The following is a 60,034-nucleotide window of genomic DNA, read 5'->3' as shown; positions in this document are numbered from 1 at the left end:
TAGGCGCATTATTGTACTTAGCTCAATGTACAAAACCGGACATCTCATTCGCAGTGAACTTGTTAGCTTGACATAGTTTTGTGCCAACATGCCCCCATTGGATTGGTGTAAAGACAATCTTTCGATACTTAAAATGTACGATTGATATGAGCTTGTTTTATCCCTATAGAGAGAAAAGAAATGACTGAAGGTTGGGATCGGACCCCAGAAGGCAAGTAGCCACCGTCCATAATACCATAATCGGCCAAGTGGCCGGCGTCCTCATCCTCTCCTCCATCAAAATGACAATGATGTTTTGATGGGTTTTGCTGATGTAGGGTATCTCTCTGACCCTCACAAAGGTCGCTCCCAAATGGGTTATGTCTTTACCATGCATGGGAAGCACTACGATATCTTGGAGGTCTATAAAACAGACTCTTGTTGCTACGTCCTCAAATCATGCAGAGATTATTACTCTACATGAGGCTGTGCATGAATGCATATGGCTAAGGTCTGTAATTAGACATATTCGAGGAACTTGTGGTTTGAAGTCTACCACAGATGAACCTACATGCATTTATGAGGATAAAGCAGCTTGTATTGAGCAAATGAAGTTAGGTTTCATCAAGGGCGACAACACCAAGCATATATCGCCTAAGTTCTTTTATAATCAGCAACAATAATCACTTCTAAATATTAAAGTGAATCAAATCCGATCAGAGGATAATGTAGCGGACTTATTCACTAAGTCGTTACCTAAATCCATCTTCGAGAAACATGTGAAGAGCATCAGATTGAGAAAGTTATCCGAACTCCCATAATTGTAGCAATCAGGGGGAGATATCGACATCAGGGGAGGTATGATGTCTACATATTCGATCTCGAAGAGTGAAGGATGTGTTGTACTCTTTTTATCCTCCTTGAGGTAGTTTTTGTCCCACAGGGTTTTTCACTCGAGCAAAGTTTTTAACAAGGCAACAGATGAAGCGTCACCACCAAGTTTGAGCGGCACAAAGGGGAGTGTTGAAGAATGTTGACATTTGTGTGCCTTATCAAACTAGGATTAGTTCTATGATTGCAATGATTGTAATAGGAGAGAAGGTTCTAGAATTCCTAGTCCTATTCGGAATAGTTTTCCTTGTATCAATAGAATATGTACTTTGTAATCCTTATATATTGGGCTCCTATTATCAATAGTGGAACACACAATTCTCTTATCAATCTCTCTCAATTCTCATATCCTAAAACACTCTTGGATTTATCCCAAAACAATTTATCTGGGGAGATTCCAAAGTCGCTAGAAGCACCTTAGCTATTTGAATCTGTCTTTCAACAAACTCCGCGGAGAAATTCCAACATGTGGGCCTTTCATAAAGTTCTCCGCTCAATCATTTATCTCAAATGGTGCACTTTGTGGCGCACCCCAACTGCATATTGCAGCATGGAAAAACAGAACAATCAAGGCTAGAGGATCCATCTTGAAGTATGTTATTCCAGGGATCATGTCAGTGATACTCCTAGTGACCTCTATATCAATGTTGATACTACGCAGAAAAAGTATGTTCAAGAGTATGAGTCAAAATAAGATGAGATATAGAGAATGAATTTTCTGATAATCTATTCATCTCACGAATGGAGGTATATAAAGAGGATTACAGGTATACAATTGGCTTACGTCTCTATTCTCTATCACACAAAGAATAGGTAAGTATTAACTATAATATAATTACAATATATTCCATTCCTAATATTAGTCCATGACTCACGCTAACACTCCCCCTCAAGTTGGCGCATACACGTCAACCATGCTCAACTTGCTTAGTGAGTCATAAAACGCCTTCTTGGAAACTCATTTGGTAAGTATATCTGTAAGTTGCTCTTCAGTTGGGGCGAAAGGAAAGCTAATAATTTTGGCATCTAGCTTCTCCTTTATAAAGTGACGATCAACCTCCACATGCTTAGTACGATCATGCTGTACTGGATTCTGTGATATGTCAATAGCTGCCTTGTTGTCACAATATAACTGCATAGTAATTTTGAGTTTGAAACCCAGATCACGTAACAGATTTCTCAGCCACAGCAACTCACATACTCCGTGAGCCATACCTCTATACTCGGCCTCAGCACTAGATCGTGCCACAACTTTCTGTTTCTTGCTCTTCCATGTAACCAAATTACCTCCCACAAAGGTAAAGTAACCCGATGTTGACCTCCTGTCTGTAATAGTTCCAGCCCAATCTGCATCTGTGAAGCCACAAACCTCAAGAATGTTGTTGTGTTTAGAAAACAGCACTCCTCTTCCTGGAGCTGACTTCAAGTACTTCAAAATTCACATAACAACATCCATGTGACTCTCACTCGGGTTATGCATGAACTGACTTACTACACTCACTGCATATGCAACATCTGGTCTAGTATGAGCCAAATAAATCAAACGCCCAACCAACCTATGATAGCGAGCTCGATCAGTGGGTACCTGATCTGGATACTCAGCTAAACAATGGTTCTGCTCAATAGGAGTATCAATAGGTCTGCAATCCAACAAACTTGTCTCTGTCAGCAAGTCAAGAACGTACTTCCTCTGGCACAGGTAGATTCCTTCTCTCCCCCTGGCTACCTCAATTCCTAAGAAGTACTTAACTTCACCAGAGTCCTTCATCTCAAACTCAGAGGCTAGCTGTTTCTGCAGTCTATCCATCTCAACAGTATCATTGCCAGTGATTACCATGTCATCTACATAAATAATTAGAGCTGTTACCTTCCCTTGTTAATGCTTGAGAAACAAGGTATGGTCTGAGTTGCTCTGTCAGTAACCAATCTTCTGCATGAACTGTGAAAATCTTCCAAACCAAGAACGAGGTGACTGTTTGAGACCATACAAAGACTTTCTCAATTTGCATACAAAATCACCAGGAGAAGCAACTACATACCCAGGTGGAAGGCTCATGTACACCTCCTCAGCTAACTCTCCATGAAGGAACGCATTCTTGACATCAAACTGTCAGAGTGGCCAGTTTAAACTAGCAGCAAACGAGAGCAGGACCCGGATAGTGTTCATCTTGGCAACAGGAACAAATGTTTCATCATATTCTATACCATACATCTGAGTAAACCCCTTTGCTACAAGGTGTATTTTGTATCGACTCACTGATCCATCTGCATTATGCTTTACGGTAAACACCCAACGACAACCTACAGCCTTCTTGCCCTGTGGTGGAGGCACAAGTTGCCAAGTATTGTTCTTCTGCAACACCTCCATCTCTTCCTCCATTGCCTTCCTCCACTTTGGATCCCCCAATGCATCCTGCACTTTGTTAGGTACTGATACAGCAGATATTTGATTCACAAATGATTCATATGACTTAGATAACCTCCTAGTGGACATATAATTGGCTACTGGGTATTTTGATTTGGCAGTAAGAGTAGGTTCAAACCTTTTGGCTGGTTGACCCCGAGTAGTCCTATTTGGTAACACATATTGCCCAACATTAGACTTACTACTACTAGTACTAGTGGGTAGACATACCTCAGATGAGTGATCTTCAGCACCAGGAAGCTGTGGGTGAGGGGTAGGAGCTACAACCGGAGGGGCAGTTGTGCCTTCAACTTCATTTTCTGTGATTGAGACTGGTGCCTGGATGTCTAGACCTTCTGCTCATATGACTTATGATAAATCGTATTTTACTGAATTGTCTTCCCCACCAGTGTCCTGTGTAACAAATGCCAATGGTGAGGCCTTTCCTGTGTTAGGGTCAGGGTCAGTTCGTATTACTCCCACCTTAGAACTTTATAATGTCTTATATGTGCCTGATTTGTCTCATCATTTGATATCTGTTCCACAGTTGAATACTGAGTCTAAATGCTCCTTAACTTTTTATCCTATGTATGTGAATTTTCAGGATCTGCTCACCAGGGAGATAATCGGCCGGGGGTATTTGAGGGGTAGGTTGTTCCATCTGGATCAGACATACACAGGGGAGAAACCAGGAGTACAGTCCCGCGCCGCTTTGACTTCGAGTTCTGACAAGCTAAGTGAAATTTGGTTGTGGCATTGCTGTTTAGGGCATCCTTCTTTTAGTCTTATGAGAAAAAACCATGCCTACTCTGTTTATTGGTGTGGATAAGTCTGTTTTACATTGTAAAACATGTGTTTTGGCCAAAAGTCATCGTGCTACTTGTTCTCCTAGTGTTTCTAATAAATGTGTTATTCCTTTTTAGTTGATTCATTCTGAAGTTTGGGGACCTTCTAGAGAGCCCACTGTATCGGGTATGAGATATTTTGTGTTGTTTATTGATGATTGTACGAGGTTGTCATGGGTTTCTCTTCTTAAAACCAAAGATGAAGTATTTCCAGCTTTTCAAACTTTTCGTACTCTTGTTCAAACACAATACCATAGCAACATTAAAGTCCTTCGTTCTAATACTGGGGGAGAATACGTTAATCATGTTTTCCAAGAGTTCTTCAAAACCCATGGGATTGTTCACCAAACTACATGTCCACAAACACCGGAACAAAATGGAGTGTTTGAAAGGAAAAACCGTCATTTACTTGATATGGCTCGTGCCCTTCTTTTTAGTGCTCATATGCCTAAGTATCTTTAGGGCGATGTTGTACATGCTTCCTCCCATCTTATCAATCATCTTGCATCTAGTGTCCTTCAGGGAAAAATTCCATTTAAGGTTCTTGCAACTCATGTCTCCTTACCTTCATTTCATAATCTTCCAGCTCGTGTCTTTGGTTGTGTTGCATTTGTCCATGTCCCTAAAAACCAGAGGTCTAAGTTGGATGCCCGGGCGCTTAAGTGTGTGTTTGTTGGCTACGGAGGCTATCAGAAAGGGTACAAGTGTTATCATCCACCTACCAGAAAGTACTATGTCACTATAGATGTTACTTTCTTTGAGGACATGAGCTATTTTTCCTCTTCAGATACAACTCTTCAGGGGGAGAATTCATATTTTGAAGAGCTGTATCATGGAGAGGGGGAGGAATTAGAAGGAGAAGAAGAGGTCACACAAGCAGGAGGTATTTTGACGGATCCAGTTGAGACCATCAACCCATCACCTCCAGCAGCAAAAGGTCCAGACATCCAGGCACCAGTCTCAATCACAGAAAATGAAGTTGAAGGCACAACTGCCCCTCCGGTTGTAGCTCCTACCCCTGACCCACAGCTTCCTGGTGCTGAAGATCACTCATCTGAGGTATGTCCACCCACTGGTACTAGTAGTAGTGAGTCTAATGTTGGGCAATATGTGTTACCAAATAGGACTACTTGAGGCACCAGAATCAATAATCCATGTATCAGAACCAATAAAGTTAGAAACCTTTAAAGCCATACCAATCTTACCACAACCAGCTATAGAGGCTGTAGGAGTAGCCCCACCTGACGTACGATGATCCTGACCGGCCACATCATAGAAGTCTGGTTCTTGGACCAACTGAACCGCAGCTGCCTTCACCTTAGGACAATAACCCTTCTTTTTATGGTACCCATTCAACTTCCAACAAGTCTCTCGAACATGTCCAAGGTCGTTCCAGTAAGAGCATTGAGGACGAGGACGGTTGGTGAAGCCTGGTGGGAAACCTTGCTGATGAAGTGGGGCTGAACTCTGCTGCTGAAGGAAAGGTGATGGTGACTTGGCCTGAATAGCTAGGCTAGATACTTCAACATGTGCATGTTTGACACTTTCCTGCTGAGACTCATCCTTGCGGATGTATGTAGAATCTGTGTTCAAATTAGGAGGGTCTGTCATTCTGAGCAATTCCCCCTTGACACTGCTATGTTTCTCATCAAGCCCTCTCAAGAATACATGAACTCTTTCAAGCTCCTTCTCCTTCTGGTACCACACAAGATCTTCTTGATTCTTGATTTTGCAAGGACGCTTCTGATCAATTTCAGCTCATACATTCTTCAGCTTGGTGAAATACACAGTTACTGGTTGCCCATTCTGTTGCATACTAGCAGCTTTGCACATCAATTCATGAACCTGTATAAAATCAGACTCATTTGTATACAGATCCCCCAATGTCTTCCATATTGCTTCAGCAGTCTCACACTCTTCCACCAACTGTAGCACATCTTCAGTCATGGCTTTGAATAAGATTGCCATCACAGATCCATCATCATCCTCCCACTTAGTATAAGCATCCACATCCTCCTCACTAGGAGCTTTAGTTGTTCCAGTCACATGCCCCATCTTGTGTATGCCACGAAGATGAACAGACATAATCTTCTTCCATGTTCAAAAATTGGTACCATTGAGTTTCATACCTCCAAAAGAACCACCGTCTGAGCTTCGGACAGAAACCTCAACCTTTTGGACCTCATTGATCTTGGAATTTTCACCTTCATCACCACCCATCGTAACAATATAGTTGCAAGAAACACAAAATCATAGAGTATGCAGCGGAATAAAAGAACAAGAGATTCAAAAAATAACCAAATAAAAAATAGATCGTGCAGCAATTTCCCTTTCTTTTTTTTTAGGGAGGCACGAGTTAAAATGGTGACCTGAGAACTGAAGATATGATCTGGGTAACTGGGTTTTCCCTAACAAAGAGAAACTGACAGCCTGAAGATTGAGGTCGACTGGTCCGAACTGAAGAGGGACCGGATGGATGAGATTGAGTCGATCTTTGGGTGGGTGCCCAAAGTAAATTGTTGGGTCTGGTAAAAAGGAAAACGAAGGCGATCTGGTCTGGACGGAGGACGAGAACTGATGTCAGCGACTGGGATTGGAGCGGCTTGGTTGGATGACGTCGCCTTGAGTCTGGGGCTGAGGAGCTCGACGACGGGGTGCGCGCGTCGGGGCTAAGGAAGTTGCGGGTCGGGTCTGACGACTAGTCGAATGTGAACCTGATGTGAACCCGATCTGATGATGATGTCACCGCACGGAACAAATGGCTGGACGGCGCGGTGGAGGAAACCGTTCTGGAGAAGTTGATTTTCTGGTGCCCAAGCAAAAGGTTGGGTCTGAACGAGGAAGATGAAGCCAATCTTGATAGGTGATGGAGGTGGCTGGTCTGATGACGTCGAAGTCCAAGAAGATGACGATCTGGTCGTTCTTGGACGGATGTCAATGCAAGAGGAATAACGACGGGAGAGTAACGCCATTAAGAGAACAATAACCCTAACAATGGGGTTTTTGAAATAATTCAGAAAAAATAAAAGTAGAAAATAAGAGACAAAGTCCTCTCGGATCTTTGCTCTGATACCAAGTCAAAATAAGACGAGATATAGAGAATGAATTTTCTGATAATCTATTCATCTCACGAATAGAGGTATATAAAGAGGATTACAGGTATACAATTAACTTACGTCTCTATTCTCTATCACACAAAGAATAGGTAAGTATTAACTATAATATAATTACAATATATTCCATTCCTAATATTAGTCCATGACTCACGCTAACAGTATGTATAGCTCTTGGGTTAGAGTAATCTTCTAGGTTGAGAGTGTGTGTCAAAGGGGTATCCGGTTGGATACAAGGGCTTGGGTTGGGCATAAACTTGAGCGGTGTAATCTTATACTTGTGTAATTCTCTCATTAGTGAATGTGAAACTCTCTGAGGACATAGGCAAAGATATTGGCCAAACCTCATTAAATCTTGTTGTCTTTTTGGCGTACTTATTTCTTCTTTCCATCTCTACTAATAGTACTTGCGTGGCGGGAGATTAATTTCCTAACAGGTGAGGCTAGAGGTAGACTGAAAGGACTTGGAGAAGGATATGCCTGTACTTCACTAATGGAGATCAGTCATTGTTACAACTTGACAGGTTTCCCATGTTCGGTTATGGAACCTGGGGTCTGGAGAAAGAATTAAGGTTAAAGGTATTAATGGCTTTGAGATTCATCCGGAGGTGTGCAATAAAAACTGACATACGTACAAATGGGGGGATACTACTGGTTTCTTCTTGATGTAGTAGCTATATATTGGAGTGCAATATTTTGTTGTTGTTTTTAAGAGTAAGATCGGAACTGATTGAAATGAACTTTTCGTAGCCATTGTATGGTTTCCATGTTATCTTCAAAACTTGAAACGGCTTGAAGCATATGCAGATGTAAACTATCTTTTGCTTCAGTTATTTGTATACTGGTGATTATGACTCGAATTGTCTTGCACTGCTCTATATATCACTGGTTACAACCTACATTAAAGCATGGATTCTCAATTATGCTCTCTGTATTGGTGTTTTAGGATCCTCCAAACACACAGCATATGCATTTTAGGCGTGTTCAGTGGAATGGTTCAAGCAAATTAATCTCAGTTGTATGATATATGTCTGGAACATCTATGGCACATGGGGAAGCTAAGGGGCGCAAAGAATTGTTCGAGCAGTGATCACTGCCAACTTGTTCAAACAATAAAACTGATATGAATTAATTTCACTCTAAAATAGAACTATATATGCGTATACACAGAGATGTTCCCCTGGTCAGCTGCTGACCAGGGATTATTTGCTCAACTACCGTTCGATTGAAATCGGACGGTTGACATGTATATAGATTTTTCAGAGATGATACATGTCAACCGTCCGATTTCATTTGAAATCGGACGGTAGTTGAGCAAATAATCTCTGGTCAGCAGCTGACCAGGGGAACGGGACCGTGCGTATACAAGGGATCTTTAATGGTGAGAATTAAGAATTTACCATCCATTGATTAATTTGATTATTACTGACTTATAAAACTAAATCTTATTATTGCAGTGTTTTCTTTTTTTCTTTCTAGTTGTAAATGTACATTAAGCTCCCCTGCACCAAGATTCAGTGCTTCATCTTAATGAAATGTACCCCAAGCAGACAGTAGCACTAAAACCAGATGAAAAGAGAACGAAATGAAGCAGAAATATGTATATATTATGTCAATCCATGTCATTTACTGCATAAACTTCATAATTAATTGCTCTAGCTAGATAAGTTTGGCATTTGTTTTCCCTCCTTGTTTCTTTGGCTTTCTCAATTGTACAAATTCGGCCAGAGTTTTAGATTAGAAGAATTTCAAATTCATGTATTAGCGTTGGCGGTGATACCTAGCTAACATCCAATTTGACAAGACAAAGCCAGGAATCTATTCTGTACATGTTAAATACAGATCGCAGTAGAGTCCATCAAGTCCAAAAACAAGGAAAAAAAAATAGACAGAGACGTTTGGCTAGACTACTGTGTTTCATTTGGAAATCTCTAGGGGGTACTCTCAGAAATGTGTTCTGTTTCATCTTCCCCTTTGATCAAATTGGATGGTGTGGATGCTCTCGAGGTTACTTCCATAGAAACAGAGGAATCAACTTGTGCAATGTGACTATCGAAGGAGAGCAATTCCCTAGTATGCTCCCAAAACCTCTCATACACAACGCCCTCGTACTTGGCCGCCACCGAGTTATCCTTGACTGCGATGACGAGCCGGTAATTCTCGCCGGGGACGACCCGAGTCTCGCCCTTCACCACGCTCTGTAACTCCAGCTTCTTCCCGGATTTCTTGTTGTACTTCGACACTGCGAACTCTGCGATATCCTTCACATGGGGGTCGTTGATGTCCTCAATCTGATCAGAGGAACAGATCTCCTCAATTTTTTTGTCGCCAACGAGAACACTCACAACTTCAGACATAGTAGGCCTCAGAGTTGGCGATATATTGATGCACTTTACTGCTAAATTCAAGATGATGATGGCTTGTTTTGCATCATATTTGTTAGACAAGGTTTTATCAACCAAGTCCACCAACTTTCCTTTTCGCTGTAAATCACAAGCCTGCATTTCCACACACAACACAGAAGTCGAGTTAAATGAGATTATAGCTTTACCGCACAGTTTGGACAACAAAAAGTGAAGGAATTGTGTCCTAAAACAATCATTTTGATGTAATTATTATTGTAATTATTATTAATCAAAATGGCAAGTTTATTGTTCATTGCTTATATTTGATATTTGATTGAACAAAGTCCAAGGAATATGAGTTAAAGAGAAAGTAATCTAAAGAGTTAGATGTGTGAGACCTTTACTCTTTTACACTCTTATCCTAAAAGGTTCATAGTCATAGGATTATCACTTGGACATTGATAATCCGGAAAGACTAGCACATACTATGTATGCTCAATATGGAGGATGATATGTCTCTTATCATTTGTGTAGAGACACTAATACAAGTATGTGGGTGCTCTTAACTTAAAGAGTACACTGAACGCGATCATTAGAGTTTCCATACTTACATGTCAAACTTGAACTCTAAATTGCAATAATACAAATTAGTCCTTTGACCTGAGACACCATAGTTGTTTTATGAGTGAATGAATTATCTCTTGATGGTGCAATAATATTGTGTCCCTTATTGGATATAATAGATGCATTCATTGGTATAATCAATTCGGTCATGGAGACATGTGAGTGTACAATAAGGAATCTCTATCCTTAAGTAAATAAGGTGTATGTTCAAAGATGTGATTCAATGAGTCTTTGGCCAAAGCAATGAATGAGATTAAAAAGGAGTTTCTAATCACCTTCTAAGAATCACATAAGAAAGAAAATCACATTAGGGGATTGACATATTAATTCCATACCCCGATGATGTGATTTAGAACATCGTGTTAGAGAATGACCATATTGTATTGTAATTCCAATTGAATAGGTTCTTTGTCATTCTACATTAACTAGGGTAGTCATGATATGTTGCAAGACGTCACTCATGACTTGTGAAATCCCCGAGGATTAATAAACATTTATAATCCTAATAACAATGGAGAATCAAAAATGGAGTTTTTGATTCGTAAACAAAATAGAATGGTTTCTATAAACTTCACTGCCTCGTTAATTAGAACCTAAGAGATCGCACATCATATAAGTGGATCCTTGAGATTGTATATGAAGAAGATTAAACAAGAGTTGGTTATGACCAAATAATTAATTAGATTTATTATTTGGACATAATTAGGATTTTCGGGTAAAAACCGAACCTATTGGGCCTAAACGATTGTCGGGTTTTGGTGTGGACTTGGGCTTCACTAAATGAGATTTAAATGAAAGCCCAAGACACATTTTTAGTGCCCAATAACTTGTATGGACCAGCCAACATATTGGCTTTATTAAAGTCAATATTTTTCTTTTAGTAATTGGAGTTATTTCCTATTATATAAAAGAGAAAGTATGGAAATAATAATTAGTGTGTCTCCACACCATTATTTTCAGATTAGAGAGAGAGAGAGAGAGAGTTCTCTCTTGGTCCATTTGCAGAAATTAAAGGAAAGAAGAACACTTGCATAATTTCTTCTTTTCTTTCATCTTTCTTCATCTCGTGATTCACTTGGTGAAGATCCTTAGAGGCCATATCATTTTGTGGCTTTACTTGTTACATCAAGGAGGAGATTATAAGCACAAGAAGGAGTTCTTAATTCAAGGTGCTTCAAGGTGGAGGAAACACACACAAGGAGAGATCAAGGAGAGGAACTTTGGTGGTTCACTTGGATCGGATTAAAATCACGCTCCAAGGGTGAGCAGAACATAAACTACTTCTTTGTTCTTCCTTACTATGCATGCTATGTTTATACACATATCATAATAAGCCAAGATCATGGGTTAAAGGAATGGATTTTATGTTTAGTTAGTAGTTTAATTGTTAAACTAATTCCGCACTAATTAAAAAGTTTTGAAATCCATCCATTCCTTCAAAAAGAAGGCAGAAAAGCATGGAGATGCCAATTTTGCTTACCGTGTCTAAAAGAAATTCAGTTTCCTGGCTATCTCGCTTGTGTCCTGCATTTTTCCTTCCACTAACAGTTTCAAGTATAACCACCCCAAAACTGTAGACATCAGCTTTAGATGTCACAACTCCTCGAACATACTCGGGTGCCATATATCCCCTGCAGAAAACAAGAGGTAACTTATCATTACTAAGTCGAAGATTGCAGTAAGTATATATAAAGTGGCAGGGAGTAGGTACTGTTCTATAGTTTTACTTACTCTGTCACTTCTACTTTGACGAACTTGAATTGATCATCTTCGGTGTAAAGGCTTGCCAATCCAAAGTCTGATATTTTAGCCTTGAGGTTTCCATCGAGAAGAATATTAGCTGATTTAATGTCCCTGTGAACCATCTTCAGCCTGGGATGCTCATGTAGATACGCCAATCCCCTAGCTATTCCCAAGCAAATGTTAAACCTAGCTTCCCAATCAAGTTTCAATTTGGACTTTGAGTCTGCAACCATATAGTCACCACATCAATATATTTTCTCCTAAATAATTATAATATTAGAACAGAAAAAATATAACAAAAAGAAAAGGGCCTGATAAAATTATTTACCAAATAAAGCGTGTGCAAGGGATTTGTTTTGCATATATTCATAGATGAGCAAATGCAGGCCTTTTGCATTGTAAACGTCCAGTAACTGAACAAGGTTCTCTTGACTCATTGATTTCAAAGCATAAAACTCATTTTTCAACTGATTTATCCTTTCCTCTGAATGAGAGGAAAGTTTCTTCACAGCTACAATTTTTCCTTGCACTTCAGCCTGCACGCAATTACAACCAAACAAATGAAATACATTATTAACTCCATTTCTCCTGAAGAACTGAATTTGCAAGTTAAAGATCGCTAGTTTGTAGGTTGTAGCTGAAACTCCACAATAAAAACAAGGACAGAGAAAATTAGATACCTTGTAAACGGTCCCAAAACCCCCTTGACCAATCTCTTTCCTCTTGCTAAAATTCCCTGTAGCAACTTTTAATTGTTTGAGGGTGACAGGCTTTTCTAGACCTATATCTATTTCTGTTCCACAAACAAGTGATCAGAGATGTAAGCTGAAATTCAGTAAGAATTCTTGAAAGAGTGAATACTTGTCAAATGTTGCTAGCCAGTGTACATTATGTTACCTTGTAAGTGATCTGTACCCAGCCATCCCATCATCCAGGCAAAAAGCAATAAAAGCAATACGAAAGCTATGATTGAGGCCACAGTAATGAGCGCTATGTGCAAAGGAGATAGTTGTTTGTGTAGCTTGTACTCTGATTTCTCAATATACAATTAGTAATTACGTTAGCTTAGGATCAGATCGTACGTCCAAATAAATATAGGCATGTAAAAGGAGGAAAATAATTAATATTTGTTGACCTGGAGTTACGGATATAGCAGATATGAGAGGTCCCTGAAGAGTCCCTTTTCCCGCCGAGTAGAAGTGGATCTCTAATACACCATCATTTACATTAACCGCTGTGAAATTTTCTCCATGTACTAAATTCGGACCTCCTGCCTTCTCTATAATGTTGAAATCCCTTAGTTTCCTCTCACCCTACACCAACCAATCACCATTTATACATAATTAGTTAAAATGACAAAGCATGCAATAGTACTAACGCAAATAAGTGTTGCTAAGTACCGGTGACAAAGTTAAAAAAAAAACATTACCTGAATATATACGTCAAATATGCGTTTATCTGTACTTTTGTAACTCATATCCTCGCAAACAATTTCAGCAAAATGAAGTATTACCCTGTATTTGCCTTTACGTAAACAGAACCCGTAATATTTTAGAGAGACCGGGGAACTGCGAGCACTCTTGTATAAAGTTGCTTCAGAGGAAAGCCCACATCTCATGCTTTTTAAGAATTCACTGGAATTGAAGGCATCAACGGTGCTTCCAGCACTACTTCGAGCCCAGTTTCCTTTTGGACTTAGGTAAAACTGTAATGTATCATTATCTTGATCATATACATTTCCATCAACCTTAATCGGCTCCCCACCACCACAATTTATAAACAATGAATGGTCTGAAGAAATTAAACACATTTACTATTAATATATATATTTATATATATAATTGTTAGATATAGATAGACTGATAGAGTTCAATATAATAAAGAGATATTTTAATCAGTGTCCAATTCATTTTTTTTATTGTTAATTGCGGTCCAATCACTTTTATCGTTTTCCATTTTGCCCCGCAAGGTAAATTAAGGAAACAAATGAAAATTTCTTAATTTGGGGTTTTTTTTTTCAGTTTAAATCTTTAAATTTTGAATTTCAAATTCCTCAAATCTACTCAAAGAAAATAATTATAACAAACAATATGCACTTAAAACTATGTAAACATATCATGTATACCTACATGAAAAATCACTAATTCTCAAACAATATAATGCATTGATATCAAAAGGGTGAAAAAATAAATAAATAAATAACTAAGACAAACTAAGTAGCGACTAAAAGCAAAATAATATAGTGAACCCTACAGTTCGAGAACAACGACGACGGTAGAATTGGGACTGGAGGTTTCAATCTCTCAACCTCGAGTAGAGTTAGGTCCCGCAAGGCACCTCGCTGAGGGCCTGGGCGTCTAGTGCGTCGATTGGTGGAGAGATCATGAGATCGAGTGCGATATGGGCTCTGTATCGATGTCGTACAGGAGAATGGCGCGGCGAGCGGTGCTATGCTGGTTGAATCGGTGTCGGAGCGAGCAATAGCGTCGGAAGGGAGGGAGAGTTTCTTTCTGGCATACAAAGGGGTAAGGCAGGCTGGGACTTATAGACTCAGACTGATTGGTTGTTGCTGGTCTGATCTGTCCGGTGGTGGAGTAGTTTGATTGAATACAAGGAGGCGGCACAGATATCGCCTTCTGGAGAAAACGGCCGCCGGAACGTGCAGTGGAGGTGGTGTTGCTCAGAGTGGTTTCCTAGGCTTGGAATTGGGCCTGGGGTTCTGAGTCTGATTCTGAGTTTGGGCTAGCTGGGCCTAGTTCATGGGAAATCAAGGAGGGTGTTTTGCCACCCTCACTTGTTACTTAGTGAATTGGGCAGGCCCGACCCAAGAACTTTAGACCCACTTGGGCATGTTTTAGGGCCAGCTATGGTTTTCAAGTGCTAATCCATTTAGATCGTGACTTCTTCGAGAGTTGGTAATTATCTTGGATCTGATTGGTGTATTTTAAGTGGCTTGTGGATAAGGAGATGCTCCTATTTGTTGACTAGGAAGTGGCATTCTGTTGGTGCCACAATTGCGTAATTGGCTAATGGGAGGCTAGTGAATGATTTTTCCCTATAAGACATGAGTTTCTTTGTTTATAAATTCACTATATAATGAGTTTGCTTTACTTAGATTAGGGTTCCGGATTTTCTTGCCGGCTATCTTTTTGTAAGTGTAGCTAGACTCTAACCATTGGAAGTTTGCCGGCTATTGATTCTAATGATATCACTTTCTATTAAAAAAAAACAAAAAAAACTAAGTAGCGACTAATGAAAATTGAGACACAACAATACATAGAGCTATTAGCTATAGTAGTATGCTAGTGCATAATCGAGCTTTAACATTATTTCTAATTAATAGGTAGAGAAAGAAACCACCACTACTTGCCTTCTTTTAAGATATGCAAAACGCATCTCTATTTCTAGAATATTGCCCTTGTACTCAGTATCAAAAGTGCAAACGTAACTATGCACAAGGTAATGAAAAAAGAGCAAGGTAGTTTCAACATTGTTCCTAATAAAAAAGTATGGAAAAAATTATCGTTGCTGCTTACATTTCCCTTAGGATATTTCCTTGGACTAAATTCAGTTTACTCCCTCAAAATTTGGATCGAAAATCAGTTTAGTCTCCAATCTTTTTAATCACGATGGTCCCTATACTTCTAATTTTCATCACTCGCATCCAAATTTTAAATTTGACTCCAATCATGATGTCACAAGCTGACTTGGCACCGACAACATGACCAATTTTTAAGATTTTGGACAATATCCAAACTACCCTTTGTTCTGATTTTGCTCCAATCCACACCCTTATTCTTCTTCCTCTTCCAGTAATGAGGTTAAGGACTTAAGGTTGGGTCGGATTCGAGCGCAATGTGCAAGTTGTTCCGACACTGCTCCAATCTCTCCACCTTTCGATCGATCTCAACTTCAACACCTCAATCTGCTTCTTCGTCTTCTTCATCAAAACCCATATGGTTGAGATAAGTACGGAAGAATCACATATAAAATTAGCCTTATCTTAGGCAACACCAATATATCATCATCTAGTAATTTCAATGTCTGCCACAAACATCTGCTAAGTATTTCAAGAATCAAAGACTCAATAAACTCATAACAAGAAAGAGACATGGTCCAACCACTAACAATCCATCTGCTGGCAGCTCATGCACCAAGTGAATACACCTGGGCAGTGCGCCGTCGTTGTGCAACCAAGAGCTTGGCAACACCACTGCCATCACCATCTTACGACCTGAACGTCCGACAAGCATCGTCGTCGCCACCTCTTATTGGGTGCCTTAGCCGCAGTAGACAGCTCATCCAGCTGGCAGACCCAATTTTGATTGGATCTGGGTTGCCATCTAGACCAAACTTCACACAAATCTATGATTGGCACATCATGACGCCAGCATGTCGACCACCCTGCAATCGCACCACTACGCCACCACTCGTCGAATGTCCCAACAATCATGACCTTCGAACAAACCAAATCCGAAAGGGATCTGGGTTGCTCAACTGAGCAACCCAACAACCCCCTTGAACATCGCCCTTGCTCGGAGCTTGAGATCAATCCATATGCAACAACGTGGGACGCCTACCAACCTTTCCTTTCCCCTCTACCACCAAGGAATCCAATCGTTTCCCATCCGGATCCCCTTGACCACTTCTCTATCCAAGCCAAACAGACTCATTAAGCTGAGAGAGAGGTGCATTTTTTTGGGGTTGGGTGTTTTTTGTTTTTTTATTTGGGTGTTTTTTGTTTTTTTATTTGAAAATGTCAATTTTGCCCTTCTTGTAAGCCATGCTGTCGGTGCCAAGTCAGCTTGTGGCGTCATGATTGGAGCCAAATTTGAAATTTGGATGCGGGTGGTGAAAATAAGAAGTGCAGAGACCATCGTGATTAAAAGAAAAAATATCGGGGACCAAACTGATTTTTGACCCAAAATTTGAGGGAGTAAACTGAATTTAATCCTATTTTCTTTGTACTAGGTATCAAAAGTGCAAATACATCTATATATGTACAAGGTAATGGAAAAATAGCAAGGTAGTTTTAAATTTATTCATAATCAAAATGTAGGAAACATTGACTACCAATAAGGCATATAAGTGTGAAATAAATATGTCTAATTAAATTCTAGGACAAAATTTGACTAACACCGTAATCATTTCAACATAGAGGTATGCAAAAAATTCTTAGAAAGTCTATAATAAAGGTAGATGCGAACTGAAGGAGTCATATTAGTAAGACATAAAAAGGAACTAAGAAGGGAGAAGCCATACATTTGGAGAGAAAAATAAAGAAATGAGATTTTATTTTTTTCCAGTAAAAAACTCTCGACTTTTCTCTCGAGTGGTGGTTGCGGCGCTGTCCAGATCGCTTGCAGGTCGATGATGGTTGGTTAGCAACCAGGCGGGGATGGGATTTCGATGGGGAGATCTCAGGCAGGTGACGTGGGGCAGGGCTGGGGCTCTGGGTGTGAGAGCGGCGGCGCGAGTCCCAGATGGTGTCGGTCTGAGTGCAGGCACAGATCAGGTCGGGCATGATGTGTGGGGAAGATCTGGCGTAGAGAGGTCGATTGTCGGTCTGCTCTATCCTAGGTCGGAGCGTGGGCGGTCCACTTTTGCTCGGGGTACAGTAGATGGAGGGGGAGGTGTCGCCAGTGATGGGATGGCATGAGAGATGCTAGCGAGATGGCGGTGGTGTGGCGGCAGCAGGCATTCACTTAGACATGGGCTCTGTGATGATTGGGCCTGGGCTTTGGCTCATGGCCCATGTTGTTTTTATCTTTTATTTTTGTGTTATTGCTTTTTATGTTTAATTAGCTATGGCTTTATGCCGGCAATAAATTCCTATCTCATGTGGATAGGGCCGGACGAAGTGGGTTTGGTCCCGGTATGCACTCTCAGAGTGCCTTGTCTGGCCTAGCGGAGCGGCGAACTATTTGCTTGATCAAATGGACGCAACCTCCTAGTGGCGGGATGAAATTGAGTGTCGCCTGATTTATTTCCGTGTGACAACATAGTAGGAAAGCTGTGCTATTTGTAATGATGCTTCTTCGTTATAGAGTTATATTTCTGGTATGTCACCGCTATGTCAAAGCAAATGGAGTAGCCATTCATGCACTCTTTGCTAATTGGTACTTGTTAGAATACATAGATTTGTGGAGAGTTCTGATATTATTTCAGGATGGTCTCTTTATGCTTATTGGGTTCAGGCTTTATGTCCCCCCCCCCTTGTATTCTGCAATTTCATTAATCAAAGCTTGAGGGCTGCCGCACCAGCCCATTTTCAAAAAGAAATGAGATTGTTGGGTGCTTGAACTAATATATATATATATATATATATATATATATAGAGAGAGAGAGAGAGAGAGAGAGAGAGAGAGAGAGAGAGAGAGAGAGAGAGAGAGAGAGAGATTATTTAAATTTAATGCACTAATTATTAACTTGAATTAAAGAACAGTAATAATAGGAAACCTTGTTTAGAAAATGTAGATACCTCTACTAGCAAGGCTAGTTTGCTACATCACCAAGCATAATTAACACCCTCTTTGGGACACCCACAAGCCATGGTGAGGCCCAACCGCTACTTGCATCTTGTAGCCCTATGTTCAAGCTACGCTACGGTATCCGGAAGTCTCAAATCCGCCGCAGGGAAGCCACATTTCCAGCCTTGCCAAGTTGCCTCCGCAACTAGGCATTTCTATACTAGAATAGTTGTTTGCTTGTCCCACATCGAAAACAATGTAAAGGAGAAGCATTCCTTCACCTATAAAAGGAACTCTCCTCCCACTTAAACACCAATTCCATTACAACCAATTCATTCCACAACATCCCATTACATCTCTTGTAATCTTGTTAGGCCGCAAGGCTCGACACACTAGTACACATTCAAGTGGACGTAGTCTCCCGCTAAGGCGGGAGGCGAACCACTATACATCTCGTGTCAATCTCTCTCTCTCTCTCTCTCACTTAAGCTAACTAGAGATCCCACGGATCACTAACGTTAACATTGGCGCAGTCTGTGGGAAGCCGTCACACAAAGGCTTCGTCACACTTACCATTGAGTTAAGACATCTCAACATATCCTTAGCGGCCAAGTCAACGCCGACCATGGCTGGTCAGCGCCCGGCGGAGTAGGTCAACGCCCATCATGGCTTGATCAACTTTTGATCTCCGCTGACCATGGCGGGTCAACGCCCAACTCAAGAGTCAACGCCCAACAGGGTATGTCTATGATGATCTGCTCCGCTGCACAGGTCTGATCAACATCACCGCCGCTCTGCAGCTCCTCTTCGGAGTCCTCTGCCGAGTTCCAGGTCCGCTGCACCCCAGCTCCGCCGAACTCCGAGCCTCCGCCGAGCTCCAAGTCAAAGCAATCTCCGCTGACCACGCTTCGCTCCACCAGCGGCCAGCCTCATCACCACCGAGCGACACCGCTGGAAGTTCACCGCCGGGATGCACCGCTGGCAGCCACTCCCGCTGAACTTCACCGGCCAAGCAATAAACCGCTAGCAATCATTCGCCAAGCTTCATCGGCGGCCCCGCTAAGCTTACCATTGAGCTTCCCCCGCTAAAACTCCTTAGCGGCAAGCACAAGGGCAGTCCGCCCAGCAGGCACCGCCAAACAAGCTTCCTCTCTCCCATCAAGCGCCTGCAACTTCACCACCATCGCCAGCGGATTGAGACACCGCCAGGTGGCAGCACCGCCAATCTCCAGCGGAAACTCATCCAGACCCCGCTAGCCAACTCCGCCGAGCGCCGAGCTCCGCTCCGCTGGACTGTCTCTGCTCCGCCAGACTGTCTTCGCTAGCTTGCCTCCGCCGGCCATGGACAGAGCACCGCTGACAGGCTCCGCCGACCAAATCGAGCTCCGCTCCGCCGAGCATCCTCCGTTAGCCAAGGCTCCGCTCCCCTGGCCAACCCCCGCCAGCAAAAGGCCGACACGAGTCTCCGCTGCCCCTCCAGGAGCCAACGCTAGACTGTTCACCGCCGAACTCCATCTCCGGTGAGCATCCCCCACCTGGTCTGGGCACCCATGGAGATCATCTGTTCATCATGGCCACCACCATTCCATCTTCGATCATCCTCTCCGCAGGTGCTCCGCTCCGCCGAGCTTCAACGCTGGCCAAACCTCCGCCGTGCCAGACAAAGCTTCCGCCAGCCAATCCTTCCGTCGGCGAGTCCTCCGCCAGAGGGATCACAACCGCCACCAGCCTCTTCTGGAACGCTACCGCTAGCACCAGCACGGCCGTCACCTCAGCACCGCCAACTGTAGCGTCGCTGAGCTCTGAGACACCGCCGGCCAACTTCAACGGCAAGGCACAGCTCTGCCTACCCCAGGCCTCCGCCCACTGCAGGCCTCCGCCCAACTTCGACATCGAAACATCGCATCCGCCAGATAAGTGCCTTCCTCTTATCCCTTGCGCTCTTGCAATTTGAGCTACCGCTGATGCCATGACTATACATGTCTCTATAACCCTTAAGCATGCCTGCAACATGTTATTAGTTAGCAACTTTCCTACAAGTACATGCTACACACATACATGCTTAAATTCACTTTCATGTGACATTCATTGTGAACCTTGTGACACTTATAGCTCAATTAAACATGCTCGGATAAACGCTTGCGAAACGGTTACGACTCGCTTGGGTATCAAAGCATGGCCGCGAATCGCTTGGGCTACGCCCCACACGCTCATACAGCGCCTACACCCAACTCGCTCGAACACCTAACTCGCTCCGCTTATCCAACATGCTTTAGTTACGCTCTCAGCTCACAATGCTTCATACATATGGTCTAGCCTCCGGGCACCACACTTTTTCACGTTTTCCTACATATGGTCTAGCCTCCGGGCTCCACGAGTCTATAGTCTACGACCTACCGCCGTGCGGCAGGGCGACGCCCCATTATCTCATGCACTTCATACATTAGTGCACCACCGATGTAACTACATATACGAACTTTTTTGTCTTTTGTGATGCAGGATGGCGAGTCCCTTCTTGCTTGCGGAGCTCGGGGACTTGTAGGGGCCGTGCGCCTCTCGGATGTTACTTATGCTTGATGACTTCATGATTTGAACTCTCCAACCAAGAAGCTCCTCTTGCTTGCGGACTTCGGGGACTTGTAGATACCTCTACTAGCAAGGCTAGTTTGCTACATCACCAAGCATAATTAACGCCCTCTTTGGGACACCCACAAGTCATGGTGAGGCCCAACCGCTACTTGCATCTTGTAGCCCTATGTTCAAGCTACGCTACGGTATCCGGAAGTCGCAAATCCGCCGCCGAGAAGCCACCTTTCCAGCCTTGCCAAGTTGCCTCCGCAACTAGGCATTTCTATACTAGAATAGTTGTTTGCTTGTCCCACATCGAAAACAATGTAAAGGAGAAGCATTCCTTCACCTATAAAAGGAACTCTCCTCCCACTTAAACACCAATTCCATTACAACCAATTCATTCCACAACATCCCATTACATCTCTTGTAATCTTGTTAGGCCGCAAGGCTCGACACACTAGTACACATTCAAGTGGACGTAGTCTCCCGCTAAGGCGGGAGGCAAACCACTATACATCTCGTGTCAATCTCTCTCTCTCTCTCACTTAAGCTAACTAGAGATCCCACGGATCACTAACGTTAACAGAAAATAAATTGAATTTTTTATTTCATGAAATCTTATTTGACCTTTATTAATTGTGTTAATTAGGATGACAATCTATTCAATTTATTACAAAATGCTATAATAGATTGGACAAAATTGAAAAGGAAAAAAAATCTTATGTGACAAGTGAGTTGTAGGACCGCAATTAACAAAAAAATTAGTGTGAATTACATCCAACATGGAAAATAAATTTTAGACTTAAAATAAATTTTGTCTATAAGATGAACTTACAATTAGGCCTTGGACAATACTTCTCCGTGGTTGGGTCCGTTCTGTAAGTATAATCGCCACAAGTTATTCTAAATAACTTTATCGTCAAGTTTTTCTAACAGTACAATAGACAAGATATGGTCATACGTATTTGGCAGACAGGTTGAGAAGTTGCAGCAGCAGGAAAACAAATTCCTAGAACAGAGAGATATCATGCAATTAATATTTCAAATATATTCAGATTCCTTACTAATTGAATAGAAAATGCATCGTTAATTTCTTACCAGTCTAACTTGGACGATTTTTCAAATGTTGGTTTTGAAAAATTATTGTATGAAAGATCACTGGAATAAAAGAAACATATATAAATGAGAATGTTGTACACTGGAGGTACCTAACAAGCTCCTAATTAGAGAAAGTCAATAAAATGTTATCGGTACTAAATACAGAATAGATAGGATGTACATATATCGAAACATACATCTTACTCCAGTTTGCATTTTGAATCCAATCAGGAATTTCCCCAGAAAGCATATTGTTTGAAAAAGATCTGAAGAGAACATGCATGCATGAAGTACATTACAGCAAGTATAAATATTCTTGCAATTTTCTAAATTTGTGGTTATGGTTGAACGTATTCATGGGGTGGAGAGTAATATATCACATACATGTAACTTAAATTTAAGTTTTTCAAAGCATCTGGGATTCTACCCGTTAAGTTGTTGAAGCTCAAGTCTCTGCAACATAAATTTAAAAAGGCATGAGACTCGTTTGGAGGGAGACGAATAAGGGATGAAACAAGAGAAATGTTAGGGAGAGGGAGAAATAAAAGATGACATGGCTGAAACATGTTATAGTATATATGATCGGAGCTTTACTTGATTACATGTGGATATATTTGAAGGTTTACAGAGGAAACTAAACAAAAGAACTTACAGGTTCGATAATGATGACATATTTCCAATGTAAGAAGGAATTTGACCAGTGATTGAGCAGTTTCTTAGTATCCTGCAGATACACGACAACAAATAATGCTGCTAAAAATGCACGCCGACTAAGTAGATATTGCTAGTACATGTTACTTTGAAGATGGTTGAAACTCATGAGTCAATGAAATTTTGACTTTTAATTATTATTAAAGTTTAAAGAAGTGGGGGACTACCCTTGAATTTCTAATAAATCAACCACTTAACTGGAGAACTTATTATGAGACTCTTTATATATGGTTCGAAATTTTTTTTTTTATCGAAATAATACATTGTGTGCAATAAGCAATTTACTAACAGAATACGATGAAAAAAACTTGTCGTCACATGTGTAGATGGTGGGAACTGGAAATTAGAGTCTGCTCCGACGTCACTTATTGCCCTACAGTAAAAAGAAGCAATTTAGGAAAGGCAGAATAACACATCAGTTGAATAATGTATATTATACATGGGAGATTTCTATTTCCAAGAAGCTAGACGAGTGGAAAGATAGCTAGCTAGTGCCCATGGAGCTGTAAATTGGCACACTTGGTCGCTTACAAAATTTGTAGATACGATATATTAAAAATTCCGGCAGGTATCCTTCCGTGGAAATTGTTTCCGTTGAGATAACTGTACAAAATTTAATGAAGTAAGTTAGAGCAATTGACAAATTCAAATAGCTAAAATGCGGTACTCAAATTTTAGAGTATTCGACACTTTGCTATCTAAAGTTTTAAAACTATAACTTTAGTACCTTAAATTTTTATCTATCTCTTACTTCAATACCTCATGTCAATCACACCGTTAAAAAACAAGTGATGCTGCCCTTTTTTCAGGGACATGTTCGTAAAATAACCCTTATCCAATTAAAAAATAAAAAATTGATTATTTTTCCTTTTTTTTTTTCCTGTCTCTCTCTTCGACCATGACGTCTAGATTTCAGATTACTGTAGGCTTGTTTTTATCAAGTAATCTAGATTTTGTGGAAACGAATTGATGACGGTTTCTCGTTTCTCTATCAGCCTGATATTTAGACACTTTGGTATGTCAGATTGTTTCAAATCACCTGTTACTCTGAAAAAGAACAAATTCAGTTTCCCAGAATAAGGGTGGTTCATCAAAGATACTGTAGGCTCGTTTTTCTTTGATTTGTAGAATTGTGGAGGCAAAGATTTTATAAAATAGGATGCTGAAATATTATCTATTTGTTATGGGCTTTGAATTTTTTTTTCATTGATGGAGGAAGAGAGAGAGATAGAAAGAGAACTCAGAGAAGAGGTGAAAAAAAAAATTCGTTGGGTGGGAAATTCATGAATTGTAAAGAAAGAAAGAATAAGACAAAAATGCCCTTGTAAAATGAATTTAGTTGGCACCGTTATAAATAAAAATTCATAAGTAAAAATAAATTGAGATATTAAAGTGATAATTTTGAAATTTAAGATATCAGACTGAAAATGCTGCTTGTGTGAAATTGGCTATTTGCCTTCCTCTGATTCTGATATTTGCTATTTAAGATGTCAACTGTGAGATATTAAGCAAATAGCCAATTTAAGATATCAGTGTCGAGTTGTGTGAAATTGTTTGTGACATTTTCTCATTCAAATATAGCTGCTTGTGTACGTTTGACAACAGTGCAGTACAAGCTATATATAATTGGGTCCGGATCATGGGACACCATATTTTACACAATTTTTTACACATGTTGTGAGTCGTTGGATTTAAAAACTTTTTATGGTCTGGATTTGTTGTTTGAATGATGTCAACAGAATAGTAAGTGATGTGGAAAATGACATGGCATTATATATTTTCGATCAAATATTATAATTAGATTGAACTTTTCTTTATTAAAGGAAAAAACAAACAGTAGAAGACGATTAAAAAAGAAAGGAAAAAAATTGCAGAAAACCAGACACCAAATACTAAAAAGAATATCATCTTCTCCAAACACTATCATCAAATGCGATATTTGATGGCCTGGAGCTTTGATATTTGTTTCGATAAAATATTGAGTGCTGGTGATCAAAGCCAATCAAGGATGGAGGCTGTCAGAAAATTTTGGAGGAAAAGGCATGGATCTGGAGGTCAACTAGGGTTCCAATATTTCTTTAATTATTACCAAGACGATACATGGAGAGAAGAATCCATGGTTGTACTGGTAACGGTCTACAAATTCACTAAACAATTCAAAAAATTCAGTTTAGGAAAATGGCACAGGAAACAAATTCCAAAACTACTTCAAGCATTTTGGTTGAAAAATATTTCAATCGATGTATAAAATAAGCATGTACTATGAATGAAAACAAAGGACTGCAAATAAATATGAAATTCAATACCATTATATTTAGTAGAATCCTTCTAACAGCTACATAGATATTAGGAAATCCCAGTAACTGAAAATCAAAATGAGAATTAAAGATGTTTCAGATTAGCACATCTCTTGAGAGATTCTATTAGCAATTCCCAGTAATTGAAACCATGAAGAACCAGCACCAATTGACTCGTGACTTCGGGTCTTCTTCAGGAGATGATGATTTTAGCATTTGGCATTTGTTCTTCTACTCTTCTTCTTTTTTTCTTTCTTTTGATCGTGTTCTGTACTATTCTTATATGAGCAATAGATTTTGTTTTTTCTTTTATTAAAGAAACGTTTAATCTAATTATAATTTTTTATTATAAATATGTAATGCCATGTCATTTTTCACATCACTTAGTATTCTGTTGACATCATTCAAACAATAAATCCAGACCATAAAAAGTTTTTAAATCCAACGACTCACAATATGTGTAAAAAATTGTGTACGTTTGACAACAGTGCAGTACAAGCTATATATAATTATATAGAAAACTCAGGTACGTACAGTTCTTCGATTTCAGTCCAGTTGGCTATGAAGTCAGGTAAAGGGCCAGACAAATAGTTACCAGCTGCAGAACTGCATGCAACCAAAGTGATTATCAGGGTGAGTATCATGTCATAATTGGCCAGGTTAAATAATGTAATATATATGCACTGAAAAATCAAGATTGAATGGGAGCAGGGGCATATTAATTACGTACAATTTCGTCAGCGATTGAAGGCTGGCAAAACTTTTTGGTAATGTGCCGGTGATACTGTTGGATCCGACCTTGCTGCGACAACAAATAGATTTATATTTGATACATATTCTACATATAGCTAGCTAGATTAGTAAGATATTCGAGCCTAAATATAAGTTAAATTTTCCAAACTAGTCCAATCTGATAGATATTTTTTATTTCAAGAATCCAAATTCTCTTTATATATATATATATATATATATATATATATATATATATATATATATATATATATATATTCTTTTTTGTACACACAATTATTATGTATGAATTTAAATGATCAACAATTGAAATCATTAAATTATATCATTTATTAATATAAAATAGTAATAATTTTCAAATTTTTAAAGTAAAAAGTTCATTTCTATAACGAATCTCTGTATATGTGTGTGTGTAATGAAACTTACAAGCCTCGAAGGTATGTCAAATTTCCAAGTGTCTGTGGGAGAGTACCAAAGATTCCATTGTTATGCAAATCCCTTCAAATAAGGATAATTAATTAAAAAGCTTGCTCGTGAGAATATATGTATATATACATACAAAAATAAATAAGTTTAATTTGATCATTGAAATATAGGGGTATTAATACGAGTGTGCAAAGTTTACTTACAGTGTCCGGAGATGAGACAATGCACCCAAAGATGCTGGTATAGAGCCGCTGAGAAAGTTGTCGTACAGATAACTATATATATATATAATATGGATGGATCAATACATCTAAGTTGACTGAGGTATAAACGATTACTGCTAGCTAGCTTTAATTTCTTCAACGTACATAATTAATTGTTAGTAGTGAAACATGAAACGACCGAAGTCATGAACGTAACGTGAAGAGATCGACTTACATATGTGTGTTCCCAAAAGTCAAATTCCCTAAGCTCTCTGGTATAGGCCCGGTCAATTGATTGTTTGAAAGATCCCTAAATAAATTAATGTACAGAATAATTCCACTTTAAAATAACAAGTAATTTGATCAGGACGTATGTACTTAACGTTGCATGATTAATGCCTAGTCGAAAAAAAAAACACATTGTACTACTCACGTACAGGGAGAGCGCTAGGGGCGATCCGCTGTTGGCAGCCCTGTCATATCCGAAAATTAAGTATCATCAATTTCATTTTCCCATTCCTAAGTTTCATCAGATGAAAACCATTTCCAACAATAGACCTACTTAGTGAGAAACTTACGATGGGACAGCCAATTTCCCTAAAGTGACGGGTATGGATCCACTCAAATGATTGCTTGAAAGATCCCTGAATGTATAAATACCCAGTAGATTAAGTAATTAATATATATTTAATATTTATATCTATTCTATTATTAAGAAAAATGTATGCTATTATTAAGAAAAGAGCTTACTCTACATAACTGATTTCTTTTTATAATTATAATTCTGAAATATTAATAAAAAAAATTTAAAAAAATTAATTAACAAATAAAATAATGTCAATTTATAAAATAAAATATAACTAAAAATAAAATAAATAAAAATTCCTACAAGCATAAAGGAAAGAAACTCCCGAAATCTCCGCACACACATAGAGTGTGGGCTATGCTAGTATATATCTATAAGATCGAATAATGTACTTAATCTTGTTCCATACTTACAGATTAAAGTACTCCCGAATCATGTCAACCTTCTTAATGGAGTAGCTGTATTGAAGCAAAGAGAAACTTGAAATCAAAACTTTTTTCCTTTTTTTTTTTTTCTTCTTTTTCTAAGACAACGTGATATTCAAGACTTACTGCGCTTGAAATTTTATATTCCCCAAACTCTCTGGAATGGACCCGATCAATTGATTGTTCGAAATATCCCTGATACAAGTACACATGCAAACCAGCTTATCAATATTAGTTTTCTCAACAAGTAATTTCACTAATAACCAAAAGATGATTAAATCTTTTTGTTTCAAATAGATTTAGTTCTGCCAGGCTCCTGAATAAATGAGTGAAATTGTTTCAAATGTAATGGTACCTAATTATATATCCCTTTTGAGAATTTGTATTGTGTCATTTTGGCCTGAGTTGCTATGAAATGATATTATTACTTTTTTTTATAAAAAAAAAAAAAAGGTATAATGAGCACATTTGGAGTTCAAGAAATAACAGTTTCACAATCAAATGTACAGCTATTGATTTAAATATAGCAAGTCGGCCGCAACAATCATAAATCCACAAGTACAGGCTTACAGGTCATTGAGCCAAGATAAATTCCCCAAGCTAGCAGGTATGGAACCAGTCAATTGATTCATACTGAGATCCCTGAAAATTAAACCAGCTTACAAATTCACCTTAATCACTTAATTGTCTAGATTTTCTAGAACCAGAAAAAAGATATCAACATACGCTTTTCTATACAATTTTTTATTTTTTTCTTCCTTTTTCTGGAAAATTTGTGCAACATACGCTCAGCAAAATTTAAGGAAACTTATTAGCAACTGACAGAAAGACAATACTAATATTATATATGGAATAGACAAAAAAAAAAAGTATTTGACAAATTGGTGTCGGAATTGTACGTAAGAGGTTGGAGGTAACAAATAAGTTGATAAATATTCAAGGCAGCTGATACAGGTACAAAACACAAAATAGTAATGATCGAACAGGTTAAGAAAGACATTAGATATATAATGTTGGGAAAAATGAGACAAATTACAGGCTCTCTAGATGTGTGAGATTGGCCAGTTCATCAGGTATAACTCCAGTCAAACCGCTAGCACTCAGTTCACTGTCACTCAAAATGTAGTTAGCTAATTAACAATTTCGATCAGAGATTTAACATATGATTTGCATATATGTATAGTTAAAATCTAAAACTTCAAACTTACATTTTTCTGATATGGCAGATGGTGTCGTTTTGAAAAGTGCAGTTACAGCCGATGCCAAGAAATAAGCTCTGGTTGCAGAATGAGCCATCTAAGAACACTCCAGGATATCCAAGGTTTAACCCCAACTTTTTTGCTACTTGCTTAAAAGCTCTCACTGTCGACCAACATTTTATTTTATATTAGCAAAAACACTTGCATTATGGAGGAGAAGGATACCATTAGACTAATAGTTAGTTGCTGTTAACAAGATTGAGAAAGAACCAAAAATGCAAAAATAAAAATGTAAACTATTGTAAACTATATATATATGTGTGTGTGTTTGTTTTGATTTACAACATCGGTGCAACACATGCTAAATACACACACATAATACTTATTATACAATTTGTTTACCTTAGCATTTAAACTAATGAAAATTTTATATACACCCTCCTTTCTACTTAATACATATCTCTCTTTTCTGAATCATTTTTAATTAGCATCTCAACATTTAACCCCAAAAAAAAAAAAAAAAAAAAAATAATCCTCTGAGCGTTTTTAGCAATGTTAGCTATTCTAAGTCAAATTTTAACCAAAGTAACTAAAAAGTCATTTTGGCTAGCCACTTTTAAAATGCGTCTGTATCAATTCTCTTGATTTTCTTTTTTGCTCATATCAAAAACTAGTTTTTTGTGAGTTAACTCATGATCTCCCACTTACAAATAGAAGACTTATGCAACACTACACCAAATCATAATGAACAATTCTCTCTATCTTACCTAAGTTTGAATTTATATTATTAATTTATTAAATGAAGAAAAAATATTTTAAATATATTTATAAATTACATAGAATAACTTAAAGGAAGATGAATGTTTTAATTTAACAAACTCTCTATTATTTCTCATCTCCCTCTCTATATTTAGGAGTGAGATAGTTAAAAGTTAAAACGGAGAGTCACTTAGGAGTCTGATGCATCTGCTAAAATTAATAAAAACTAAACATGTTACTCATAAAATAGATAAAGAGTCAAGATAGAGAGTCTGCTAAAGATCGATGCTCTTAATGGCAGTTGCTTTTTTTAACCTCTAAGGAAAATCCTCCATGATTGTGGTTAAGGTGAAAACTTGGATGCCATGACTCCATGAATGTATGATTTGTTGAATATTAATTCCAGATTTCTAGTTGCATAAACTGTGGAATTATACATGCACTAGCTTTCATTGATTCATGAATCTTATTTGAGTTGGGTTTAATTAATGAAACTTCTCATATATCTTGTTTCAATTTCATGGCTAGCAACGAGTAATTGAAAGAATTGATCTCATCATATATAAATACTTTTTAACTTTTTAAATGATAAAAGTTTTGGGGTTTTCTTTTGGAACTCCACAAACAATAACCTATGAACCAGAGCAAATAAGTAGAAGGAATGGGAAAGAAAAGTCAGCTTTCGATATCTATGAAGATTGTTGTTGTATCAGCATCTTTGACATATATATATTTCTTTTCATAATTCAAATTTTGCTAGATCTTGAGAGATGTAGAAAGTAGAAACTCGATAGAGCAACCAAAGAAAAAAAAAATCAGAATTGAACATCTATGTTAGAGAAGAGCCTCTGTCTGTTCAAGCTAAAAGTTTGCTAAATTTTTAAAGGGATGTGTATTAAGAGTACGTTTGAGGTGGTGTATTACGGTTTCTCTTAAAATAAACAAACTCGGGCTCTTTCGGTATAATTAAACTGTATGCATTGGATTTGAATGCTAAGATGTTGTACGGATTTTTATAACATGGTGTTTGGTTCTAAGGAAAAGATATGAAGTGGATGATAAATTACCTTCTTCATCGGGCAACGTTTGAGCTATACTCCGATTTTTGAATTCAGAACCAAGCTGCCAAAGAGTGAAGATGAGGCAGAAAATTATAAATTTACTAACAAGTCTTGCTGAAGCCTCAGTACCCATTTCCCCTTCAATGAATTTTGTGCATCAGTTATTTCTACTCCTTATAATCTATAAGGCATAACAACTTTATATATTCCTCCCTTTTCCCTTTATTTTTTTTTTGGTTACACCTTTTTCCTTTTCTTTTTGGGCTGTACGTCCCACCAAAAAGTAGTCACCTAAAAAAAGAAAAAAGTAATCATCATCAAGTTTAACTGGAAGAATCTGGATCGCCTTCCAATTTTCACACACCAACAATATATAGCAAGTAAATTTGGCCAAAACTGATGTTACTATGACCCACACCTCACAAAACACAATTTGTTATTCAAACCAAAGCCTATCTTCATCAGGGTGTGTGTATATTTATATATACAAGGCCTTTTTAGTAAGAGATGTTTTTTTTTTGGCAATTTTAAGGGATCACTTATTAAACCCACTTTTCAATCACATATCTACATCTCAATTGTTTAATTTTTAGGTCTATAAAAGTATATCATATTGTTTGAGCCCAAAAATACTTTTGGCAATATCCTGTAGAGGATTAAGCATAGCGGGCCGATGGCAACGGCCAGGCTACAAGCTCTTGGCAAGTATCATGCGAAGGCCCATAGGAAGCTCATATTACACAAAGCCACCCCGAGTAATCATTAGGATTCCATACCCACGTGGGGTTCAGAGAATACAGCGAAGGTTTTCTCCCACAATGGAGGGGAAGTGCTAGGCGTGCCAAGGGATACAGTTACCATTAATTGCAGAGAAACATAAATATATCATCGTGACTATATGAGTGTGACATCATTGTGGAATGATCGCGAAGATAGGTTTAATTATCATATCCCAACTGTTCGCATCCAACAGGTAGTCAACTTTATTCATGTTTTAGCTATATCCAGATCGACAGATAATTAACAATTATATGTCTGCCAAGATTCCCAAAGTATTTTGTTGCAGGGCCAATACCTATGGCCCACAATATAATATTATTCACCTTTGTGGGGATCGGGAAGTCACAGATTGGCCTATATCCGGGGCCAAAGCGAAGAAAGAAGGACAGCTAATCAATCAATTAATCTCTACAGATTATCAAAGTCTCTCCGGAGCAACTTATCCCTCAACTTCGGTTGAACCAGTCAAGCTTGGGTCGCGCCCTTGCAACCTAGCGAAGCTAAAGATATGCTTTAGCACCGGTGACCACATTCCAGTCAGAGCCTCCTCGAAGCCACTACCACCAACATCAGTTGAACCAGCGAAGCAAGGGTAACGCCCTTGCGAACCAGCGAAGCTAGAGTCACGCTCTAGCAAAACCCCTGCTTCCCTCCTACTTCCCAATATTTGCTCTACTCAATCTACAATATTGAGTATCGATTTGGTGATACGAAGAGACCAGGCAAAAGTCCTCACTCACGAGGCATAGAGCAGAACCCTGTGACGAGGTTGGTGCTCTCCTCATCCACAACCGCTCGAGAAGAAGTTAGGTCAATGGACAACTCCAACGACCGCACTCCATGATGTTGGCACGCCTGCACAACCACGTTTGTAAAAGAGACTGTTGACCAAGTAAAACTGGAGCCAAACACATATTTATAAATTTTCAGTCAAATTGATAATCATTAAAGTATTCGTAACTGCGATTTATAATTATAAGCATAAATGATTCATGTTGGATATATTCAGTTCGTCCATTAATTTAATTTAGTTCGATAACTTAACGATAATTAATTTGGCTGAAAATTTACAGAAGTGATCTATATATTTGGACCTAAAAATAGAATAGTCGAAATGCCGAAATGAAATTGAAAAGTAGGTCTAATAAGTGAGTTGGTGCAAATTGGTCTAGCACAAAGCCATGTAACCACGTAAGAGTTTGGTGGCATGGAAGGTTATTAATAGAAGGATTCTTGCTGATGATGTGTTGCAAATGAGAGGTGCCATTCTATGCTCCCAATGTTCTCTTTGTCTCAAGGTGAGACAATCAATCACCTCTTCTTTAATTGTCAGTTTGTCCATGATTTCTGGGGTTGGCTTACTTCTTTTTTTCAAGTACAATTGCTGCCTGGCACATGTCTTTTAGACCTTATCTCCCTCTACTAGATTGTTATGGAGTTTTGCTTTTTGCAATGCTTTATGGTGCCTTTGGATGGAGATAAATAAAGTTAGGTTTGACGAAGCTACTTTTGATTTAACAAGGTTTAAGCATTTCTTTTTCATTTCTTTGAGGGAGTCTGCTTCCATCCATTTCCGTCCATGTGCGGTAACCTCGAGAGTGAATTATATGTTTAATATGCTTGGGCTCTCATCTTTGAGTATGAAGGCTCCAAAATTTATTCCTGTTCAATGGGTGGCTCCGCTGGTTAATTGGTTGAAGGTCAATACAGATGGTTCTTTTCTTGACTCATGCACAGTAGGTTTTGGTGGTATTTTCAGAGACTATGATGACTTATTTTTAGGAGCTTTTGCCAAGAGAGTGGCGGTCCCAAGTGCTATTGATGCTGAGGTATTTGCAGTAATTGAAGCTTTGCAGATTGCCTGGTCAAAGATGTGGACTCATATTTGGCTTGAAACTGATTCAGCGCTTGTAGTTCATTACTTTAGAAATTCTTTGTTAGTCCCATGGAGGCTTCGGGTAGCTTGGAATAATTGTCTATTTTTTGCGCGCGCGATTCAGTTCAAAGTTAGTCATATATACAGAGAGGGGAATACAATAGCGGATGCTTTAGCAAACTATAGTACTTCTAATGTTGGCTCTAGCTGGTGGGATGCTTTACCTGCCTTCATAGCTGGCTCGTATAGGCGTGACCTATCCTCTGCAAATGTTTATAGGTTTCGTTAGGATTTTGTTTTCTCTCAGTTTATTTTCAATTTGTTTGGCTTTAGTTGGTTCTTGTATTAGTACATTATTGTTTGGGTTTGTGTGCTGTGGAAATGGTTTAGGCCTACTCCCCCATTTCTTTGTATTTTTTTCTTATTAATAAAATTTCGAATGAGGGCATGGAGTTAGCCCTTATTTCGCTTCCTTAAAAAAAAAAAAAAAGTGATCTCTTAAAATGGTAAAAAAAAAAAAAAAAAAAAAACTCTTAGTAAAATGGCCCTCTTTATATATATATAACTCCCTCCAAATTTGTTGTTAGTATTCATATATCCAAAATCTATGACGCTAAAATTCAATCATATAGCCCCATCCCCTAAGTGGGACTTGGGACTTCCAATTTGTTATTAATAGGTTAGTATACTGAATTATTGTATACCCAAGACCATGATCCCCTTCCCGTACTACAACTATTCCTTTTAAGCGGGACTTGCATGCATTTTCTCTGATCGGAATTGTGACCGGCCAGCATTTAGATGCAATAATTGTTCGTGTATATGCCTGCTGAGTGGTGGGCAACTGGAAAGAAAGAAAAAATATTCATCTTTAAAGTGAAAAGTACTCCGTCATGTCAAGTGTATTGTTATTAACTTCTTCTAAGTACGGATTAGTCTCTGGACCTGAAAAGTCTTTGAAAATACCGTGTGATTGAAAAAAAAAAAAAAAAACATTCATAGATTCAAATCATTCAATGATTACATTTGGGTCCTTAATCCTTATCACCTGGGAATCTTGCTTTCTCATCATCATATACTAGTTGGCCTATGAGCCCGTTACCAAATTTAGCAATAATGGTATACAGATGCTAAAAGCATATGTATTATTCGTGTAACGTTAAATGCAAAGCAACAAATAAAAAAGGTGATGCTGCCTCAATTATAGAAAAAGAGAATTGCTCAACTCAATCAAATAGAAAAGATAAGATTCCGTATCATACAACATGATAAGATATGGATATGATATGGACGAGTAGGTGCTTGAATTCCTAAAAGCTCACCGAATAAAGAAATTGGTAAAATTTATATATATATATATATATATATATATATATATATATATATATATATATATATATTACATATAATAAAAATAAAAATAAACAGAAAAGGCCACTAACCTTATTCAACATGCCAAATACAGAAAACCTGAAACTGAATCATGTCAGGTTAATTTCCTAAGAAAATTCAGCAAATAGTTCAGAAATTACCCTTCTTTTGCTCTACCAATGCCCATATGGCTAGGATGCTTATCTGTTTGGAATATCTGCAACGCCTCATGAGCTGCAGCATCAAGTTTTAGAAAATTGTTTCTATTTTGGTTGTAAAGGAGTGCATTTATCCGAGTATCATACCAGAACCAGTTCAACACCAGACCCCCATCCCTCACCCCTAATGAAAAGAACAGAGCTCACTCACAAAGACACATAAAAAGATACAATGAAACTTCTATAACAGAATCGATTGCAATAGATGCATTGCCGCATTCCATTTGTTCAAGTGTGTCTACAATCCTTTCATTCTCTAATATGGCAAGAAGACCTCCACTGGTACGAACTTGAACATCACTTCCCATGTCCATCATAGAACTCAACTGCAGTGGACAAATATAAACGATGAAGTTTATGGTGAAGTACCAGACAAATATGTCAACTCGTCTCCAAACAAAAGAGAGGTATCTAGTTATTCACAAAACAAGAAATCAAAATGATTCCCTAAGAGGCTGAATAAACCATTTATATTCAAGGTATAGTATATCAATAGCACCATAAGAACAAATAAATACACAAGATAGATAGCTTTCCTACTTACATAACAAATTCTTTCCTTGATGTCGAACCCATCATCCATTCCTGTTACTCGAAGATATATCAATCTGTAAATTTCATATGAAAATAAATAAATAAAACATAATAATGATGATGAGCAAAACTAATAATGGTGCGTAGTTTTTCAACATCTCCCCAGCATGGACGTGAACGAATGAAGATTATAATCTATGTTTTATCGATAATGTGAAGTAGATTGCAACAACCTATCTGCATAGCATTTTTTTTTTCTTTTTCATTTGATGGTCAGATCTATCCGCAAAGCCTAAAAATACCCGTTATACTAAAGGCATTCATGAGATATAATTTATCTTCAACCTGCTAAATTAAGCCAAGTTTACAATACTCCCAATGTCTAAAAAATTTAATGCATGTATTGCTGATGCTTCTATACCTGTGCCATGCTTGCTCATAGCTAAATACTGAACTTTTCACAAGCTTCACAGTAAAAGCCTCTGTTGTTCCATCTGCAATACTTTAAAAAGTAAACAACGGCTGACATGCTGAAATCCATAGCCAACCATATAATGGCAACATACCACTTCGTTGTAAAGCAGACAAGAAAGCTTCCTCGCTTTTTGTGCTTGTTTAGATGATCAGTGGCTTAGCTTGATATTTCACTAAAGAAATGTTATAGCCATACAGAAACAGATAAGATGCATTACGTTTTGCTTGCTGAACAGTAACTGAACTGACATAAGGTATAAACTAGAGTAGATTACTTTTTGGTTACAAACACTACATAATTTGTCTAAGAAGAAAACCAATCAATTTTCATTATCAGGAAGAAGAATCAAACCAATAGGAGTAGAGAAAATAGGCTTCATACAGAAACATGAATCGCGTACCCATATCAATTAGGGGGAAGTCCATGCTGCCATCTTCCCAAACTTCCATCACGTGAAGTTGGCGAATACTGGAATCATAATAAGAAACTCCCACTCTGAAAAGTAAGATTTTCAAAGCCATGAATTTCGGACTCTACTGTTTGATTAATAGTAAAAGGGCAAAGCATATATAGCAGATAACATGAGCAACATTGGCTACAAGTCATAACAAAGGCAAGTATATGCGGTTGATAACAAAGATACGCTATGGGGCTTTGGTATATATGGAAATGGAGGTGTAGCATCATCTTGGATCATACTTTTAAATTTCCATTTTGGCCTTCTCTAATTATTCATCAGTCTACCAGAGAATTTTTTGAAGCAAATATGATTACACATGCTAAACCTCCAAGACAGGTGGCTCAGCTGTGTTGGCATTTTTCGCCTAAGGATTGGCTCAAGTTAAATGTTGATGGTAGTTTGCATAAAAATACTGGGATTATATGTGCTGGAGGAGCCCTTCGAAATGATAGGGGGGAATGGATGAATGGGTTTTCTGCCAAGTTGGGCATTGGTCAAGTTATTGAAGCTGAACTTTGGGGACTTCTGAAAGGAATGGAAATGGCTTGGCAGAATGGCTGTAGACGTTTGAAAATAGAAATGGATTCACTTGTTGCGGTAAAGTTGGTTCTCTCTCCCATTGCTCATCTCCACCCTCTTTATAGTATTGTGGCAAACTGTCAAGAGCTTTTGAGTAGGGTTTGGAATGTGTCCCTTAAACATGTTTACAGAGAGTGTAATTCAGTGGCTGATTTGTTAGCGAATATTGGGCATGGTTATGAACCTGGCTGCAGATTCTTTAGCTCCCCTCCTATTGATGTCGTGCCTCTTCTGGAAGCTGACCTTTTGGGCTTGTCTAAGCCAAGATTAATTGTGTTTTAGGTTTCTTGTCCTTTGCCTTCGGGTATCCTTGTAATAAAAAAAAAACAAAGATACGGTAAAGCCAACAACCGAGGACTCACCGATGGCCTTGTCGAATGCATGCCATGTACACCTGCATTTAAATTCAGAAAAAACAAATCACTTAAAATAGCGAACCACACTAACCAAAGAGAGCAGAATTAATTACAAATCGGATATAGTTTTTCTCATATACTCAAAATACTGCCATTCTAGCTTGCGTAGCTACTGGAATGAAAGCATATAGTCTATGCGATTATATAGTATTTGGTACCTATGAAGAATTAAAACCGAAATTTAAAGAAAAATGAGATGAATGTGATAACCAAGAACGATATAGTCCAGCTTGATAGTCCAGCTTGCAGGTCATTGCATTGATCAGTAATTCAATTCCAATTACTCTGAGAATCAATGACAGATCCTAAATCAAAGTCTATTGATTTACTGATTGTTAACCGTTTCTTATATCTGCTTTCAAACCAATATATTCTGTAAATCACACAATTAGTTCTTACCTTAGATAGCCTACAGTCTTTGTATAAATCCAACCTTTGTACTGTAAAAGAATCATAAAATACAAATAGATTATTCCAATCTTTTCTTCTGTTCTTTATGGTATCAGAGCCTGATTTTTTTTTCCTCCAATCTCCGGTCTCATGGCCTCCTCATCCGCCACTGAGAACACTCCTTCTGTTTCCAACTTCCTCACCATTAAGCTTGACCGAACAAACTATCCCCTATGGCTTGCCCAGATCACCCCCATTCTGAAAAGTAGAAAACTATGGGGTTTTGTTGATGGTACCAATCTGTGTCCCCTTGCTTCCTAAAAGACAAAGCAGGACAGCTCACTGATCAAGTTAATCCGGACTTCGAGCCTTGGATTCTCCAAGATCAAATGGTCCTCAGTTGGATCAATGGTTCTCTTACTCCCAAAGTCCTCTCAACTGTCGCACGCTCCACCTCTTCGCATGCTACGTGGACTGCATTGGCTACCCGATTTGCTTCTCAATCACAGCACCGTGTTCTTCAACTCCGAGCCGAACTCCTTCGCACCACTCGAGGTACTATGTCTATCTCAGATTACCTGGACAAACTCAATTCCATTGCAGACAACTTGGCCCTTGCCGGTTCTCCTGTTCCTGATGCGGATCTTGTCAACATTGTCATGACCAATGTTGGCCCCCTTTACGAAACAACGGTCAGCTCCGCTCAAGCACGTGATGCTCCTATCACGTATGAAGCCCTTGAAGCTCTTCTCCTCAGTGCGGAACGCCGCATCTCTGAATATGCTCATCCTGCTGCTGCCGAAGGAATCCATGCCCTTCATGCCACTCAATCTAGGGGACGAGGTCGGAACACATTCATCTCTGGACGTGGCCACGTGGGGGTTCCAACCGTGGAGGATCATACTCTCATGGAATGATAAATTCCAGTTTTGCTCATTCTAGAGGGCGTGGTACGTTCTCTCATTCTCGTGGCTCCTCTGGGTCTCGTAGGTCTTCCATCTTGGGTCCAGCCCCAGGTACCACTACCAGCAATGGCAACTCCTTCCTCAATAATGGTCGCATTCAATGCCAAATCTGCTCTCGCCCAGGCCACTCTGCTATTGACTGTTTCAACCGGCTAAATTTGTCTTATGAAGGTCGTGTCCCATCTTCTCGGCTAAATGCCATGACTGCTCATCACACTCCTTCTGAAGAAACATGGTTGACAGACACAGGGGCCAATTCTCATGTGACACCAAACCTAGGTAATATTGATACTCCTAAATCTTATAAAGGTCTTGATAATCTTGGTGGAATTAATTCTGATTCTGGATTGTCTATTAAACACATTGGCTCGTCTAAGTTTAATTCTTCCTCTTCCTCTTTTCATCTCAATGATATTCTTCATTGTCCCTCTGCATCTACGAATCTTCTCTCAGTCTACAAATTCACTATTGATAATCATTGTTATTTTATCTTCTATCCTAATTACTTCTGTGTTAAGGATCTGAAGACGGGGAAGATGCTCTACCACGGGAAGAGTGAAAATGGCCTTTATCCATTACGGTTCCCTTCAAAAACATCCAAAGTCTCTCGTTCATTGGCTTATGTTGGCTCTCGTGTCTCCGCTGAAACTTGGCATTCTCGCCTTGGTCATGCGTCTTCTACTATAGTATCTAAAGTATTGTCTAATAAAGCTGTTCCAGTATTGGGATCAAGCAACTTCTCTTTTTGTCAATCATGTCCATTAGGGAAAATTACAAAACTTCCCTATCAATTATCAGATTCTGTTTCAAATTTCCCATTAGAATTAATACATTCGGATGTTTGGTGCTCCTCTCTATTATCTCATCAAGGTTTTAAATATTATTTACTCTTTGTCGATGACTATTCCCGATACTCTTGGATTTATCCAATGAAACAAAAGTGTGAAGTTTTTCAATTATTTATCACCTTTCGTACTCACGTGGAAAAATTATTTAATCGTTCTATCAAAACACTTCAGTGTGATGAAGGCGGTGAGTACAAGAGTCATATTTTTCAATCCTATTTATCCACTAATGGAATCTTCCAAAGATTTTCTTGTCCAAAACACCCTGAACAAAACGGTTTGGCTGAACGAAAGCATCGCCATATTGTTGACACTGGACTCACTCTTTTAGCCCATGCACATATGCCATCCACGTATTGGGTTGACTCGTTCAATACGGCAGTGTATATCATCAATCGTCTTCCATCCCGAGTTCTTAACTATGCCTCTCCATATGAACAACTTTTTCATCGTGTGCCTCAATATCACTCTTTAAAGGTCTTTGGTTGTGCTTGTTTTCCTTATCTTCGTCCCTATAACTCTTCAAAACTACAGTTACGGTCCAAACGTTGTGTGTTCTTGGGTTATTCACTCAATCATCAAGGATATCGTTGTTTTGATCCTTCTTCAGGTCGTATTTATTTGTCTCGTCATGTGTTATTTGATGAATCGAGCTTTCCATTTACCGAACCTACTCTCACTTCAAACTCCTCCATTAATTCCTCAACAGATCAGTCCATATTAATTTTTGGCCCATTATCAGGCCCCAGTCCATCTCTATCTCCAAGTCCTTCTCCTTCTCCTTCTCCACGTATATCTGATCCTCCACGTCAATCTCACCCTCCTTCCCCATCTGCCGCAAACGCTCCTCCTCCTCCAGCCCATGAACGTCCACCACCCACACCGTCTATACAAGTTTATACTCGCAACCCACAACGCCCAGTTCTTACTTTTGGTGATTCCTCTCAATCTCACTCTCCATCTTCCTCTTCTCCCCCAAATCAGAGTATTCCCACAATAATTTCGCCCTCCTCTTCCCAAACAGATGCATCACCAATTACCCACACCGATCCCCATTCATCCACCCCCCTCCCTACTAACAATCCAATTCCACCATTGTTATCCTCTCCTTTGGTGTCACAGGTGCAAAATCATGGAGGCATCGTAACTCGCAGCAGACATGGAATTAGCAAGCCCAATCCCAAATATGCTATGCACTCTACTCTCCTCGCTCTTCCTCTTGAGCCTACTTGTTATACACAAGCTGCAAAGTATCCAGAATGGCGTGAAGCAATGAATCATGAGTTCAAAGCATTGCAACAGGCAGGTACTTGGTTCTTAGTTCCACCATCCTCCTCAATGAATATTCTTCCTAATAAATGGGTATTCTGAATCAAGAAACGATCAGATGGAAGTGTTGAGAGATATAAGGCCAGACTCGTCGCCAATGGCTTTCATCAGCAAGAGGGCCTTGATTATACTGAAACATTCAGTCCAGTTGTTAAGCACTCCACTATTCGCCTAGTTCTTGCTCTTGCAGTCAGTCATCGTTGGCCAATTCGACAGTTAGATGTCCAAAATGCTTTTCTCCATGGTTATCTTAATGAGGACGTCTATATGAAGCAACTTGTTGGCTTTGTCGATCCTAAATTCCCACAACATGTCTGTAAGCTCCGCCGTTCTTTATATGGTTTAAAACAGGCCCCTCGGGCTTGGTTTCGGTGCTTTTCGGATTACTTAGAAGAACTTGGCTTCCTGGAATCACGGGCTGACTACTCTATGTTCACATTCAACAATAGAGGCATCTATATCATTCTTCTCATTTATGTGGATGACATATTGATCACGGGTAACAACTCTTCTCACATATCACACCTTATTCATAATCTCAACTCCTTATTTTCTATGAAACATTTGGGCTCTATTCATTACTTTCTTGGTATTGAGGCTGTCTATAATGGTGATCATTTGCATCTGACACAACATAAATATATTGTGGATTTGTTGAAAAAGACCAAGCTCCATGATTCTAGACCTTATCCTACACCTGTTTTATCTGGCAAGAAGCTTAGTGTCTATGATGGTGTCAAGTTAGAGAATCCTTCTGAATATCGCAGTATTGTTGGGGCTTTACAGTACCTCACTCTCACTCGTCCTGATATTTGCTATGCTGTCAATCAAGTGTGTCAATTCATGCACTCACCAACTAATGTTCATTGGGTGGCAGTCAAGAGAATCCTACGGTATTTGAAGTATACTCTTAATCATGGTTTAGTTTATCAGCCAGGTTCTCACAAGTTAGTTGCCTATTCGGATGCCGGTGATCCGGATGATCGTCATTCCACTGGTGGGTTCTGTGTTTATTTTGGTCCCAACTTGATTTCTTGGAGCTCAAAGAAACATAAAACAGTCTCCCGGTCCAGTGCTGAAGCTGAGTACAGGCAGCTTGCCTACACAGCTGCTGAGTTGTCTTGGCTACGGTCTCTGTTTCGTGATCTTAATGTATTTCTCTCATGTCCCCGGATCTGGTGTGATTATATCAGCTCTATATCTTTGGCCTCCAATCCCGTATTCCATTCCAGAACCAAGCATATAGAAGTTGATTACCATTATGTGAGGGATAAGGTTGTTCGACAAGAGCTGGCAGTTTCCTATGTGTCTACTGTTGACCAAACAGCTGACATCTTCACCAAGGGCTTATCTACTCAACGTTTCCAATTTCTTGCATCCAAGCTTCCGGTCCGTGCTCGTCCTCTCAGCTTGCGGGGGAATGATAACCAAGAACGATATAGTCCAGCTTGATAGTCCAGCTTGCAGGTCATTGCATTGATCAGTACTTCAATTCTAATTACTCTGAGAATCAATGACAGATCCTAAATCAAAGTCTATTGATTTACTGATTGTTAACCGTTTCTTATATCTGCTTTCAAACCAATATATTCTGTAAATCACACAATTAGTTCTTACCTTAGATAGCCTACAGTCTTTGTATAAATCCAACCTTTGTACTGTAAAAGAATCATCAAATACAAATAGATTATTCCAATCTTTTCTTCTGTTCTTTAGAATGATCCAATTTCCTCTTCTATATTTCCTCAGCAAATCCCAAAGTGGTGAGAAAGTCAAATTCCTGAGCCTTATGATCTTAGCTTAAAATCTAACATAACAGGAAAGAAGGATCAGTTTTGGTTTCAATTGAGTAGCGGTTTCCCTAATTTGGATATCAAGTAAAACCTGGACTACAAACTCGATTTCAGGCAAACCATATTGGAAATAATTATGAGCTGTCTTGTCTTTAGCTACAAAAGAAGAAAAGAAGTGTGAAAGGGACAGGAACTATTCCTTTTGCTTTCACTTTCACTTTTCCTTTTTCCTTTCACTTTTCACCTTGTCTCCTTCTTTTCCTTTTCCTTGTTTTATGGCTTTCCTTGTCTAGTTGTTCTTTAATTCTGTTTTGTCTTCCTCCATTTATAGGACCATATCTTGTACTCGTTCTATGAGATTAATATACAGAAAACATCATATGAAGTAATAGTAGAAACATTCCACAAATAGTTGTCTTTCATTTTTTTCATTATTTGTCTTTCATTTTCAACATGGTATCAGAGCAGGAATTCAAAGCCTGACTCTATGCTCCTTCTACTGGGAGTATGATGAATTTCACCTCCAATCCCGCTGCTTTGATGAATGAATTTGCTGCCTATCTCAACAAGAGGCAGATGCATGGTGAAAAAGAAGAATCAACTATAACTGGGAGTGAAAGCCACACTCCACTCCTTGGAAAATTTGCTGGCTTTCTTGCAGAAACTGATTGTGTCCCACATGAAGAAGCCTCAGGTATTCTAAAATCCTTCTCAACTGCTCTAAATGTTTGTGCTGTGGATGATTATTGGATTATAGACTCAGGAGCTTCGGATCACATGACAAATAAGCTTAAAAACTTGCATGATTTTGAAAAATTGTCCACCCCTTCTAAAGTATCAGTAGCAAATGGCCAAAGTGTTTCTGTTTTAGGGAAAGGAAAACTAAAATTACTTTCCAGTCTCATTGATTCAATTGCTCTTTATGTTCCTTCCTTTCCTTTTCAACTTCTATCTGTTGGAAGAATTATACATACCTTGCAATGTCTTGTGATTTTCTCTCCTCATAAGGTTATATTTCAGGATCTCATCACCAAGAAGACCATTGGTGAAGGTTTCTTCTTGAATGGACTTTATTACCTGTCAAAAAACTCCTTTCCCTCCAAGGTTTTTCAAACTAGTTTAGCTCAAGATCATCATCTTTGGCATCAGCGTTTGGCTCATCCATCTGAGAATGTGTTGTCTTTTTTGTTCCCTAATATGCACAAGGCAGTTAATCAATGTGATGTCTGCCATTTGTCAAAATCTTCTAGATTACCATTTACTTCTTCTTTGTCTAGGGCTAGTAACCCTTTCGAAATTGTGCATTCAGACATTTGGGGTCCAGTTCTTGAGTCCTATGATGGATTTAAGTATTTTGTAACATTTGTAGATGATTTTACGAGGATTACTTGGTTGTATCTTTTGAAACTAAAAAGTGAAGTTGTGGATGTTTTTAAGGATTTTCATAAACTTATCATCACTCAATTTTCATCATCTGTTCATATTTTACGATCTGATAATGGTTCTGAGTATATGTCCAATAACATGTCACAATACTTGAGCTCACAAGGCATTGTGCATCAAACTAGCTGTGTTGGTACTCCTCAACAGAATGGGATTGCCGAGAGGAAAAATCGAGACATTCTTGAAAAAACCAGAGCTCTTATGTTTCAAATGAATGTTCCCAAAAAATTTTGGTCTCAAGGTGTTCTCACTGCCACATATCTCATCAATAGATTACCTAGCAGAGTGCTTGGTTTCAAATCTCCTCTTGAAGTGTTGAAAGGCAGAAAGATTGATCTGTCTCACTTGAAAGTCTTTGGCTGCACATGTTTCGTTCATATTCAAGCTCATCAACGTGATAAACTTGATCCTAGAGCTGATAAATGTGTTTTCCTAGGATATTCATCTACTCAAAAAGGGTATAAATGCTACAATCATGCTACTAGGAAACTCATTGTCTCCAGGGATGTAAGATTTGATGAAGTTACTCCTTATTTCACAAGGAAATCATGTGATACTGGACAGGGGGAGTTCCTATCTGATATGTTCCCAAGTCCAAATCTCCCTATTGTTGAGGATTGCAATCCTTCTATAAATCCTGTTGTTCCAGTTCAAGAAGCTCCAGCTCTCCCTACTGTTGAGGATTGCAATCCGTCTATCAATCCTGCTGTTCCAGTTCAAGAAGTTCCAGCTGTCCTTTCTGATCCAGAGATTGATAGGCAATCTGTTGATGAGCCCACTGCTCCATCTGCAGTTGTTCTTCGTAGAAACCCTCCATGAGAACGAGGTCCTCCATCAAAGCTCAATGATTATGTAACGTACAATGCAAGGTATCCAATGACACACTTCATCTCTTATAATAAATTTTCATCTGCTCATTCTGCATTTCTGAGTGCCCTTGATAATACTCATGAACCTCAAAGTTTTGAGGAAGCCAATCATCTTGCTGAATGGAAGCAGGCTATGACAGATGAACTTCAAGCTCTCAATGATAATAATACTTGGAGTATTGTTCGAATTCCTAAAGGAAAGAAAGCTGTAGGTTGCAGATGGGTTTATAAGACCAAGTTTCACACTGATGACACGGTGGAGAGACATAAAGCTCGTTTAGTGGCTCGTGGTTTTACTCAAACATATGGGGTAGATTACAAGGAAACTTTTGCTCCTATTGCTAAAATGAACACAGTAAGAGTTTTGTTATCAGTTGCAATTAATCATGCATGGCCTCTCTACCAAATGGATGTCAAAAATGCTTTCTTACATGGTGATCTTGAAGAGGAAGTCTATATGAGGTTACCTCCCGGTCATTCTCAATCTCATGATCCTGATATAGTGTGCAAGCTTCACAAAGCCATCTATGGCTTAAAACAATCTCCACGTGCATGGTATGCCAAACTTAGTTCAGTACTTGAAGAAGTCGGTTTTCACAGAAGTAATGCAGATTCTTCATTGTTCATTCGCATTGGCTCAACCAACAAACTTCTAGTGCTTATCTATGTTGATGATTTAATCATAACAGGTGACAATGCTGAAGAGATTGAGTTGCTCAAACAATCGCTTCGAAACAGGTTTGTTATCAAAGATTTGGGGATTCTTAAATATTTTCTTGGTATCGAAATGGCTACTTCTCATAAAGGCCTATTTCTTAACCAAAGAAAGTATGTTCTTGATTTGCTGCAAGATGCAAATATGAAGGATTGCAAACCAGCTCGCACTCCCCTTGACAGTAAGCTGCAACTTGATGTATCAAGTAAGTCTCCCTGTAATCTAGCTGCCTATCAAAGATTAGTTGGTAAGCTTATTTATCTCACGATCACTCGACCTGACATTGCTTACGCTGTAAGCATTGTCAGCCAATTCATGCATGCTCCAACTTTGGCTCATCTTCACATTGTAAAGAGAATCCTTCGTTATCTCAAAGGTTCCGTTGGTAGAGGCATTTTGATGAAAAACAATGGAGACACTCACATAATGGGATACACTGATGCTGATTGGGCAGGTAACTCCCTTGATCGTAAATCCACTATTGGCTTCTGCACATTTGTTGGTGGTAACCTGGTTACTTGGAAGAGCAAGAAGCAAACTGTTGTTGCTCGTTCTAGTGCAGAAGCTGAATACCGAGCTATGGCCTCCACTGCTTGTGAGCTTATTTGGCTAAAAGGTCTCCTCTCTGATTTGGGGTTCCCTACTAGTCAACCAATGTCCCTTTTCTGTGACAATCAAGTTGCAATGCACATTGCTTCTAATCCAGTCTTTCATGAAAGAACCAAGCACATCGAGGTTGATTGTCATTATATTCGAGCTCAAGTTCAATCCAAAATTATTGATACTCATTACACTCGAAGTCATGACCAGCTGGCTGATATTTTCACCAAATCTCTCTCCACTGCTCAGTTCCATCGAATTCTTGGCAAGCTTGGCTCAATGAATCTCCTTGATCCAGCTTGAGGGGGAGTATTGGAAATAATTATGAGCTGTCTTGTCTTTAGCTACAAAAGAAGAAAAGAAGTGTGAAAGGGACAGGAACTATTCCTTTTGCTTTCACTTTCACTTTTCCTTTTTCCTTTCACTTTTCACCTTGTCTCCTTCTTTTCCTTTTCCTTGTTTTATGGCTTTCCTTGTCTAGTTGTTCTTTAATTCTGTTTTGTCTTCCTCAATTTATAGGACCATATCTTGTACTCGTTCTATGAGATTAATATACAGAAAACATCATATGAAGTAATAGTAGAAACATTCCACAAATAGTTGTCTTTCATTTTCTTCATTATTTGTCTTTCATTTTCAACAAACCAAAACAGAAGGGACAGAAATGGAAAAACTGACCTGAGGTAGAGCTTCGGTTTCGTCCATTTCCTCCTCCATTTCGGCGACCGAGTTGCGACTCAGACGAGCAGAGAGAGAGCGAGTCGGCTCAGTCAGAGAGAGTCACCAAGTTCTGGGCGGGAGAAGTCCGGACTCGCTTTATATAGGTACCCGTAGTAGTGGTTTTGTTGGACTGGGCTTCAAAGAGTGAGGCCCAAATAAACAAAAAGCCCAAAAAGAGACACAGAACCTAATTTTTAAAATGGTGAAGGCTGGAGTTAAATTTACAGAGCACACGAAGTAGTACTGAGAGGAAACAGAAGAAAACCCGAAACCCAGATCGGAAGGGATCGAATGGCTTTGTGGCGAGCTCGTGCGGTTTCGTCGGCGCTGTTCAATAGGCTCCTCAGCCGCTCCAGCGCCACCGACACCGCCGCCGCCCACCGCAGTTTTTCCACAGGTACCCATCGATGTTTCCTTTTAAACTCATTTAGTTAAAATGAGGGAGAAATTTAGAGAAATGAGGGTTTCGTTGAATTTTTTTAGGGGGAATTTCGATGTGGGACTGAGCTTAGTGAAAGATTGGGTTTAATTGTTGGATAAGGAGTGTTAGAATTGGAATGTGTTGATGTTATTTGCTTTCTATAGAAGATGGGGGATTCTGTTGTGAATGTACTGCATTCCTCGGGTTAATGATGGTGGAAGCGTGTATAGAATTTACTGAGCTTAGGTTGATTGGGTTTAGATGGGTACAATTCAATTCATATGGTTTGATTTACGCGTGAGTTTAATTCAAATCACTTGAAATTGGTTGCTGCTAGGCAGCTTGTTGATTGTTGGGTTTGGTTTTGGGTTATTGCCCAGTAACTCGATCGGTTGTTCTCGGTGTTGGATATGCTGAAGTAGATTTCTAACTTTTTTCTGTGGTTGTTTGTGTTGTTATTGTGCTTTGCATATATTGTTGCTCATTTAGAATATAGGAAAAATGGTCGATCAGAACATCCTCATCAATAGCTTTATCAAACAAACAAAAAATTCGTGGGACTGTAAGTGCAGTATTAAAAAAAGAAAAAATGCTTTGAGGTTGAGCCCAGCCAGATTTCGGGTTCCACCCTGGGTTCATCTTCAGCACTGGGAGATTTAGGCAAATTGTTGAATGAAGCTCAATTGTTTATATTGCAGTGCGAGCTTGATTCATTAGGATTTCTGAGTTTTGTTTGTGAATGTTAAGTAGTTTGGTTTCGTAAACTTTTGATGCAAAAATGAGTCTTACTGATAGATATTGCTTTACTTTCCATGATATAGGGGGTACAAATAGTCAGTTTTTTACTTATGACATTAATTCACAATACGGAAGTTGCATGCCGCTTGCTGCTATGCACATTCAAGCCAAAATACACAACATTGAGTTAAACCCTGGTCAAGGTGGCAAGTTAGTTCGGGCTCCGGGAACTTGTGCAAAGATTTTGAAAGAACCCACGTCGAAAGGTTGTCTTGTGAGACTGCCTTCTGGTGTTGAAAAGTGGATTGATTCCAAGTGCCGGGCCGTTATCGGTGAGGTCCCAAGTCAAGGCAAAAAGCCTAAGAAGCTCTATAAAGCTGGGCAAAGCCGGTGGTTAGGCATCAGACCAACAGTGCGAGGAGTGGCAATGAATCCATGTGATCATCCCCATGGTGGAGGGGAGGGCAAGAGCAAGAGTAGTGGTTCTCATGGAAAATGTTCTCGAACACCTTGGGGCAAGCCTTGTAAGGGTGGATACAAGACTGGACCCAACAAGCGTAAGAAGTAATGTTCATCATTTTCTTTGTTTTGACACTACTTTTTGATTGAGCTTTTTGATGAATTCAGATATCAAAAATGTCTGTTCTTAGATATTTAACTCATGATAAACTTTCAAGGTTTTCATACCTTTTTCTTGAAGTTGGTTTGTAGATCAATCTGTATTGGCTTAAGTTTTAGAAATAAAGGATGTTCGATGATGGTAGCTCATATTCATTTTCTTGTTGGGTCATGCTAATATGGCATGGGTATTAAATCTGCAGAAATTGCTCAGGGAAGGTTGTGAAGCTAGAAGTTGATATGCAAAAGAGCTCCTTGATTCACATATATATATATATATATTTTTTTTTCTGAGTTTGATTCAAATCTTTTAACATACATCTTTCAGCAATTTTATCATGTGAAATCTCTGAGAATCATCAGGCCCTCGTTTACCCAAGAAAAATGAATTAGTGCTTCAGAAATTCATTTGCTTTTCATCTTGAAACATCTACTCGAGCATAATGATCAGATAAGTGTTGGTTCCGAATGGAATGCAAACATTATATTCCAAAGAGTATTGTCTAAATGTAAAATTAGGAACATACTTGAACCTTTATCAATTTATTCACGTTGTTACTTGACATCTCTAACTGTAATCCAAAAAGGGAATGTAAATTACCAAGTTTGTTAGGCCTTCGAAAAGTCTCCTCAGCATGGTCTAATAGAACTAAAAAGGAGTGCATCCATAAAAATAAATAAATGAAAACTAGAGTACCAAAATCACTGCTTTTCCTATCGGCTGCTTCCATGGTTTGGAAGCAGGTTATCTGTTGTGATTCAATCTACAAGGACCTTGGTTTTGATTGGAATGGATGGGTTTGTGTCAATGCCTTTTGTCAACATAGTATCAGGGAGGTTTACAGTGGTGGGCTATCTTTTTCTTCAGTTATCGGGTATTTGTGGAAGTGGATAAATACAACCATTTTCTGTGAGAACTTATTGGTTTCCTAACAGGCTGCTAGGGACAATGCTCCGGGTTATGATACTATTGAGAAGGGAGAGTCAATATGTAAGGCATACTTGGTGTCAATATTCCCTGTAAAAAGGTCAAAACCTTGTCCTAGTTGGTACAAACCTAATGTTGATAGTGCCAGAGCATACATGGTGGTAAAATTGGAGCTGGTGGTATATTCGAGACTCTGGTGTATGGATTGAAGGCTTTGCACCCCGGGCCATATTCTAGTAGCCGGAAATGCTTGATTCGAAAGCCTGGGACTCCTACTTGGTTTAAAATAATAAAATTGGCAGTGAAGCTCAAAATTGAGCGCTTAGATACTGGATGTGACTCTGAAGTCCTTGTTCATCTGATGCAGTAGGGTGTGAATGATTTATGATTTATCAGCTCCTGATAACGTGGTACATATCTGTAGAGAAATGAACAATGTCGTTGATATCTTATCTAAATGCTGCCTTGATGGTGATCTTGGTGTGCAATACATGGAACAGCCTCCTTCATATATAAGTCTAGCTCTGTCAGCTGATTTGAGAGACAGTCCTAGCTTTAGGAAAGTTTCTGTAATGCAATTGTTCTGTTTGTTGGGCCTTTGGCCTCCATTTATCAAAAAAAAAAAAAAAATTACTACATTTCCATTGGGATATTCATTTTAACAACTGCGTTTTTCACGATCATGAAATTGTTACATAGACTTGAACGACTTAAACGATAAAAGCAGTCTGAACGATTGATTTTTAGCCTCACTTTTTAGTGTCTATTAGTCAATTCTTTGGACGTCTTGTGAGGTTCAATAGACAGAAAAGTGAGCAAGTTGGAATCAACCAGAACCAGCAACTCATAGAAATGATTAAACATACAGATAGAGAGCCAGAGAAGCAATACCTCCACACATCTCTAGTTGCTACCTGCATGCGAGCAATGTTGAGAAATCCGATCCTATTGTCGATAGTGTTGTTGCTGGTCCAATACTGGTCTATGGCCACGGCAGCACAATCGAACATCAGCACAGACCACTCTGCTCTTCTTGCTCTCAAATCTCATATCACCAATGACCCTCAAAACATGATCTTGACCAACTGGTCAACCCCCAGCTCCATTTGCAACTGGGTTGGCGTTACTTGTGGTGCACGGCATCATCGAGTTACTGTCTTGAATCTCTCTTACATGGGTGTCACAGGCTCCATTCCTCCGGAGTTAGGAAACCTATCATTTCTTGTTGAGCTGCGCTTCAGAAATAACAGTTTCCATGGTACCATTCCCCAAGAATTGTCTCGTCTGCGCCGCCTGAAGATTCTTAGTTTCGGATTCAACAACTTCAAAGGTACCATTCCTTCATGGTTTGGTGCCTTATCCGAACTTCAAATCTTTAGTTTGTATGGTAATCAGTTTTCAGGTTTAATTCCCACCAACATCTTCAACTTCTCTGCAGTGCAACTAATTGATCTTACATACAACCAACTATCAGGTACGTGCCAGCAATCTATCTAAACCTAAACCGCTTAGTGATAATCATAATGTTTTTTACCACTACAAGAAAAAACATGTTTAACAACATGCAATTAGCGTTGTCAATCACTTTTGACAACGTTTGGCGCATGTTGTAGATGCCAGAGTCATTAAAAGTCCTCGAGTCCTTAACATCGCGCTTTGCATGTTGTCAAAAAGAGGTGAAGCACGTTGTTGTAATTATTCAACAATGAGCTCTGCACGTTGTCATAAATTTTCAACAACGTTTCAAGTGCATGTTGTAAGTTTTAACAACACTCTCAGCATGTTGTCTTTAGTTTTCGACAGCATACATGGTATGTTGTCATATTACATACGTTGTTACAACGTTTCAGCATATATTATTGCACCCAATTTGTTGGGCTATGCTTTCCTGTACCTCTATAAACATTCACCATTACTTAAACACATTCACATGCCAATATTAGTACACGTACACTAACCATGTATGAAAAATATACATTTCATTAGGAGTGCCACATTCTCTTATACATATGTTCTTTACAAAACATGCATGACAAAGTACTGGATTCTTTGTTCACCAGCATTGACAAAACATGCATGGTACTTCCTGACCTACATAAATTCTCTAGTAAAGCAAAATGTACCTGCTACTTCAACTACTAAGGAAGCATTTCAATGGAGCTTTTGGGCCATGCAAGAGTGCTTCCTATAGCTTCACCAAGTTGTTTGGCATCCATGGTTAATCTGTACACTTCCATAGTCTGATACTCATCAAACACCACATCAACCCAAACCTTCCAACAATTTCGTCCAAGAGGCACACAATGAACTTTTGTACTTGGATTTGTTGAAGAGATCATTCCTTCAGCTACCACTTCATCTTCTTCATAATTGTTCCAATTCAAAAGTGCACATCTGCTATTTTCAAGATCATTGCTTGGAGCATTGATTGGTCCACTTCCTCCTCTTCTTTTTCCCCTTCTTTTTCTGTTCTTCATCACCTCTTTTCCTCTTCTTTGTCTGTTCCTTTTCTCTATCAAATTGCAGCCATTGTTTCTCCATCTTGACAGAAACTGTACCTCAAACTAGAAGGCACGAAATCATATATAGCATAGGCACATTAGTCCTTCTGAACTTAGAACTTAGAACTTAGAACCACTACTACAGTACCACTCAATTGCTATTCCTTCTAATCTAATTAACACTTTGACAAGGACAAGTATTAACTACACAGATACAGAAGCACAAGTTACAGTCATCACAAATAATAATACATGCATTCTAATTGAAATAATCTGTAGAATAAGTTTCAGTGCAACAACCAAGATACATGAATCGATGGTAGTTTTTCTGTAAAACAAGGTACAAGAAGACTAATGAAAAGGAAATTATGTGGACATTATATGAATGATAAGAACTTTCTAAAGATTATCAAGGAAAAGGAAATTCAATAAATAGTTGTAAATTTCATTATGCAACATGATACCAGTGACTGAGAATGGCTGACTTATTGCATTCCTGTTCTGTAGAGTCTCTTAATGAAAAACTACACACAGCAGGAAAGCCAGAATAATGAAACATCATATATTTTTGAGGAGTAATAAAGATTTTGACAGCAATAAAAGACTTTATAAGCTGAGGAGTAGTCAAGAAGTAGCTATTTGTTTGTCTCATGGGGTTGGAATTTGGCCCAGAAAGGAAACCCCCCAATCCCTTTTAGACAAAAAGCATATAACTCAAGGATCAATATGTACAGAAGAATCCATTCAAGTAGTTTAATATCTACTTGGTTTTTAAAATGATAACTCAAGGAGATTAAATAAAAATTTATTTGATCACAAGGTTAAGGGTGTATAGATTCAGAGTATGCTTGCCCAAACACATAGAGATAAGAAGTTGGAAACAATGTGATCCAAACAAAGAACCAGGAGGGAAATGGTGAACAGAAAAAGACTTGGAAAAGAAACAATGAATTTACAGCAAGGGTTCTGAATCAATGCAATAGATGACAGACACATAGACACACAGTGCACGTTATAGGTTTGATAGCTTAAATCCTAGTTTGTTTTAGGAATCAGGAAACTAGCCTTGGTTTAGGGTATGAATTTTCCCTCGGTTATATTAGCGGATCAATCATACAAATTTGAGTCTTGGATGCTATCACTTTGGCAGTTTAGTAGGTGCCACTGATTTGAAGTTGTGACATTGCTGAAAACTATAATTAATTCCTTCTCTGGCAATGACCTCAGAAGCAATAAAACCAACTACTTTGTCTTTGTGGTGGCATAATCTGTTTTGATAATATAATTAATGTAGGGTTTGGTGTGTCTATGGCTTTCAGATCACATCCCCTGCTGCATTCTTTTCTCATGTCAATATTTAAAAAAAGTATGAAAATAGCACTTGCTAACCACCAAGGCTTTATGTTTCTGTTAACACTCAAACAACATTATAGTAATGTATATAGTGCCATCACTTTTTCAGACCAAAAAATTGGTAAAGAGGTCTATGGTTAGGTATAACGAATTAACTATTTCTGAAATCTACTAACCAAATAGCAGTGGAACATGTATGAGATACCCAGGTTCTCATCTTCTTTTTCTGAGATACCCACAAAATCCTACTAAGTACCTTATTTAGGATATGTTTTACAAATTCTCACAACTAATTCAAATATAAACCACTTTTGATCGACCTTAAGACATCATATAAGTGTTGTTCATACTAATTCTAAAATCAACACCACATTTGCTGAAAACAGTAGTGAGTAGTGACACAATTGTAGATCCCTATTTAGCAATGCTCTTACAACATATTTTACTTGGTGACCTTCCATGCTAGACATATTGTTCTCTTTTCTCACCATTTCTCAACAACCAAGAAACCAATAAACCCTTATACATTATGCAAATCTAATCCTCCCAAGAAGAAACACAAAACATATTTTATCACTGAGAAAGTCGCAATATTGGCTATAAACCATTACAATTTAGTGATACTATCGAATTTTTACATAAAACTCACTATCTAGCATGAATCATCTTTATTTTCAATGCACACCAAGTGTTCGACAAAATGCCAAATCAGGAAGAACAAGCAAAACATGAACAAGCGAATGAATAACAGTGTTTTGCATCTGCGAGACTAAAACCTGAGTTCATCAAACAATTTTCAAACAAGAACATGATGATTAGAATGAAATAGGAACCTAGCTAGATGATGAAATTAAAGGTGCGAAACGGTGGAACAGGTAATATGAAGAAAGAAAGAAGTACCTTCGTAGCCGTAACGCCGGAAATGCATTAGAGATTGACAACCGAGGTCGGCGGAGTCAGTGGCGCGGTCGACGGAGCCGAGGCAGAGGATGAACTAGTAAGGACGTAGCCGACGCTGGGCGGCGCTTGGGAGGTATGGGACTACGGGAGGGATTGGAGGAGCTCAGCCAAAGGCAAACTCGACCCTGCCGTCGGCTAAGCAGGACGTGCTCGACGGCGGCGACGCCGGACAAGCAGTCTTGCTCCATAGTGAAGTCGTCGATCCAATTGAGAGTGACGACGGAGGGAAGCGATCGTTTCGGGCGGTTTAGGGTTTGAGAATTGAGAGCTTCAGAGCTCAATTCTTCAAGCCCAGGATTTTATATGTTTTGGGTCTATGATGGATTTAGAGAGCTGATGCTTCTTTTTTTTACTGACTTTAGTCAACAGGCCCTTTTGTTTTTTTTTTTTTTTAATCTTTTATCTCAAAGTTTCGACCGCGTTAGCTGCACGTTGTTGTTTTGAAAATATTTAACAACATGCACTCCTACTTGTTGATACATTAATTGACAACAAGTAGACAACAACGTGCAAACTGAGTTATCGATAACGAAATTAACAACATGCAAATGACGCATGTAGTGGTAAATAATTTAATACAACACTCTTTCTGCGCATGTTGTAGAATATTAGAGATGACAACGAGCATTTACAGCATGTTGTAAATATGATGTTGTCATAGACTATTTTTCTTGTAGTGTACGCACCAACGGGACTTTTCTAGTGCACATTTAGTTAATAATATTGTTCTTACTGATTGGAAATTTGATGCGAAATTATGTTTTTACCTTAAATTATGTAGACATCTATTTGCAACAAATTCTCTTGAAATATCATGCTGTTTCTAAAATCTTGACAATTTTTTTGTCTCAGTTTTGGGGGTATTCCAATTTAAGTTTATGCTAGGTTTTGTTCTTCTTATACTTCATTAAAGAAAGGAAACGAAAGAAGAGAAGGTGCAATCTCTTTAAGTTTCCTTTTTTCTTATGTCTCTTGATAAACTAAAAGTAACTATACATAGTATTAGAAGAATCACGAATCTCTCCCACTTTCCCGTTTTCTTTTGTCTGTGTTTTATCATGTTTTGTAGACCTAAGAAGTAACTATCAAGTGTTAGACTAATTAGGACTACAATAAACAAAGTTTTACCAAAGTTATACCTAGCTATATATGCACGTATATACCTGGTTAATCTAGCTATAAGAGAAATTTTCTCTGTTAGTCAAATTTTCCTTCTTTTTCTGTGGAACAAATATTAACAGGTAGCATACCAAGAGAAATTGGGAACTTAACAATGCTGAAGTGGATTGGCCTTGACTATAATAATCTCATCGGAGGTATGGTTCAGACTTTAATTTGTTGCAGGGCATTAGATGAGTAAACGGTCTATATATAGCAGGGGGTGTATAATGAGTTTAGTACATATATGTGTTGATTTTTCAGAAATTCCAAATGAAATTGGCACTTTAGATCAGCTGGAGCAGATAAACGTAATACACAATGCCCTAGAAGGGCATGTTCCTGGGGCTATCTTCAACATGTCTTCTTTGGCTGCATTGTCTCTAACAGGAAACAACTTGAATGGTAGACTTCCAGACAATATATGTCAACATCTTCCTAGTATTCAAGAGTTGTATTTGGGAGACAACCAGTTTGTCGGTCCTCTTCCATCCAAATTATGGCAATGCAAAGAGCTTGCTGTATTATCATGTTGGTCTAATAATTTCAGTGGAAGCATACCCAAAAATATAGGGAACTTGACCCAGATAAAGCATATTGATCTTAGCTTCAGCAACTTGACAGGTACCTGAAGTTTCCTATCAACTCCATTTTCGCTTCTATTATTCTGTTGTTCCTATCTCTTTATGTCATCATTATTTATTATTAAATATTAAAGAAGATATTTAACCATGAGTTCAAAGTATCATAACCAATAGATTTAGCATCCAAGGATTCAACGAAATTGTTAAAAATGACAAGGCTCTAGAGTTAAACTTCGGTATGACATTAATTATATATGTGGCAGGTACTATACCAGATGAGATTGGTGATCTTCCAAACTTAGACCTTTTGATACTTGAATCAAACAATCTCAATGGTCTCATCCCATCCAGAGTCTTCAATATGTCAACAATACAAACACTCTCATTTGCTCTTAATGATTTATCGGGTAGTCTCCCTGCAAACATCGGACTTGGGGTTCCAAACTTGCAAACCTTTTTTGTATCAGGGAATGAACTTAGTGGACTAATCCCCAACTTCATATCTAATGCTTCCAAGATCACAGTGCTAGACATGGCCGTTAACTCATTTTCAGGGTTTATACCTAGCACAGTTTGTGCCTTAGAAAACCTTCAATGGCTTAACTTACAGGAAAACTATTTGACTATTGATACTTCTAGTCCAGAAGTAAACTTTTTCTCTTGTTTGGCCACTCTTAGAGATTTGAGGACATTAGCCTTGTCCGACAATCCATTAAACACCAGCTTTCCTGCTTCCAATAGGAATCTCTCTAGAGTAGAAGATATTAATTTAAGCAATAGCAACATGAGGGGTGGCATTCCCAGCGATATTGGCAATATGAGCAGCTTGATAGCCTTAACCCTGGGATACAATCAATTAAGTGGACCAATTCAAACTACAATAGGAAGCCTAAAGAATCTCCAAGGGTTGTACTTGTTTGATAACCAACTGCAAGGACACATCCCATATGAACTCTGTGAACTAGAAAACCTAGTGTACTTACTGTTGGGTGGTAATCAACTCTCCGGTTCTATACCTTCCTGTTTAGGAAATCTAGCCACATCACTAAGAACTCTATCATTGAACTCGAATTTGTTAACTTCCACTATACCATCTACCTTGTGGAGACTCCAATATATCCTTCATGTAAATTTATCATCCAATTCTCTAATTGGCCTTCTCTCAGAAGATATTGGTAATTTGAAAGTTGTGACAGATATTGATTTATCAAGCAACCATTTATCTGGGATTATACCAGGAAGCATTGGGGGTCTTCAAGATTTGGTCAATCTCTCCTTGGCAAGTAACAATTTAGAAGGCCCTATTCCTACTTCATTTGGCAACATGCTAAGCCTGGAACTCTTGGATTTATCCAAAAACAGTCTATCTGGGGAGATTCCAAAGTCTCTAGAAGCACTCTTGCACCTTAGCTATTTGAATCTGTCTTTCAACAGACTCCGCGGAGAAATTCCAACAGGTGGGCCTTTCAGAAACTTCTCTGCTCAATCATTTGTCTCAAATAGTGCACTTTGTGGCGCACCCCAACTGCATATTGCAGCATGCAAAAACAGAACAATCAAGCTGCATTCCACTAAAGCTAGAGGATCCATCTTGAAGTACGTTATTCCAGGGATCTTGTCAGTGATACTCTTAGTGACCTGTATATCGATGTTGATATTACGCAGAAAAAGGCATGTGGAAGTTGCAAGAGAGACTACCTTGTGGCCTCAACTTCAATGGAGAAGAGTTTCATATCAAGAGCTTCGAACTGTGACTAATGGATTTAATGAAAGCAACTTGCTTGGCAGTGGGGGGTTTGGCTCGGTGTATAAAGGAACACTATCAGATGGGATAAATATTGCGATAAAGGTTTTCAATTTACAGCTAGAAGGGGCATTCATGAGTTTTGATACCGAATGTGAAATGCTAGGCAATATTCGTCATAGAAACCTTATCAAAATCATCAGTTGTTGCAGCCAAATTGATTTCAAAGCCGTGGTACTGGACTACATGCCTAATGGGAGCCTAGAGAAATGGTTGTATGCTCAAAACTTTTCTTTGAACATCCTGCAGAGGTTGAGTATCATGATAGATGTTGCATCGGCATTGGAATACCTTCATCATGGTACTGAAATACCAATTGTCCATTGCGATTTGAAGCCCAGCAATATATTGTTAGATGCTGATATGGTTGGACATGTTGCTGACTTTGGTATTGCAAGACTCTTGGGTGGAGGAGATTCCATGACTCAAACCATGACGCTAGCCACAATCGGATATATGGCTCCAGGTGATGTACTTGCTAGTTTTTTTTTTTGGTTGACTTTATATGATTATTTCCTGAACTATGAAAAAAGTTTATTTATAAGTTATATATTTTCATGAATTATAGGCTAATTTATATGACATACTAATGCAGAGTATGGAACGGAAGGAATAGTTACCAGAAGAGGAGATGTGTACAGTTTTGGTGTTGTACTTATGGAAACTTTCACAAAAAGGAAGCCGACAGATGAAATGTTTGTTGGGGAAACAGGTTTAACGCAATGGGTTGCAAATTCCTTACTTTCGGGTGCAATAGTTGAAGTTGTGGATGCCAATTTACTTGGGGCAGAGAATGATTTTTCTTTTGTGAGCAAGACAGATTGTTTATCATCCATAATGAGATTAGCTCTAAGCTGTTGTGCAGAGTCACCAGAAGGAAGGATAAATATGCAAGATGCTGTAGTCACACTTAATAAAATCATGATCAAGTTTTTGAAGGACGCTGCAGGAGGTGTGGTTTTACGCCGCCATCTTGCTCAACAGCCCCTTTAGTTGATGGATTCTGATGCATATCATGGCCTTTGATTCAGTCCTCAACAGACATAATCCGCCCTGGGCTTCAACATTGTCTTTACACTTCTAGCCTAGCAGTTAAATCAGGTCATGTGTTTAATCATATTCTGTATAGACCGTCTTTGGTGCAATGTCTATTTAAAACACAAATGTCGTTTTATCTATAAGATTACAAACAGCTGAATAGACCACTATTACATATGAAAGGATTTTCTACTGTGTAGTGTGTGCCTGTGTGGTGTTTTTATTTGTACACAAAATAAAGTGAATTGAATTATTTTTATTGAAATTATAATTCACTAAATGTTATTATTAAATTGCAAACAGTTTAAATATATACATGTGATTAATTATATATAGCTGAAATTCACACTTTAACCTTTCGAATCAATCAAGTATTCTTAAGAAGAATGAAGCAGATGCTTATTCAAAACAAAAAAACAAAATAAAACAAAAAATGAAGCAGATGCAAAAGGGCAAGTCTTAGAAGTTAGAATGCTTACAGCTTGGGGTTCTCCATTAATTTTGCTTTCCCATAGTTGTGGAAATGAGGTGGCGAGTTGGATTGTTACCATATACTCCCAGGGCCTGCATAACGCATCAAGTTATTAGGAAGGAGCAAATGGCTCTACGTTTGTAGAAGGACATTTGGATTAGATTACATTAATCTATATAGTTATATAGAGATACAATGGTGTTCACCTGGTCAGTTCAGTTGCTGATCAAAAAATTTATGCTCAATAACTCTTTGATTTACATCTCAGAATACTAAGAAAGAATTCTAAAATTAGACAAAATTTCAAATTTTTTTTTTTGGAAATTTTTGTAGAAAAACAAAGTTTAAGTTACTAAAAATAAAAACATAGAGTGTGGATTGTAAAATGAGAAATGCGAATTTCACTCCTACTATTTTGTTGCAGCTGATGCCTATATATAGTTAGCAAGTCTATTTGCTATCATATTTTATTTTCTGAAAAATATGATCACAGCTAATTTAGTTGACATTCCAACTGAGATACTTGATGTCATGAATAATTACCACAACTCGCTAAGGTACTTTTTTCGGGATGATCAAAG

At 38.6% G+C, this 60,034-nt stretch overlaps 4 protein-coding genes and 1 long non-coding RNA gene across 9 annotated transcripts; 2 read left to right on the top strand and 3 right to left on the bottom strand.

The window, feature by feature from the left end:
- Window positions 1-8,962: 8,962 nt before the first annotated feature.
- LOC133734188 (probable LRR receptor-like serine/threonine-protein kinase At1g53420) lies at window positions 8,963-30,665 on the bottom strand. Of its 4 annotated transcripts, XM_062161821.1 has the most exons (29): window positions 30,507-30,665; window positions 28,690-28,843; window positions 28,518-28,589; window positions 28,052-28,123; window positions 27,608-27,676; window positions 27,470-27,514; window positions 27,049-27,114; window positions 26,908-26,943; window positions 26,706-26,780; window positions 26,471-26,542; window positions 26,268-26,339; window positions 25,822-25,893; window positions 25,626-25,697; window positions 23,326-23,397; window positions 23,084-23,167; window positions 22,736-22,807; window positions 22,468-22,536; window positions 22,281-22,349; window positions 22,084-22,143; window positions 21,947-21,994; window positions 21,821-21,861; window positions 13,374-13,735; window positions 13,080-13,257; window positions 12,842-12,973; window positions 12,625-12,737; window positions 12,273-12,480; window positions 11,933-12,167; window positions 11,682-11,832; window positions 8,963-9,730 (listed from the first exon to the last, which is right to left on the bottom strand). In XM_062161821.1, exons 1-29 carry the CDS (start codon window positions 30,631-30,633, stop codon window positions 9,164-9,166), a joined length of 3,465 nt encoding a protein of 1,154 aa, XP_062017805.1. In that variant the 5' UTR covers window positions 30,634-30,665; the 3' UTR covers window positions 8,963-9,163. The 4 variants fall into 4 exon arrangements, with proteins under 4 accessions (XP_062017805.1, XP_062017807.1, XP_062017806.1 ...); XM_062161823.1 differs by lacking the exon at window positions 23,326-23,397; XM_062161822.1 differs by lacking the exon at window positions 27,470-27,514.
- Window positions 30,666-34,518: 3,853 nt separating this feature from the next.
- On the bottom strand, window positions 34,519-46,940 carry LOC133734716 (DNA mismatch repair protein MSH5-like). 2 transcript variants are annotated; one of them, XM_062162329.1, is made up of 7 exons: window positions 46,837-46,940; window positions 37,156-37,187; window positions 36,155-36,249; window positions 35,701-35,773; window positions 35,290-35,353; window positions 34,917-35,071; window positions 34,519-34,790 (listed from the first exon to the last, which is right to left on the bottom strand). In XM_062162329.1, the coding sequence occupies exons 1-7, from the start codon at window positions 46,873-46,875 to the stop codon at window positions 34,685-34,687; spliced, it is 564 nt and encodes a 187-aa protein (XP_062018313.1). In that variant the 5' UTR covers window positions 46,876-46,940; the 3' UTR covers window positions 34,519-34,684. The 2 variants fall into 2 exon arrangements, 1 of the variants encoding a protein (XP_062018313.1); XR_009858533.1 differs by lacking the exons at window positions 34,519-34,790; window positions 34,917-35,071; window positions 37,156-37,187; window positions 46,837-46,940 and adding an exon at window positions 35,846-35,926 and having other exon boundaries at window positions 36,155-36,447.
- Window positions 46,941-47,076: 136 nt separating this feature from the next.
- Window positions 47,077-48,805, top strand: LOC133734715 (large ribosomal subunit protein uL2m). The gene is made up of 2 exons (XM_062162328.1): window positions 47,077-47,275; window positions 48,121-48,805. The coding sequence occupies exons 1-2, from the start codon at window positions 47,170-47,172 to the stop codon at window positions 48,603-48,605; spliced, it is 591 nt and encodes a 196-aa protein (XP_062018312.1). The 5' UTR covers window positions 47,077-47,169; the 3' UTR covers window positions 48,606-48,805.
- Window positions 48,806-51,545: 2,740 nt separating this feature from the next.
- LOC133728858 (uncharacterized) lies at window positions 51,546-55,071 on the bottom strand. Its single transcript, XR_009856073.1, has 2 exons — window positions 54,338-55,071; window positions 51,546-52,147 (listed from the first exon to the last, which is right to left on the bottom strand). It is a non-coding gene; the product is annotated as an uncharacterized LOC133728858 (long non-coding RNA).
- Window positions 55,072-55,670: 599 nt separating this feature from the next.
- LOC133730798 (probable LRR receptor-like serine/threonine-protein kinase At3g47570) lies at window positions 55,671-59,039 on the top strand. Its single transcript, XM_062158319.1, has 4 exons — window positions 55,671-55,713; window positions 55,820-56,179; window positions 56,403-58,409; window positions 58,539-59,039. The coding sequence occupies exons 1-4, from the start codon at window positions 55,671-55,673 to the stop codon at window positions 58,934-58,936; spliced, it is 2,808 nt and encodes a 935-aa protein (XP_062014303.1). The 3' UTR covers window positions 58,937-59,039.
- Window positions 59,040-60,034: the final 995 nt, after the last annotated feature.

This window comes from Rosa rugosa, chromosome 2, assembly GCF_958449725.1.
Source record: "Rosa rugosa chromosome 2, drRosRugo1.1, whole genome shotgun sequence".
In the NCBI taxonomy this organism is placed as follows: domain Eukaryota; kingdom Viridiplantae; phylum Streptophyta; class Magnoliopsida; order Rosales; family Rosaceae; genus Rosa; species Rosa rugosa.
This window is presented reverse-complemented; position numbering and strand designations above follow the sequence as displayed.

Coding starts and splice junctions, on each gene's coding strand:
- LOC133734715 (XM_062162328.1), top strand. CDS start 47,170: ATGGCTTTGTGGCGAGCTCGTGCGGTTTCGTCGGCGCTGTTCAATAGG. Junction 47,276..48,120: donor CCACCGCAGTTTTTCCACAG/GTACCCATCGAT, acceptor TCCATGATATAG/GGGGTACAAATAGTCAGTTT.
- LOC133730798 (XM_062158319.1), top strand. CDS start 55,671: ATGCTGAAGTGGATTGGCCTTGACTATAATAATCTCATCGGAG. Junction 55,714..55,819: donor CTATAATAATCTCATCGGAG/GTATGGTTCAGA, acceptor TTGATTTTTCAG/AAATTCCAAATGAAATTGGC. Junction 58,410..58,538: donor AATCGGATATATGGCTCCAG/GTGATGTACTTG, acceptor ATACTAATGCAG/AGTATGGAACGGAAGGAATA.
- LOC133734716 (XM_062162329.1), bottom strand. CDS start 46,875: ATGGAGGAGGAAATGGACGAAACCGAAGCTCTACCTCAG. Junction 35,774..36,154: donor CTTCCCCCTAATTGATATGG/GTACGCGATTCA, acceptor AAAGTATTGCAG/ATGGAACAACAGAGGCTTTT. Junction 34,791..34,916: donor TCTGTTATAGAAGTTTCATT/GTATCTTTTTAT, acceptor CAACCAAAATAG/AAACAATTTTCTAAAACTTG.
- LOC133734188 (XM_062161821.1), bottom strand. CDS start 30,633: ATGGGTACTGAGGCTTCAGCAAGACTTGTTAGTAAATTTATAATTTTC. Junction 27,677..28,051: donor TTATCTTGGCTCAATGACCT/GTAAGCCTGTAC, acceptor TACTTGTATCAG/GGATATTTCGAACAATCAAT. Junction 23,168..23,325: donor ATATCGTATCTACAAATTTT/GTAAGCGACCAA, acceptor TTTTTACTGTAG/GGCAATAAGTGACGTCGGAG.